The following is a 68511-nucleotide window of genomic DNA, read 5'->3' as shown; positions in this document are numbered from 1 at the left end:
TAAGACGGTCAGACCGGTACGGGAAAAAAAGGGTCGCCGAGTGTCCTAGGTGGACATTCAGTAAAGGGTTTCTTTGCCGAGTGTCTACCCTAGGACACTCGGCAAAGTTTTTTTAAAAAAAATTAAAAAAATATCCAACAGTTTCAAAAAAAATACCAAATTTTCACACGAAACAAGATATGTTCTCTACTGACTATACAAAAAGTTTTGTAGTCAAACCGAACTCGACCGTCACTTCGACTCTAAATTTTATCGAATCCTTCTCAAAGTTACTATTCTTCTTCTGAGATGCTTCGGTTTGTAATCATCGTACATGATGAAATGTGCAAAACCTTCTCAATTTTTTTTCCACAGCCTCCACGTATTATATCATCACATCATTACAAATCTCATAATTTTCAGACTTTGCTTGTTTTTTTACAATTTAAAAATACTACCGCCACACGTTCATGGTCGTGTTTCCTGAACAAGATGTTCGAAATTTCTTTTTTATTTCATGGGTCAGGTCTCAAATTGGGCCAAATAACATGAATATCATTTTTCTACTCATTTTGTTCCATAATTTGAATCACTTGCAGTTCAAATTTGACTTATACCAAAAATTTCCTTGAAATACAATTAATTAAATAAATATAGCAAATAAATCCAAAAATATACCAAATTTTAACATGGAGTACCACATGTTGTATGTGGGAAGTAGAAAAAATTTCAAGGTGAAAAGAGGAAAAAAAATTATTTTTGTGCCGAGTGTCAAAAAAAACACTCGGCAAACCCCCCCTCTTTGCCGAGTGTCTTTTTTGACACTCGGCAAAGCCTCCTCTTTGCCGAGTGTCTTTTTTGACACTCGGCAAAGCCTCCTCTTTGCCGAGTGTTTTTTTGACACTCGGCAAAGATGGGGGTTTCCGAGTGTATTTTTTGTGACACTCGGCAAAGTCCCGATTTGCCGAGTATTTTTCTTTACCGAGTGTTTTTAGCTTGGCACTCGGCATAGAGCCTGTTTACCGAGTGTTCGAAAAAAAACACTCGGCAAAGAAAAAACACTCAGCAATTTTTATCTTTCCCGTAGTGCATGCGAGTCTCCCTCTCGCCCCCTCCCAAACACGCATGAATATTGGGAATTGACCATACAAATTACTTCTTTATAACGAAAAAATTACTCCTTGTTTCCATGACTAATTACTCCTTGATCTACCAAACAATTATTCCTTTGTTTCTACAAAATTACTGCTTGACCCAATGTATAAAAATTCAATCCTTCATCGCCCTATATGGCAGCTCGTGCATGCAGGAGGACGCGAGGACGACGGCTCATGCATGTGGCAGCCCCGCGAAGCCTACCCAGCCTGCTCCTTCACGCAAGAAATCTTATCGTCCTATACAATTCCTTGCTGGTAGATATTGGCGACGCAGAAAAAAAAAACATAAGGACAAACAAGGTGCAGACGAGAAATCCAACTGGGGCGGCGATAGCAGAAAACCACGCGGCCCCGTCTCCGCTGGTGGCTTCATCCTGAATTGATTTTACGGGCAGTGGACAGTTTCATTACAATTACTAAGATTATAAACTAGGTAATTGTGCCGGTTGAATTTTATGGGGATAAAATTCCTCTCATATATATGATGAAACTCCTTTTTCTCTCTTTTCATAAAGACCCTGCCAAGTCAGCAAAATTGCTGATGTGATATGAAATTTAATGCTCATGAAACTTTTAATGAAGCTTCGGCCTTATATCACTTTTTTTACAGTCACAGAGTGCACGCCAGGCTCCGGTGCAGCGCCGCCGAGGGCGCTAAATAATACTCCCTCCGTCCCAAATTATAGGTCGTTTTGACTTTATTAGATTCATAAACTTTGTTATGCATTTAGATATACCCTATGTCTAGATGCATAATAATATCTATGTATCTAGAAAAGCCAAAACGACCTATAATTTGGAAGGGAGGGAGTATTTAGCATGCAGCGTGCCAAAAGACGTGCCATATATATCCACATGACCACATGCAACACGTTGGTAATTTAGAGTTGCACACGTGCAGTGGTTACTAAACAGAAATGGCCGCAGCGCGAGCAACCAAGCAGGACAACGGCGCGGCGCCAGCCTACACCACCAATTGCAACGGCCATGCCACCGCCAACACGTTCTACTCGGGCGCCACCGGCGCGTGTACTCCAGCACGCACCCTCCGATGGCCCTCCCCGCCGACCCCTCACTCTCCCTAGTCCCGCACCTCTTCACCACCGCCGGTCTCCCCGTCCCCGGCAGCACCATTACCACCCGCCACGACCCGCCGTGCCTCGTCGACGCCGCCACCTCCCACGCCGACCTCCGCCGCCTCGTCTCCTCGCTCGCCGCCGCCACCGCCTCCGCAAGGGGGACGTGGTGCTCCTCCTCCTCCCCAACTCCGTCGCCTTCCCGGTGGCCTTCCTCGCCGTCCTCGCCGCCGCCGCCGTCGCCACCACCATGAACCCTTCCAGCGCCGCTGCCGAGATCGCCGAGCCGGTGCGCGACACCCGCCCCGCCCTCGTCCTCGCCGCGCCCGGCGTCGACAGCGCGGGGAAAGCTCCCGCCTTTGCGCGTCCCGGTCGTCCTCGTGCCGGAAATTTTTCCATCTTGGAAACGACGACGCCCCCGAGCTCGCGCCTTTCCACGAGCTGCTTGCCGATTACGGCGGCGGTGGGGCAGGACGACGCGGCCGCCATCCTCTACTCGTCCGGCACGGGCGGGCGGAGCAAGGGCGCCGTGCTCACGCACCGCAACCTCATCGCCACGGCGGAGCTGTTCGTGCGCTTCGAGACCTCCCGGTCCCCGCACGCCGGCGGCGGCGACGTCTACCTGGTGGCGCTGCCTATGTTCCACGTCTACGGCCTCGCGCTCTTCGCCGTGGGGCTTCTGGGCCTGCCGCCCGGCTCCACGGTGGTAATCATGAGGAGGTTCGACGCCGGCGAGGCCGTGAAGGCCATCCGCAGGTACGAGGTCACGCACTTCCCGCTCGTGCCGCCCATCACGGCGGTGCTGGTGGCGGCGGCGGGCAAGGCCGCGGGTTCTCCTGCGGCGGCGTAGTTGGGATTGGAGTCCTTGGTGCAGGTATCGAGCGGCGCCGCCCCGGCCAGCCGCAAGCTGATCAACGAATTCGTGGAGGCTTTTCCCCACGTTGATTTCGTTCAGGTCTGTGTTCGCTGACTCCACCAGCCCTAGCATTGGCAACCCAGTTCACTCGTTAACTCAGTTGAAACAAAACCATTTGCAGCAGCACGCAACGAGGCTCTGCAAACCTTTAACAGGCGGCAACAGCTGCAAACAATAACTGGAATGAACCATAACTCAGATTAAGAGAACAAAAAACATCTGAAACCCATCACATCTTCTAATAGTGACAGATGGTGGAAGACAGAAAAAGTGGTCCTCCAATATAATGGTCCACGTTTTGAAATATATATGATCACATGCTAGCTTTGCGGTAAAAGCATTTCTACAATAATAAGAGCCACGTCATCCAAAGATTTTAGCTAGTATACCTGTATATGTCATCATCAATTGCACTATGTGGAGAGAGAGAGGGAGAGGGAGAGGGAGGGAGGGAGAGAGAGAGAAGAGAGATTATATACAGCTAGCTCTTGTCTAAGAGCTGTTCTATAGTACTCCCTCCGTTCCAAATTGTAAGTTGTTTTGCCTTTTCCATGTGCATAATTTTTGCTATGTACTTAGGCATAATGTAGTCTAGATGCATAATAATATCTATGAACCTAGAAAAGCCAAAACGACCTACAATTTGGAACGGAGGCAGTAATAGAAAATGGAGCAATAATCCCTCGTGCATATGCAAGTATTCATAACAATAAGAGATACCATATAGATAAATTATTGTAGAAGGTAGCTCTAGTATAATATAATCTACATGTGGCATGTATATCCTTATGGTAACTATAACCATTAGAGACGCTCTTATTAGTTCTAGGTAAAGTCCCCCCCCCCCCCCTACCCCACCTATTGAATGGATCGGCCATTCTATTGCATTGGTTCTTATCGCCTGACTTTTTCCACTGCTTATATTTTCTACACATACCACATCTAAACATGCTTCTATTTTGACAATATTTTACTTTACAAATTGATACTTTATATGAACTCTTAAATGCATATACATGGCGCAATACATTAATGCAATTTTGTTCGTTATCCTAAATAATGGCGTGGGTAACAGATAAACAAATATAGGAATATTTCGGGTTAGCTAACTTTTTTACTGTAATAGCAATGGCTGGTAATTTATCAAAATGTGTGCACACATGATTTATTGTGGAGGCTTATTTTGTTGGCCATTTTGAGAATTCATTAATTAAGTTTAGTTCAAATTAGGGAGAAAACTAAAAAAAGATCACCACGTTTAAGTCCATTATTTGGTAAAAAAAATAATATTGCGGACACTGATACCATATTTTAATATTTTGTTTGCAAAACACAGCATGCTTATATGCGCCTACATTTGTACTGTGTTTTGCAATAAAAAGAAATTAAAAATATGGGATCGGTGTCCGCACTACTAGTGTTTCGCTTGGCATGCCTACCATCAGCGTCATGTTGTGCATCTTCGTGTCAAGTGCACACATTTGTCTCTAAAAAGATTTCCATCTAACCACATGTTCTAATAGTGACAGATGGTGGCTGAAGACAGAAAAGTCGTGTTCTCCAATGGTCCACGTTTTGAAATATATGATCACATATAGGCAGCTTTGCAGTACTTGCATATTTGGCCGGCAGACTAAAAGCTTTTCTACAATAATAAGTGCCACATCAACCCAAAGATCTTAGCCAGTATATGTATATGTCATCATTAATTGTACTATGTGTCGAGAGAGAGGGAAGAGAGATTATTATACAGCTAGCTCTTGTCCAAGAGCTGTTCTGTACTTCCTCCGTCCCAAATTGTAAGTCGTTTTAGCTTTTTTTCTAGATTCATAGATATTATTATGCATCTAGACATAGATTATATCTAGGTGCATAATATTTTTTATGCACCTAGAAATGCTAAAATGACTACAATTTGAAACGGAGGGAGTAGAGCAATAATTTGAGAGAACGGAGGTCGCCCAAGTGTGTGGAGCCATGTTTCATTTTTTATCTTTTTGCTTGTTCTCTCGTTTTCCTCTAACTCTTGTTATAAATCCACTATATTTATGATTATGTTGATCCAACATTACAAAAACTAATTCAAAAGTTTATTTAACTAATTCAACGGTATGGGAAAAAGTTCAACATTTACTTTTCCCGTTTTTTCTACTAATTTTGATTAATCATTTCCTAACTTTCCTCATTTGAATAGATTTATTGAATATTTTCTCAAAACTCCTACTGGCTGGGTTTACCTGCTCGCACGAGGACTACAGGCTTGTGGAGACAGGATACAGAGTTTGCACGTAAATTGCTCACACAAAGCGGACCTTTTGTTTAGCTTGAGACTCGATCATCGTGTCTCTTTCAATCGATGAACGGATTTATAGGATCGCAACAAGAAAATTTCTATTAGAAAACCACTATAATTTTTTATTTGATTTTTTTTCTGAAACCTAGTCCAACATTTTTCATATAATATTTTGCGCTAAAAATAGATTTTTGCAACTGTGACATCCGGCCCAAAATTTGGATGGCCCAGTAGTGACCCATGAGCGCAGGTGCACATGTTTAATACCACATTGCTAATTGAGCAAGAGTAGAGCCAACTTATAAGCCTTTATCCACTAGCCATAGCACCTTTGGATTAAACCTTTTACACGAAGTGAGGACGAAAGTGTAAGCAGGATGCCATGTATACGTGTGCCCACCCCTTAAAAGGGCTGGGCGGTGCGGCTTTGGAGGATGGGGTGTGTTGGCGCTAAAGATCAGCCGATTGAATCTCAGCATCGGACACACGACCCGGGAGAGTCTGCTTAACTCCTGTTCGGGTAATCGCCCTGGTGCGGTTCGCGCGGCGTGCCAGCCAATCTGACCAGTTGATTGGCAAGGAAGGAAACGTGTCAAATCCCAGAGGCTGCGATCGGCTGAGGTTCCGATCTCGAGGAAGCTTATCAGCGAATTGGCCGATTTGCTATAACAAGGAAATCGGCCACGGTACAGCCGACAACTAGGTAACATTTGTAAAGAAAACTACCAGAGTAAACTAGACAACACTACAGAAACAACACTTGAAACAGATCTAATCAATAAATAAGCGACAAAGATAAATAAGCCGAGAGCTCTAATTTCAAGCTGGATAACTGGTGATAAAACTAGAACAACAGGTAACAAAACCTAGAATTCTAGTAAATATCGATAACTGGTGAATAAATCTAAACGAAACGACAGCGATGCGCCCGAAGTTAAAGCTTAGATATTACTCGATAAATGGAACTTACAGAATCGGCCGGAGATCGTGTCGATGCAGTCCTGCCAATCCGCACGAACTCGTGAAAGAAGAAAAGTATTGGCGAAGACGCCGACTTGAAAGTAAAGTACGAGGAAATAGTAAGTTGTTGTATTGATTTGATGTTGTTTTTACAGATCTGTAAAGACGGCTATTTATAGCCTGTTACAACCAACCTCTTAACCGACTAGGATTCTATCTCTAATTTTAAGCGAAAACGAATATTTACAAGTACAACTCGTATCGGAGTTGGTCGTTGTGCTCCTGTGGGCTAATCCCCCTTTATTTTCTCTTCGTAATTCACTTTAAGCCCATATTGGCCCAATTGCCCCAACCTCTTAATCGGTCGATTTCTACCAACTCCATCAGCCAAAACATTGCAGCGCCAATCGGCCGATCTTCAAATGTAGCACCAATCGGCCAATTTCCAGTCGTGAACTCTTCAACTCATCGCATCGGCTAATCCTTCCCTTTTTTTACGCCGATTCCATACGTGTCAAAATCTGGCGTCAACAGGGTGTTACAACAACTTGCAATTATGCATTTTGATATTTGCCATCGCTTTTGTAATATTTAGACTCATGACATTACCATGTGGTATTTCAATATTTGTATGTAGAATGCTGAATTAGTTTTTGGATAATTTAAAATGTTATTTCTTAAAAAAAATTGTATTGGATTTAATTTTGTTATGTTCATGCTAGGTTTCATATAACTTTCAATTTGTCCTGCATCTTCATTTGTCACCGTGTGACACCCGCATCTTTTATAAGGTTTCATATAATTTTTAATCAAAATGTTGTTTCCCAGCTTCCACTATTTGGTTTGGTGTTTGTACTATTTGGACCTTGCACCAAATCTTTGTGTTTGGACAGCGGGTTAGAAATTTTGTTCAAGTTCTAAAAAAATTGCTGAAAAATTCTGCCGCTGAAACGCCGGAGTATAGGAAGAATGGAAATGCCGGGTTAGAAACAAGCACTCACGATTTTGGTCAAGGATGTACTATATAGCCGGACTACATTAATCGAACTAATCCCTCCAATTGAGAAACTATTCCACACAGTTTGTGCCACAAACTATAACTTCAATAATTTGATTAATGCAGTCTGGCTATATTAAGAGGTTGTCGGCTTTCATGTTTGTTTTCAACTTTCACCTGTTGTCTTATGAAACTAGCTCATCTTCACAGACAATTGAAACCAAATATTTTTAGCTAAAGAAGCTTTTATTGAATTCCAATGGCATCGAGAGATTTCTTTGAAACCAAATCCATGAAGAAAGAAATAAAAAGTCACTTCTTTGTTTCGACCCTCGTGAGGTCGTTGCTGGAAAAACTTGATGCATGGGCAGCCTTTGTTTTCTTTTTGAACATATAATGGTCGGAGCACTATTCAAAGATTGGAGGTAAGGACACAACTGCTCTGTTTTTGCACCTTCATGCAAAAGCAGAGTCTGGCACTCTCAACTTATGCAAGCATGAGATAAAATGTGGCCCAAAAGCAAGAGATTAAACAAACTATTGCTCTATCGATTTCTCAAGAGATATCCGAAAGCCACTTGTTCATCACCAAAAGGAAAAAAGAAAAGAAAAGAAACAAACTTTACATTTTTCATCATGTATGCATGCATGATTGGTTTCACATGTTAACTTGTGAATCTTGACTAGCTAGACTTTGACACACAGCCCTTCAAGGCTCCGGCCAGCACAACCGACAGAAGAAAGAATCACTTGATTTCACATCTGTGAGCCTCACTCGCTCAGTGCCTAAACACTAAGGTTGAAGCTCCCAGTGCATGAGAACGCATATCAATGTTGTGAAGCCAACCCTTGGACAGTCCGGTGGACTTCGTGGATATAAAACTATCGACATGCATGCTCTCTGCACTTGTCCCCAAGATCATACAGGCTATTCAGGAATAGCACTCTCATACAGATGCATGCGTTAGTGAGACACCGGAGTGAGCCAAACATAGCAATGGAGCTGACACAAGAATCATCGTGTGGTAATGCATCGAAGAATCACAGTCTCGCTATGCCATCTCCTCGTCAATTCCTAACAAGTCTCATTATACCATCTCATCTCATGGTCAATTCCAAACAGCTTCACATGCAAATTAGACACAAATTATTCATAATTTGTTACGGCGTTCAATGGAAACCAGTCGCACGGAGGCGTCAAACTTAGCAGAATTATTGTAGATAAGGGTGGTTTCGTAATTGTTCCTCGCACGGCACCCCATCGCCGTTGTGCAGCCGCCCTCCAAACAAAATTGGGTTGGAAGAATCGATGCTCACGATTTCCATTTTTATTTTTAGCCATTGCCTTCGCCGAGTGCACGCTGAATTTGAGGGTTTTTATGAGCAAATTCAAGTGCTGTCACATGCTGCGGCCGACTGCCGATTAGGGTCGGAATTCGCAAGGTGCAGACTGTTTAAGATGTTGCATTGTACAGTGGTTTCTGGATGGGATGGGGATGAAGAAAGAAATAATCACTTCATCTCACCCACCCTCGTGAGCCTCATTCGTTTGGTGTGCCAAACCCGGACACTCGAGTAAGCTGCCATTGGAAGCCCATGCAGGCATCATGCGTTGTTTTATAGCCCGACCCTCTCTTTAAGGCGCAGCATGAAAATCATTGCTCCAACGAACACCTTGTAGTTGCAAATTAAAGCTTCTCCTGCACCTGCCAATCTATCACTATCGTTGGACGTTTGCCGGCCATGTAAAGTAAGAGATACCGTTGAAGACTACACATGATGTTCGCATCAATAGCTCCATGCTTGGTAATGAGATACTGGAGTGAACGAAACAGATCACGGGAGCTGCGATAAGGAGTAGTGTGGGTCTGCAGATCGAGCTCCACCAGTCAACTTCTTCGATGTATTCTCCCATCCGAATCTGCTGAGATGCTGAGGGCGAGTTTCGTCTAAATGGTCAAATATGTGCAAGTCCATACCCAAGGTGTGTGGCAAACAATCCATTTCTCAGACCTCAAATTAAGCTTTGCAAATGTATGAATCTAAGACGTTTGATACATAGAGGTCAAAAAAAGAGAGGCAGGGTGTCTTGCACCGACTCATCAAGAAAGCGGCACAGCAGGGAGTTTTGGCACCTCCTGCAGATCTGGGAATTCACCATCACTGCTCTTTGTACGCCGATGACGTGGTGGTCTTTGCAACACCACAGGTGCAAGATGTCGTCACAATCAGGGAGGTGCTCCAATTCTTCGGCAATGCCTCAGGCCTACAAACGAATTTTCAAAAGAGCATGATTGCGCCAATTTCCTGCACCGATGCCCAGTTTGACAGGATCAGACATATCCTTCCTGCACATGTTGCCTCTTTTCCGATTCAGTATCTCGGCCTGCCTCCTGTTGGAAGGTTAAGGAAGTCACACTTTCAGCCGCTGATCGACAGGGTTTCCAACAGCATCCCAACATGGAAAGCACAACTCATGAACAAGGCAGGGCGATTGACGGTTGTTAAATCAGTAATGTCTTCGATCTGCACTCACAGTCTGATTTCCCTCAAGATACCAGATTGGGTACTGGAAGAGAGACAAACGAAGAAAAGGATTCCTCTGGGCAGGAAAGCATACAGCCAAAGGGGGGCAATGCATGGTGGCCTGGCCAATTGCTTGCAGGCCATTTGAATTTGGCGGTTTGGGAGTTTCGGACCTACGAATTGCGTGCTCTCCGCCTGAGATGGATGTGGCTTCAGAGGACAGATGCGCAAAGACCTTGGAAACACTTGCAGACTGACTTTCAGCGACACAGTAAACTGCTTAGCATTTTTCAGACACCCATCCAAGTCCACCTGGGAGACGGGCATCTTGCTTTGTTTTGGATCGACAATTGGCTGGGCCAATCCTCACCTGCAATCCTTGCCCCTGACCTGTGCCGCATGATCAAGCCGGGTATCCGAAGGACGAGGACCGTGGCCGACGCCCTGGATGGCAAGCTGTGAATAAAAGACATTGCCGGACCAGCTACAGTCCAAGCACTTGGGCAATATGTCCAACTCTGGCACGCACTAACTGACGTCCAGCTGAATGATGGCCTTGAGGATAGGGTGTCGTGGAGGTGGGGAAGTTCGGGAATCTACTCAGCACGCTCCGCATACAAAGCCTGCTTCTTCGGATCGACAAAGTTCGCGACGTACAGAGCACTATGGCGCGCTTGGGCTCCATTGAAGGTCAAGTTCTTCACCTGGTTATCCCTCAGGGATCGTTTGTGGACCGCTGCACGTCGCAAATGCCATGGGCTGCAAAATGATGACGGCTGCGCTCTATGCAATCAGGAAGCCGAAACTGCGGAGCACCTGCTCGCACATTGCAACTACACCCGACAGGTATGGTACGCTGTGGGGCAAATAGCAGGTTTTCAGAGCATTACGCCGGCCCCGAATGAGTCGCTGGTGGACTTCTGGCTTCGGATGAGGCATGGTCTCAATCCAGTCACGAAGAAGGGGCTCGATTCCATCTTCATGTTGGTCTCTTGGAAGCTATAGAAGGAATGAAATGATCGAGTATTCACCAGGACAACGGAGAAGACGGTTGTGCAGCTAACAACGATGGTAGTTGAAGAAGCAACTCTTTGGTGTGCAGCTGGGGCAAAGTGCCTGGCGGCCTTCGGTTGGCATTCTCCCAGTTCTGCTTGACCTGCATTTTTCCAATATCCCCCCCCCCTGGTACATTATGTAACAAGTTCTCTTCTGCTACAAACCGTGTGCGAGTGCTCGGTCGGCCTGCATTGTAAAAACTACTACTTCTCCTTAATAGAATGATACGCAGCTCTCCTGTGTATTCTAGAAAAAGCAAACACAAAACTGTACCATACGTAGCTGTGGACACAATCAAAACATGCTTGGCATGTTTCCTTGATTCATGTATTTGAATAGGAATACAACAGGGTCTATTTTTGTGCCAAAACAGTAAACAACATACACCAGGGCTGACGCGTGGTTATTAAGCAGCTGATGAAGATGTGGAATTGTAACTTCATACAACTCATTGAGTCATTGGTACAATTGTGTTACAAGTTACATTTAGGAGATCGAATGATGGTTTGAGGTGATTTTAGTTTGTCTGGTTGTACGGGTGGATTATACACGAAGCATTTCCCTTTGCAGAACGGCATAGACATTGGCTGTCAGAATGTGACGGTGTTTTTTTTTTCACTTTTCTATTTTCTAATTTGAAATTTAAACTCAGTTTCACACCCGAAAGTAAAGAACCAAATCTGGACACTCACTGTAGGAAGGACCGTTTGGGCTATGAGTTGGGCCACATTTATGTTGGTAGTGGACTATGACTTTGGGCCCTGACTGATCTCTGATTTTTCATTATGACAGGAACCGTGGGCAGCCACTCTCGTATCTTGTGTTATTGTTATACAAGTTTTCGAAAAAAAATCAATTCAGAAAAGTTTTCAAAAAGATGTTATTTTGAGCAAAAAAGGTAGAAAGACTTCAAAGCTGTTCAGGCACCGTCCTTTACGTTCGTCGATAAAACCCGATCAGACAAACAAGAATTGGAAGGATTACACCTCATTTCGTCTTCGTGTTGATCATCTCATTCGCTCAGTGCCAACTGCCAAGCAAGCCTAATGATGCTGCCATTCATTGGCAACGCATGCGATCATGCATTGTATGTGAAGCCCTTGGAGGATTCACGAATAGTTGGATTATGAAAACTATCATATCATCTTCTGCTGCACTTGCCGCCATCAGTGGCATTTCTGTTATCTGTCTGCAAAGAAACTTCAAACCTGTCCATGATTACACATGTTGACGAGAAAGATCATTCATTCATCTGTCAAGGAAAGAGGAGAAAAAAGATCACTTGTTCAATCAGACACTTGTTTAATTGACGATGTTTTCTTACTTTTAATGCCTTTATAACTTGGTTCAACTTGAAACCTGACTGGCAGTTTCTTGTGAAGAACATGTAGTGACTATAATGATATCTGATGTACTTGCTTGATTGATGATGATCACAACGCGCTTTGCTAGCTAGCCTGTGTGCAAGTAGTAAGCAACTCTATCCCAATGTAACTCACCTGTGGTTCGAGCGTGGAAAAGGGCAAATATTCACCAAATGAACGGTTTATATCGATTTGGTGAATGAATAAATGAAAACCAGAGGTTCCTGTTCAACTGAAGCTGCATCATAATGATTTCATTAGTTTATCTGAATATATTGACAACCAAGCTACTCTCAGTGTAACAGAACCTGACACAAACTTTTGAAGGTCCGTTAAATCCGGAGGACATTATGACCACTCTGAAGTCCAGAGTCTTGTTCATAAAAATGATCAGCACCTGATTGATGAAGTCCATTCCCACACATTAACATTTCTTGATATAAACATATGCAGTAAAGCGTAATGCAACACATAGATGTGTAGCTTCGTTGGTCAGGTGCATGATAAACCCAGAAGCCTAGTTGCAGCTTGAAAAAGCGAAGAACCAGACAAGATCGGCTCAGATGATATGAGGTAAGCATGGACGCGCCCAGGGCCTTGTGCTGTGCATGTGCCTGACAGCTTACCAGCCGCCCTGTTCCATCGAAGTTTGGTTTCCGCATCAATCTTATCAAAATAATCCACGTATGAGACAGGCACTGTTAGGTTAGAATGGATTCATCTGAATTTTTGTCACTCTGAAGCCATGGAACGTCATGTGCGAGTGATTTGAATGTTCAGGTTTGGCTTCTTGGCACTCGTGAGCCTCATCAGACTGTTTCATTAGTGTTCGGTTTTTTCTTGCAAGAGCTTGCAGCATTGTTCAAAATCCTGATCACCTCAGAGTAAGAGGAAACATCAATTTTTTTTTAAGAATTGGAGTGAATAGAACGCACAGTAAACGGCAATTACTTCAGATGACAATGCTACGATCTTTGGTATGTGCCAATCAGGAAAAGCGAAAAAGGAGCCCAAAGGTACAGGATAAGTATCCTAGGAGGATATTACTTTACTCACTTTCAGAAAAGAAATGCTGAGGTCTGAGCTTTCTTTCAATGTCAAGTACTGATATCATTCAGTTTTCTGATTTGCTGTCGTTCGCAACCACTGCCAAAAGCTACCAAGAAGTTAGGCTTTATTCTTTTGAACTGTGGGTTTTTAGGCTTTAGGTATTGAGATGAAAAATTCATCAAGGTCTTTCCCACATGAGAGTGCCACATCGTCACTAACCGATTATATTTGCTCCGGTTCATTGTCCTGACTTCTGAACAACTGAGATAGAGAGGAGCTAGCTTCAATAGTGTGTGGAGAGGATATGCATATCCGCAGGAAAGATTGTTTCTGAAGTGTCAAACTGATTGTTTCTGAAGTGTCTATCCGATCAGCATTATTGCCACTGATGTCTGAAGGAAAATGAAATGGAAGGCATTGCATCAGACTTCAGGAAAGATCATCCATTACTATATATTGGGAAACCCAATTGGTAACCATACAATCCAAAAATGGTAATGATAGACTGCTATACTCATTTCAACCACCCAAGTAGAGTAGCGCAAACGGTACAATAATGTAACACAACATCAGCAGAGATGAAAAGCATTGAACCTGGCCATGGTTGTCAAAAGGTTGCGCAAGTTTGGTTGAAACCTACTCACAGGTTCTACGAGTACACTGAACAAATTAAATTGCAGCACCCATTTTTTTCGTGTACTATACTGCTTGATATGATGGATACCAAAGTTCTTTGGAGGAATTGTGTAAATCTCACGTTATATGCCGCATTCCTGATAAGCTTTTTTTTTAACTCTACAATCATGTATAATTGATAGATGGAGACGTGCCTGTAATACCTGGCAGTATGGGCATTGGATTGGTTAGACAATAGACTAAGGACGATGGCATAACTTTGGAAAGATGCTCCAAGTTTTGCAAGGCAATAATGAATCTTTTTTCCAGCACTCCTAAACTGCAGGATGCCTGCAGCTTGTAGTAAAAAAATATCAAAACTAGATATTTAAAACTTCGTACAATAGGATAACCGTTCGATAAGTAAAAAAATATGCATCTTTGGGACAAGATATTTAAAATTTCGCTCTCCTTCACCGTCCTATGAAAATATCCTTCAAAGTTGACAGTGTTTCTTTATCTAATTTATCCTTGTAAAAACTAGATGATGTGATGGTTATAACTTGTTGGCTAACTGAAGTGGTGATGTATGGCACAGACAGTGCTCAACTCAAGTTTCATTATTGTTTGAACCTCTGTAAATAAAGAATACAGTGAAATGGTACTTAAAGGCCTTTAATATGTTATCTTGTTCATAGGATAGGAGTGGAGGCGCAGGTGATCTCATGGGGTTCTTTTGATTGAGTTGTCATTATATAAACCAACTTTACAGGAATTATCATACACTGATCGCGAGACTGCTACGCTGTCGATTCGATGGACAAGATATCTTGTGCTAGTATGCAGCCGGTAACTGAACTTCTATCGCATTATATAACAAGATATGTTGCAATCAAACTGCCGTAGTTAGGCAATAAGTATTTATGCATGCTTTGCGTCACATCAATGATCAGTCCGCCTTCCATACTTGGTTGTTACTTAATTGCTCTTTTGTTTGCTCGCCTTTTCAGGACACATTGCATGTTCGATATCAAGTTGGATTATCCTCAAAAAAGATATGAAGTTTGGTCATCTTTCCAAAGTGAGATAAGGTACAAACCATAATAAATTTGTTTATTGAGCTTGCATATTATGCGTAGAATGTTCTTTTTTCTCAGTAGAGGATGAGGATGAGGATGAATGAAAGGAACACCAACGGTGGCTGCTGACAAACAGACCACTTGCAAAATTAGATCATCGCAGCACAGACACTTATTATCTAGCATTTTTCTTATTACTAAGACGCTCTTCATGTAAGATGCTGAAAACTATAAAATTTTAAAAATCCCATAAATTTGCAGCACAAAATAAGCACAAACAAGCAAAGCTAATCATTTATGCAACTTCATTTGGTTAATTATGGCATACTTATAAAGTGCCTTGCTTTATTGGTCTGGACTCTGAAAAGATGATCAGAGACACAGGAAACAGATCATTCAAAGTAGCCTCAATCCGGGTGAAAAAAAAATCATCTCCATCTTGTAGAGCTAGCAACCGAGAAAAAAGATATCTTTTGTATCTTTTGGCCGACAAGAACTGCGCTTTGCGGTTCGTCAGCTTATTTGAAGACCCTAGTTTACCATTCGTGCTCAAGATCAGAGATATTTCTGCACGCTGCCAACTTCTTGTTCACTAAAAGCTCATCAGTTACCTCAGCCGTGGTCTCATCTGACCGAAAGGAAGAAAAGAGCGGCCTCAGAATACTAACAATGTTTCGGTTCGTGGAATCATGAGTAGGATCCTAGATGATTTTTTGGCATGTCCTTTTCGTTTTACTAATTAAAAAATTGAAATGATATGTGCCTGATGCTGCGGTGTCATCACCTTAGTTTCTCGGATGAATTTCCAATATGATAATATGACGGAGGACACTTAAGTAATTGCCAAACTATCTGAACTTTACAGCTTAAAAATGATTTGCCTAAGTATCTAATCAACAAAGACAACATCATGTGACACAATTATGTATTGTTTCATTTAAGGCTGTCTAATCCTCAAACCAACAAACACATAATCATGCAGGGTAGCATTTGCTTTTCATTACTATATATTGTCAATAAATCACTTTTTTTTCAGGGAAAATAACGAAGCTCTCTGCCTATGTGAAACTTCTGCACACTGCAAATCTTCATGACTACCGCGACACATGCCCATCTTAATGAGGAAAGCGAAAATGGAAGCATATAATGAATATAGATATGAATCATGAGGTTTCGATCTGTTAGAAGAATTTGGAACCTAGCCCTTCCATTCAGATAAGCATAACACTTACTCCCTCCGTTTCAAATTGTAGGTCATTTTGTCTTTTCTAGATACAATTATGCATCTAAATATACATAACAAAAAATATGCATCTAGAAAAGTCAAAACGATCTACAATTTGGGACGGAGGGAGTACAAGAGAAGCATATATATTGAACATGGAGTGAGTGCCAGCACATAGTGATAACCATTGCCAAATAGACAGACTATGTGACACAAGAATGGAAGCGTTTATCCATCTAGGCTGTGTGGCATTTTTATCAGGCTAGCAACCCATTTGCAGGCAATGATATTTTTTTTCTTTTAGCGTATTAGGCGAAGACATTGATGCCTGAAAACGTGACGATTTTCATTCACGATGGTACACATAATGAGGCAGAAACAATAGGGAATTACGGTGGTGCATTTTTCTTTTATGATAGTAAGGGCAACCGGAGTAGTTTGTCTCTTGGATATTAGGCCTTCACTAAATGTCCACCGCCTTCATTAGACCGGTCTCAGTGCACTACAGTTTCATTATCAAGATTGAGAATTTAGTAACTAATTGAGACTGGCCATAGTTATGTCAATACTAGCTTCTGCAAAGAAAAAAAGTTTATCGCGGTCAATTTAAATATGTTTTTTTAAAAAAATAATTAGTAAATGCTAAATGGGAGCATCAGTTAATTTCTCGTTTTAGTGATGTAGCAACATTTCCCTTACTTTGCACGCAGCCTTTCATAAAGGACCATTAAAGTAATAGCTAAGCTAAAAGCAATGTAAAATAAAATAGAACCCATAAAAAAGGAACCATTGCGCGTGTGCCGGGCACAGCCAACTAAACGATGTTGAAGTGCTCTCTGTTTTATCTTAAGCTTTTGTGCTAACAAACCACTGGAGTCATCAAGCTGGTTGTTATTAACTTTTACGAAAAAGAAAAGGTACTATATACTTCCAGTTTCTGCTATTGCTTAGGTTTGCCCTAGCCCCTAGTGGGCTCAATTTGCTGAGTAAGCTAATCAACCATCCAAGAGGTATTCGACACCTGTAACAAAGAAAATTTAAAGTTTGCATCCTCAGGATCTCTCTCTCTTTGCCGTCATTTAGGTAGATTGTAGTGTAGATACCTAATAATAAAATAGGTAAACTGTATGCAGTTTGGACTTTGGACCTTTTGTACTTCTATTACTTTGAAGATCTGATCGCCTGATTCCTGATTATATTTTAAGTACCAGCCCCAGTTAGCTGTTAGGAAGGCCGACATGGTTAAACATACTTAACCATGACAGTTTTCTTGAGTAGTTAGCTCACACTGAAAATGCAGGTGCAAGAGCCTCACTATAGCACTACCAGTCACCACACTCACATGTCATGCTCAAAAACAATGGTGCATATTAATTATACTGTCAAATAAAAAATTATTGTATCAGTTGAGATGTGTGTGGTGACTTTGTCAATCTCAAAACATGTTGGCCCACTTTCTCGGATGTGCTTAGAGCGTATTTCAAGCTTCCACATTATCATGAGGATAAGTCATCATCAAGACAACACGAAAAACAAAGCTTCATTTACTTTGGGACAACATAAGTAACATGCTTAAACAAACATTCTTCAGATGACACCAGACCAAAGCAACAGTAAGATCCTAGTTAAACACTTCTGTCAAGACAATCATGCAAGCTGGGACAAATGTAAGGTCAACTCCTGTGGCCCACTATGCTCATAAGCAAAGTTCAGTTTTTTGGGGGTTCCTGAAAACCCTGATTTCTTATTGGAAGATTCCACACACACATGGACAGGATGCTTGTCTCAAGGAATAGATCACGTTGTGCACATTATTATACGAGCTGTACATGTACTGGACTATTAGAAAAAAGAATAATGCATGTTCACGCACTGATGGCAACCTGTGACTTGTGACTGATCATGTAGAGCAGATGGTAGGTTTAGAATCTTGCTAGTATACTAGCTCCCACTTTTATTTTGTCGGTGTCTGGATACATGGGCCATGTATGTCTTCGTAGTGTCAGGTAAAAACTTTTTTCTTGGCTGTTGCCTGCATGCACTGCAGTTAAGAACTGCTGCCGGCATGGTGCATGCAAAGAGGTAGAGCAAAAAGTTAGTGCTGTAAATCTGTAATTACAGTTTACATTATCTGCAAGCAGATATGCTAAAAAAATGTTGGTGAGAACATGTGCCACATGGTCAAACCAAGTGATGTCAACTGCCAGATTTGCAACGAATATAAACTCACATCGCATGCAATGCAAAACCAAAAAACAAAGACAAAGAATTACTTCTTTGGCGATACTTGCACACAAGATGGGCAGTTCCTCAAAGGCACCACAAATTTAGGGAAAAGAATGAAAACCACTACACACTTACAATGGTCAATGGTGTTCATGCTTCTCCCATGCAGTCAAGATTATCTATAGTTACATACAGACAATTTTTTTTTATCAAGTTGAAAAACGCACATGAACATTCTCCCAAAAGTTGCTGCCTTTCCACCTTAAAATCTGTACGGAGACTAGTAACACCCCTGAAACACCTCCAATGAACCTAGAAGCAATGCTTTAAAATTCTTCAGAGCAGGACCAAAACACATAGGAGAAAGCACGGGAAGAGACTAGCAAAATGATCAGAGGAAGCTGGTTGGGTCCTTCCTTCCCCCAGACAGCAGACAGCACGGGAAGAGCCCTGTTTGCTTGCTGCGTGCCAGGCAGCTCGCCGTCCAGCAGCAACGCCAGCCGCAGGCCGACGAAATCGGACGCCTGAACTGCTGCCTGAAGCAGGCAGCTTCGCCAGGGTCGGAAGCAAACAAGCCCGGTCCCAAGGCAACACAGCCAACCAAACAATTTTTTTATTTTTCCTATTGTTTTTTTTCAGCGCTGAACAATACACTGGAATGTTTCAAAAAAAAAACAATACACTGGTAAAAATGAAATTAGCTGTGGCACTTGCTACAGCAGTTACAGGAGGCTCGCAGCTGCCTTTGGGTTCTTGGCCACAAGTCAAACCACCCGTCCTGCAGTCCTGGTTGCTGTGTGTCACCCCCACTGAAACCTGCAACTAACCCTCTTGTGCTTTTGATTTCCTTGTGCCCAGGGTCACCAAAGCCTTCTCCTTCCCTAGTCAGTTCTTGAGCAATGCATTTTTTAGATTTTTTTTTGCTTTAAACTTTTTTTTTCTACAAAGAATTCTTTTAGGATTTGACAGTGATGCCCCTCTCCTCTGCCACTGGCTATATATCTGCCCTCTATCCCGCTCCATTGGTCTGAAGCACTTACCTCTCCTACCCTCTGCAACTCTCTCGGACTTGCCGTTTCACTCGGCCCTGCTCCCTATGCTCTCTATGCTCGTCTTCCCTTCATAGCCTCGGCCCTTCGTCTTCCTCCATGGATCCGCGCTAAATGCATTGCGAGTCTGCAATCCTGTAGCATTTCTTCCTGTTCCATCTGCCGCAAGATGTAAGCAGGGTCTCACTTGACACTCCGAGTGGCCATTCAGAATATACCCTCAGATCTTCTTGTCTGAGTAAAAGTGACGCCCTTTTTGGTCCGGGCAATGGAGGAGAGCTTCGTGCCCCTGCGGGGCATCAAGAACGACCTCCAGGGGAGGCTCGCCTGCTACAAGCAGGATTGGACCGGAGGGTTCCGTGCCGGTATCAGGTATGAACTGGAAACTAATCTTATCTTGGTTCGCAATCTTGGCATTGTGTTGTTTAGGATAGGAATTTTGGCATCAGCATGGTGTATAAATCTTGAAACCTTATGTGATGGAGACAGAGATAATCTCTTAGTTGTTTCTGATTTTGTTCTTGGCCCAAAGATCTTGAAAAGGAGTGATTTTTGCTGTGTTTCAGGATCCTGGCGCCGACCACCTACATATTCTTCGCGTCCGCGATACCGGTGATATCGTTCGGTGAGCAATTGGAGAGGAACACTGGTAAATGGGGCGGTCAAACTTTGTACTTTGTGTTAGTTTCAGTACAGTTGGCCAGTGGGTGGGGAGAGAAGCTTATTGGGGTGACTGAATCTGTTGTGTGCAGATGGAGTTCTCACAGCAGTTCAGACGTTGGCATCCACTGCCCTGTGTGGCATAATCCACTCCATTGTGGGAGGGCAACCTCTGCTGATCCTCGGTGTCGCCGAACCGACAGTGCTCATGTACACATTCATGTTCAACTTCGCCAAGGACAGGCCTGACCTCGGCCGAAATCTGTTCCTTGCCTGGACCGGTTGGTAGGTCATCCTTTTTGTGCTGACAGAGAATTTTATCTTTATTGCAGATTGGTACTGCTGGAGCATTGGTTTAGTTGTTTGATGTTATCTGTGTAGGGTCTGCGTATGGACTGCCATTCTGCTGTTCTTGCTGGCGATACTAGGTGCATGCTCGATCATCAACCGGTTCACCCGCATCGCTGGCGAGCTGTTTGGGCTTCTGATTGCTATGCTCTTCATGCAGCAGGCTATCAAGGTTGGTCAAACTGCAGCCTTTTTGGTGCCATTACTGCTTTCCAGGCTTGAAGCTGATACATAACTTTTTTCTAAGACACGCTACTAGTGATGGGGTTTTTCTTTCTTTAATGTGGATGTCCTATGAACTTTGTGGAAGTACCAACTGCACCTTTAAGTCGTACAGTACTGTAGTCAAGTTGAACATGGCAATGACCAAATAGGCAACTAGTGGCAGAAATCTAGAAGGTTGGTCAAAAGCATGTGCAAGAGGTGAAAAGCACATCGAAATGTCTCCAGCTTATGCTGTGCTGATTGGTCATAACTGCAACTGAATAATTATCTGTCCTAAATTTCAATACAAGTGGATAAATCAAGAGTGTTTTTTGGGAAAAACAGTAGTACCAGAAATTCATGAGTACTGAAGTAATTTCCAAGCTGAACTTACAGTGGTCATTTGCAAGCTCAGAAATCTATGTGTTGAATGCAGGGGCTTGTTGATGAGTTCCGCATTCCTGAGAGAGAGAACCGAAAGGCACTTGAGTTTGTTCCATCGTGGTGCTTCGCCAATGGGATGTTTGCAATCGTCTTGTCATTTGGCCTTTTGCTTACCGCTCTGCGGAGCAGGAAGGCGCGATCATGGCGCTATGGAGCAGGTATGCATCAGAGAACTGTTCTTGTCCTGCAGATGCTATGAGAAATGTGTCGTATCTACTTTTTGTGTTGCTCAATCCCATTCCAAATTTCTGATGATTATACTTCTTCTACATAGGTTGGCTGCGTGGCTTCATTGCTGACTACGGTGTTCCATTGATGGTACTAGTATGGACTGGAGTTTCTTACATACCATACGGAAGTGTACCAAAAGGAATTCCACGACGCCTTTTCAGCCCTAACCCATGGTCCCCTGGTGCATATGACAATTGGACTGTTGTCAAGGTACTCTAACATTCACCAAAAGATTCGAAACGTTAAGTTTCTTCATGTGAAACATCGTTGCTTATCAATTATTTTTTCATCAATAAAATGAGCAGGATATGACACATGTTCCGCTTCTATATATCATTGGTGCCTTCATACCAGCAACGATGATTGCTGTTCTCTACTACTTTGATCATAGTGTTGCATCTCAGCTTGCTCAGCAGAAAGAGTTCAATTTGAGGAAGCCTCCATCCTTCCACTATGATCTGCTTCTCTTAGGCTTTCTGGTATGCCCAGATGAGCATAATTTCTGAGAACTAAGTTTCAGTTTTTGCTATACATTCACTTACATCAGTGTTATCTATTGAATTCTAGACCTTACTGTGTGGCCTTATCGGTATCCCTCCATCAAATGGTGTCATTCCACAGTCACCCATGCATACAAAGAGCTTGGCTACTCTCAAGCATCAGGTGAGCTATGAAAGTGTTGAATAGTACCTCAAATACCATCTGCATATCTGATTTCTCACTCGCATGGCAAAACGTTTCTGTGCAGCTGCTTCGTAACCGGCTAGTAGCCACTGCACGGAAGAGCATGAGTCAGAACGCTAGCTTGAGCCAACTGTATGGCAGCATGCAGGATGCTTATCAGCAGATGCAGACACCGCTTGTTTATCAGCAACAGTCTGTCAGAAGAGTACGCGTTCTATTACATGGAATTAGTACATCATTGCACTTTACTTAGACAGTATATGTTTTATATATAACATTTCTCTATACATTTTCCAATAAATATAGGGCTTAAATGAGCTCAAAGACTCGACAGTCCAGCTAGCTTCAAGCATGGGTAACATTGACGCACCAGTTGATGAGACCATTTTTGACATAGAGAAAGAGATTGATGATCTGCTGCCCATGGAGGTCAAGGAGCAGCGCTTGAGCAACTTGCTACAGGCTGCCATGGTGGGGGGTTGTGTCGCTGCTATGCCACTACTCAAGAAGATCCCAACATCTGTCCTCTGGGGCTATTTTGCCTTCATGGCCATTGAGAGCTTGCCTGGTAACCAGTTCTGGGAAAGGATCTTGCTGCTGTTCACTGCTCCCAGCAGAAGATACAAGTAAGTTTTAGTTCATCTCAAAATATCAGTTTGGCACATCTGAATTTTTTCCTGCATATCCGTAAATGCACAAAGTGACACATGATCTGATGGTCTCAAGAAAGCATATATTATGCTAATTGTCTCAACATAGCTCTTTATATGACTGAAGTTCTTACCATATACCATACATTCTTCCAGGGTGCTAGAAGAGTACCACACCACGTTCGTCGAGACTGTGCCATTCAAGACGATAGCCATGTTCACACTGTTCCAGACAGCATACCTGCTGGTCTGCTTTGGAATCACATGGATCCCGATAGCCGGGGTTCTTTTCCCCCTTATGATCATGCTGCTGGTTCCAGTCAGGCAGTACATCCTTCCCAAGCTCTTCAAAGGTGCACATCTAACTGACCTGGATGCAGCAGAGTATGAGGAATCACCAGCAATACCATTCAGCCTTGCTGCGGTAAGTTCAGAAAGATTTAATATATCCTGACAAATACTTTAATCTTGCTCATCAACATGGTATTTTTAGACTAGGACATTTGTTGTCATGTTGCTTTTTCCTTACACTCAAATGCCATGTATTTCAGCAAGATATCGATGTTGCATTGGGACGTGCCCAGAGTGCAGAGATCCTAGACGACATGTTCACAAGAAGCCGGGGCGAGATCAAGCGCCTGAACAGCCCAAAGATCACTAGCTCCGGTGGCACACCTGTGGCAGAACTGAAAAACATCCGCAGCCCGTCCATATCTGAAAAAGCATACAGCCCTCGCCTCACTGAGCTCAGGCATGAGCGCAGCCCTCTGGGAGGGAGAAGCAGCCCTAGGACGCCATCCAAGTTGGGTGAAGGCTCAACACCGAAGTGAATAAAGCAATGATGCATTGCTTATATAAGTTATGCCGCTACTGGAAGTCAGCTATATTAGTGATTTCGGTATTAGTAGCCATTTAAAGAAAGAGTGGTTTCAGTGTTAGTATCCTTATATGAAGATGTCCTCTGATGAAGTATGATATGAATATCTCTAGCCTCTCTTCTCTTTGTCGTGTTCTCCTGATTTACGGAGTACCGTATCTGTAATCCTGAACTAGAGGAATATTAGAGTAACTACTTGGAAAATACTGGGTTTCACTAGCAGATTATCATTCTTTCATTACTTACATTCATTAATATGTATATGGAAATGGTAAAAAATTATGCATTTTTTTCTGCTTCCATTTTCATTGAGCTCAAGCATACCTGTGGAATACTTGAATGTCGAGTACACATAACACTCCTTTACAGAGGATGGTGCTCAAGCATGTGTTGTATACTAGTTGGAACATGGAACTTTTTAGGCCCTACCCCCTTTCTGAATTTGCACATATTCTGTTAGTTACAAGCAGAAATTGTCTTGCTTTTTTTTTCTTCAATTTCTAGCTATTATATGAAACTATGCTACAATAGCTCAATCCTATCTATTATGTAGCAAGTTGGTAGATGCCAACGTAGCTTGAATATGCGATGATGATGCGGTTTCTGAGATTACCTTTGCTTTCAAAATGTACACTGAACGTATGATTCAATTCAGAATACCAAGTTCTCCTGAAGTCCCTGTGCTGATGTGAATGGTGTGAAATTCAGTCAACTGAAAGTTCAAGAAAAGGGAAAACTTAAGAGAACTTTTTGACTTAAGAGAACTACATGGAGAGATGCGCATGCGACAAAACAAGATAAGGTCAGAAATGACTGATTCAGACAGAAAGGTGATTGCATAGGGACATACCAATTGTCTGAGTCTACCATATCATCTGTTGAGCATGCCATGCTGATTCCAGCAGCCATTTGTTAGGCACTATCACAAGCTATAAGACATGGTATGATTGTACAGGAGACTTGCAAATGCCAATGCCCTTAGCGGTATAATGCCAAGTACAGCTTCTGATGAACACACCATCTACAATTGCACTTGCTCATGTTACTATAGAGGGAAAGGTTCTTTATGGTGCAGTTTTTATCTGATGCAAGGAACAATTGGAACAACTGCAGCAAATGACTGCAGTTGGTAGAAAGTGCAGAAGGGTGGTACCACAGCACAGTAGTCACATTCCTCTTTCAACTGCAGCCATGATTTCAGCTTTAGATTACACCACCGAAGCATTGGCCGGCCCTGAAGCATTGACCTACTGAATGAATATGCCATAACCACCATAGAATTCCTCTAGATGCAATGCAGGTTCACAGGCTCACCTCATAGGAGTTGCTACCTTGTCATCTGCTGCTGTGCTAAACGACACGCTCGCAATCATGGCCATTCATCTGCCTTTTCCGCCATGGATGATTTCTTCAGACAGCCCGTGGGTTAGGACTAGTGATAGAGTGGTTGATACAGGCGATGAAACTGTGCTGGAAAGATGAACAAGGAGTAATCTCAGCCACAAGGATTCGCAGAATTATGCAAGGGCTCAAGCGAAAAGCGGTGGATGGAATTCATCGGCATGGCAGAGAAAAGGCGCCGCGGAGAAAAAAGCGCGATGATCCATCATCTTCAGGTCCATTGGTGATGCTTGGATGAGAGGTCAGTGAATTGTGTGCAACTGCAGAGGGGGTTGTTGTTTCCCCATCATTTGACCTGCAGACAGGAAGTAGTGAGGCATGCTCTGACACGCAATGCCTGAAATGGCCCCAGTTCCAAAGGCCACATCTCATTCTCTCCACTCTAGGGTCTCCGAATTCATCATCCTCTCCAGTTCCTTCCATAGATCCCTCTACCATCTCTTTGATGCGATGCCATTTGTTCCGGCCTTGCTATTCAGGATTCTAAAGAGCAAAGTGACAATTTAATAGGGATGTAGATTGCACCAGTTAAAAGTTGAGACATCAGATCCATGCACATTAGGTGTTAAAGGGGCACATACATCATCCAGCATCTGCAGATGTGACCATGAATAATTGGAATGCAATGCGTTGCTACACTGAAGCTTGGACGGGGATTTTCCAGAGGAAAAGAACGGCTGAAACACTTCTGAAATCTGCAGAACTGAACGACAGTTGTGTGCTGTAGTGAAGACAACTGCTCTCTTTAGTCTTAAGCACAATGCAAGCAATCAGAATGTCAAATCATACTTCTGCCAAAGAGACATGCTTCGTAACTGCAAAGATATAGCCACAATAACTGTTCCCGCACTGCAGACCATCAGGTTCCCAGAACCTAAAGCAACTTCAAGTTCCCAGAACCTAAATTACTTTCAGCGACAAGAAAGCCCATAACTTTCTATCATTCTAACAAGAAAGACCATCGCCACAAACGCATGCAGTTTGCACTTTTGCAAATTCGTGGCTGTGATTCAGTCACAGAGATGGGACCAGAAAGCATAATGAAATACCCTACATTTGCAGTTTTATCTGTCATCATATACAAGCTGTCGACACCAATACATCACCAGCAAGATAGGGTATCAGTCACATCTCTGTTTTAGGAAAGATTGGACCATTCTCAATTACCAAAGATTTTCATCTCCTGGACGGTAGATTTATCTGAAACATCCTGAACTCAGTATTTATGGGGTGGAAAATAAATAAAAAAAGGCATAGTCAAACTAATGGCTAATAAAAATTCATTGCTGTAATAACTCATGTGCCCAACAATCAAAGGGAAACATTTGCAGGTCCTTGTACCGGAGAGGTGAAATAATTCAACAGACACGACAACTAGCTTATTATTATTCATAAAGCATGGTGCAAGTCTTGTCTCAACTTTCTTTCTTATCCTGAAAATTTGCGCCCAGTTATCTTTTCGGACTCATACAGAATATGATTGATAAGGCCCCTTGCAGCACTGCAAAGCGTGAAATATTATCAGACGATAACCATAATAAAGTATGAAAGATAACATGGGAAATCCTAAAGGAAAATTTACATAGAGCGGTAACTTACTCGTCCTTCATTTTCTGTATCTTTTCTGGATCAGTTTCATGCATGTTTTTCTTGAACTGTTCCCTTACCATGGTAACTAAAAGCTCTGTGTTGTGTTTCTAGGATGCAAAAGGCATCAATTCAGTATTATAAAGAAATACACTTTTCATAATTTTTAATATGGAGAAAATGGTAAGTTTTCAGCTAAGATATGCCTACCTGATGCCCAATAAACTTCGCCCTCCTTAAACATTCACGATATAACTACAGATAAGAAAAAAAAAGATAATGGTCAACAGGAAAAGAAATGTTTCTTCCGCGTCTGCTATGATTTTGTTTGCTTTATTTATGACAAATTATAATAAATATAATAAAGAGTCAGGCTGCAGGAGGCATGCTAGATGTGTTTTCAGAAAATCTGAAGCTAAAATTTAGGTTAACTGTTCCAAATGAATGAAGTCGCATGACCGACTACTCATTACCACAACAACAGTACAAGTTGGTTTGAGGACTGATTGCTGCCCATAACACCAAGGAGAACATAACAACAGGTGCAAAAGGAGCCTTACCCTGAGCACATTATCAGCAAGTTCAGGAGGCAAAGCTTTCTGAAGTGAAGGCATCTTCTTTTATGCGGAGGTAGTCACTGGAAAAAGAAACGAGATTGCTATTACCACCAAGAAACCATCAAATCTTTAGTGCTTAAAGGTGCCTGTTGCCTACAAAAAGTAGCTGAATTTCTTTTCCTCTGCAAGAATGTTTAAAGCAAACAACTAAACCATACTACTACAGGACTTGTCAATGTGCATGACACCACCTAGTGATCAAGATTATGAGAAAAAAAACAAGGGGTGGATGAAAACTAGTCCAATACGCTACAAAAATTTACATCTATCCAGAGGCACATTGGCTATTTTAATCCATTTGTATCCATAACTAATGCTGTATTGTTCTACTGCAATCATCTGAAGAGAAATCTGCTATGAACAAGAGGAATTCATCCCAGTCCCCAAGCCGAAGTGAGCGCAGTCCTTGAGCCTGTAATCCTGCAGCCAGTTAGGATTTGCTGGCTGCCGCACTTGCACGAACACCTCGTGGGCACGGGCATGGCCCGCGTTCCTCCCATTTCCCCAAGCAAGGAGCGGCGTGAAACAGCGGCTGCAGCACGACCACACTCCTCCTTGGATCACAGCACCCCACCCCGCGAGAAGAAGAAGAACAGAACCGCCCCTGCCGGCCGCCGGCGAATCGTCCATGAACCGCCAGCGAAAGGAAAACCCCGGATCGTTCCCCCACCGAAAAATTGGAGCCGCCAAACCTAAGGAGCAGAGTGGAGCAGTAGCAGGAGTGTTCGGGTTCTACCGATGCGGGGTTTGGCAAGACGGTTTTACCTGGATCTCCGGCGGCGGCGGCGGCGGCGCGTCGTGGCTCCCGAGTCTTCTGTCGAAACTCGGAAGCAGCAGCCGGAGGGGTATGGCGGTATGCAGTGGACAGACGTGGCAAAATACCGTTTCGGCCGTTTGTTGGCGTACTCTGTCACTGCCCGCCTTCATCGGCCGTTGGGTCCGCCTTCCGCCGCCGGGGGCCACGGCCGGGAGCCGCGCTGGCCTCCGTCGCCGATGGTCCCAGGGTCGGGGGCCGCGCCAGCTTCTGCCGCCGGGGGGCACGGCCGGGAGCCGCGCCGGCCTCCGCCGCCGAGGGCGCCATGGCCGGGGGCCGCGGCCGCCGGGGGCCAGCAAGTCAACGGGCCAAATCGAGCCCCACCGCCGGCGAATCGAGCACGGCCGCAGCGAATCGAACTCCACGCCGACGCCATCGCCTTCAACCACCCTCGCCGTCTTCCATGGCGTAGGGCTCGAGCCGGCACGGGCACGCTGGGCACGCCGGGACATCGTGCCGGCACGGCACTATGGAGATGGCCTAGTGCGTACTTGGGCTGCGGGGTCGGCACGGCGTGCTGGCACGACACGGCACGATTAGGCTGCCGTGCCCATTAGTGCTCGCAGGCGCGAGTTCAGAGAGCACGGGACGATGGAGGAGGGCCGCAGGGGGCGACTCCGGGAAGGCGCGCCACGGCGTACCCTACCAGTCTACCTTCATTGCTTCTGGCGTGTTGGGCTAATGTGATCGTAAGCTCGTGGTGTCGCAGTGCGGCGAGCACGCTCGCCATATATTCGACGAAATGCCTCATAGGAAGACAACCAAAGGTCAGGGAGTTCCACAGCCTGCAAGAGCAGCTTGTACGTCCATCTCTGCCCTTCCATTTTTCTTGCTTGTTTAGAGCTCTGCATACATGATATATACATGGTTTCGGTTTCAGCATCTTGATTACGCTTCTGCATATGAGTAGCCTGACACTCCTATGTAGTAATGCAATCTGACTTGTGCACTAGAAACAATGGGAGAGTAACGTTTTGCATTAATGTAATGTAAATTCGTATCATTTGCATAACTCAGTAACATCTCATGATACATATTGTGACAAGGAAAGTAGCACATTTCAAATTTCAACACCACTATATAGTACTCTCCCCAATGTGATTAAATAGAATATGTTTGCAGAATTGCATCAGCGAAACACAAAGCCAACATCGTGTGGATCAATCATTTTAATGGGCATGCGATGAGTTGTGCTTCAGAACGATGAAGAAGAGGAAAGCAAGCACGGCAAATGTGGTGCACATCCCTGCCAAGGTTACCACATCCGTGCAGGTCCTCTCCTGACTCAAAGACCTGATGCTTGCTATCCTGTCCCACACATAGGAGCCGTCAGGGAGCCGTGGGCATGAGCACTGTCTCTGGCACTGGGATGTGTCGCAGTAGAAGCTTATTGTTGTGAGCGTGCTCATCGCGTATTGAAACGGGTTTGTCCAGTACATCCACCTGTAGAACCTGATATCTGAGAAGAGGACCACCACACCAGAGGCAGAGACCCACAGCGAAGTGATTATGGAGACAAGGAACGCGGCGAGGATCGGGCTCGGAGCTATGAACGTGACCATCATGCCAAAGTAGGTCATGCAGAGGGTGAAGAGGAATAGAACTGACCAGTAGGCGAGGAAATCGGTGGCTGTCTCTGTTGCTATCCCTGCCATGCCATTGCCAATGCCAACAAATGCCAATGTTGCTACGAGGAAGTAGGGGATTTCACTGATCACCCATGACACTGGGTAGGATATCGGAAGGTACATCTTGGACCTCATTTCTCGGAAGTAGGCGAGCCTGTCAGTGCCAATTTGAGGAATCACATTATTAGCAGATATGACCCCGATGAGTATAGTTTGCATGTAGGTGTACAGTGATCTAGAAGTCACCCCGTATGTGTCTTCATACTTAATCTTGAAATAGAGTGAGCCCATCAGTAATCCAATCATTGCGCAACCAGTAAACCTGCTGTAAGTGTAGTTCACGTTCCTCCATAAGAACCTCTGTGTCCTCAACAAAACCAACCCTATTTGCCTTATAAACGATGCTGGATAGTTGTAACTAATGGATATCATGTTACTGTCCTTTTCTTTCCCAAACTTCTTGTTCTTCATAGCAGTGTTAACGACCTTCATGGCCACCTCATGCAAATGGCTATTTTGAAACTCTTCCGCAAAATCTATCACTGCAGTTCTTCTTCTTTGAATTCCAAGTCCAGTTACACCCATAACGAAACTGATAGGATTTTGTGTCTGGATGTAAGGAGGCACCCTTGGGATCGCAGTAAAGTATCCGAGTATTTCATGGCAGTTGAGTCCTACTGGACCGAAGTAAGCTTGACGGCCTTCTTGAGTTAGGATGATGGCTTGATGGAAGTATGAAAGTGCACGGGTGTTGGGATGACTAACTGTCGCTATGACTGTTTGACCGGAAACTGGTAACTGTGATAGGATGCTCAAGATTGCTGAGGTTCCAGACGAATCAAGACCTGAAATAGGCTCCTCAAGGAATAGAATACTTGGGTTTGCTGCAAGTTCAACTGCAATTGTAAGCTTCTTTGCTACTTCAAATGTTTTCCCAGTGCCATCTCTCAAGGAACCAACCAAGTGGTTGCCATAGTACTGCAAGCCCAGCTGGTCAAGAACTAATTCAACATGTATATGCCTTCTTGTTTTGCTAATGACATTTGTTAGTCTAAGGCTGGCACTGAATTGAAGTGACTCACGTATGGTGAGGTATGGTTGATGAGCATCAAGCTGCTCAGCATAGCCCACACTTCTTGAGAAATCAGCTGAGGGTTTGGTGCTATTGACTAGGATATCTCCAGTAAAACTGCCACCTGGAGGTTTCCTTCCTGAAAGGCACTTGAGAAGTGTAGCTGCACTTCCATCAGCACCCCCTACAAGAGCTAGCATAGTTCCTGGTTTCGCATATCCACTGATATTCTCAAAATCTATAGCTTCTTCCTTTGTTACTTTTCCACACCTGTCCCAAGAAAGCTGTCATACTTCATGTGATAAGGAATTGAAGTATATTTTTTAAAAAAAAACTTTATTGAACCTATATCTATCTTCATGAAGTTGCATTGATTCAAGTATTGTTTCATAACTTAATGTTTCCGTGCGCGCCGCTTCATAACTATATTCTGAATGATATTTTGCTAACTTTCAAGTGCACAGTTATGAAACAATACGCTAGCATAGAACTATTGAGCAATGAATTGGAATATTACCTAAAAAATGATAGATCCAAGAATGTTAAAGTGATTGGTGTCACTGGTATTGTCAGGTGTTCTGATTCGACTTCAACTCTGAATTCTTCCCTCCAGCTCCCTACACTACCATTCTCACCCTCGGAAATTACTATTGTGGAACTAGATGCTAACTTTGGTGGCTCCTGAGACTTGTATCTGCCTGACTCAGTAGAATCTTCCATATATCCATCAAGTGATCTTGAATAAACTTCCACATCATATAAGTAGTTTTTTGAAAACTTCCTTTCATTAATCTGTGGTACAGATTGACTGATTTGTGAAAAATCTATCTTATTTAGGAACACCAATGCCATTAACAGAGCGAGTAGCGTCCAACCGATAAGAATTATATAAGGGACATATGGTTTTCCTGAAACACTTGTAAACAGTTCAGCATAGATTAAGTAGGCCTCGCCAGAAGTCATCGCTGGATTTCCTTTGCAGAAAGTAAGTTGGTTCAGATATTTGATGCAGGAGTCTTTATAACCATTTGAGAACTGTTGATTGCAGAAGGAGATATTGGCCCAACGAATTGGATTAATCTGCATTAGCCACCTCCAGTATTGAGGGATATTAGATGGGTAAATCACAAACCCACTAAACAGAAGGAAAATGGAGACTATGAGGCCTGCATGTAGGTAGCAGTCCAGTACAGTATGTCAGATTGATTATCTGTGTTAATTTTGATAGAATTTACTGGAATTAAACCAGGCTAAATAAATTTTGTAATACCAGCTTATCGTAGTTAATTAGCGTTACAAAGATAGAAGAACTAGTTACCTGCCGATGCATTTGCTACTTCAGGAATGGATGCCACTGCACTCAGAAAGAAGAAGATCGATGATCCAAAGTATGCCACAAGAAACATCAGAACTAAGTAGTGGAGGAACACTGCTCCATTGTTTTCCATTGTCAGCCCCGCTAGAAAATATACAAAAACTGAATAAAGGAGTGCCTGCATTAATTATGACATCTTTGCATTATACTAGAATGGTTCTTATGTTTAGGACCAAGTACCATATGGAATGTATAGTGCAGATGTTAACAATTGATGACCAAAAAGATCGACGGATGACATTACCTCAATAAAAGCCTGTGGCAGATTTGTGATGGAATGGGCAACAACATATGAGGATGTCCTGAAAAATCTTTGGTCCCTATGTTTATAGAACGTGGGTCTCTGAAGCATGTATAGAGGGAGCTGAGGCATATTTATGAGCAAAATGCTCATGGTGCTTACAAACCCAAGAGCTCTCACAGAGTTCATATGTTGAAGATTATACTGCCCACCAAGCTTGTAGAACAGTGTCCCAGCAAATAAACCAAGAATGCATGCCTGACAAAAAAAAAAAACTTCAGTAATCTGTCTTATCCCTGTCATGGCAAACCAAGTAGCAGTCCTTTTGCATCTGCCATGTTTTTAACAATTGGCAAACCTGAATGACTCTAAGTGTGCTCAACACGTGAAGTTGTTTCAAGATCCTAAGCTGTCTCTGGATCAGGGTTCTTGTTGATTTCCACCATGGTTGCACATATGGCCTCTTAAATTGCTCCCATCGCATTTCATCCTCATCGCTCTACAGTATTTTTATTATCATGTGGAAAATTCGGTATTGAATTGTTTGGATAAATTGTCAAGTTTATGATGGCAAAATTCCAAACGCGTAAAACTTATTATTTACCACGGAAAATTGAGTTCTGGAAAAAAAAAGTTAATAGATTGACCTGCCTTATTGTCAGATCGTTCAAGCTGAAGACGGATATGTCCTCGGGCATGACATAGAGCGGAGAAAATTTGATTTAGGTGTTCCTTGTGGTCAAGTATTGGTCCAGTTGCCAGATACTGCAGTGGCTCTTCATTTATGGAAATTCCCGTCACCACGTCACCAACTTGGATGTTTCCTGAACTTTCAATCCCACTAGTAGATCCAGATTTGTTCAGAAGTTTTGCAACAACTACTTCTGAATGGAAAATGGGGGCAGTAACACTGTGTTAGCCTTAAATGTATGAACAAACAGTTTGGTTCTTCACTTCTAGCAACTTGAACAAAAAAGAAAAACTAACCTGTTTCTTGATGTTTAGTCTTATTTGATTTGAATGTGGTTGACTCCTTCAAGGATAAGCCAATTCCTGGCTCGCTCTCAACCCAATATGTACTGAACTCTTTGCTCTTGCCAATGATTCTTATGACATCCAGGTAATGATCTGATGAGTAGTAGCATTCCACTAACTCCTCCAGGCCTCGTGGATTTGACCTTCGCAATAGGTACTGCAGGCCATTTTCTGCCGCGATGTCTTGGAGAAACTCCCAGGACTCCACATGTGGAGGCTTCATATACCTAACAGCAGTTTTTTATATTTTTTAGCGTCAATAGTTTTACCTGAAGATTTGAAGGAAAAAATATAGTTAGTTACCCTAGTTGAGCAAAGTATGTGACTGCATCCTGTCTTGGGCCTTGGTACAGCACATGCCCTTCTCCAAGTAGGATTATCCTGTCAAAGAGGTCAAATGCTTCTTGAGAGAGGTGATTGAGGGCCATGACTGCAGATGATTGTTGGATTCTACAGACAGTCCTTATAGTGTTCACCAAATCATAGGTCATTGCTGGATCTGAGCCTGTCAATGGCTGGTCATAGACCATGACTGAGTAGGTCCCCACTGCAAGCTCGGCTATCGACAGCTTATCCCTGTCAGTATCTGATATGCCACTAACTAGGCAATTCTCTATTTTCTTCAAGTCAAGGATCTGCATGACATATTCAAGGAAAGGATCCTGTCCTTCCACAAGTGCATAGGCGAAGAACTTTCGCATCTGTGGCGTGAAATTCTCAGGCCGGAGACCTTGCGTGCAGTCTCTTGCAAACTCAAGAGTTTCTCGGACTGAGAGGAAAGGGATGTGCCTAGGGGAGGAATCAGAGTTAGTGATGCCGTTGTTCAAAAAAAAAAGATAGACATAGAGTTAAGGATATTTAAGTTATTACGAAAGCAATAATATGTGGCAGTCGTACAACAACTCTTTAACATTTGTCCCTTTTTGTTCTCTTCGCAAATCTGTGATGTGACAATATACAAAGTTATAGTTACTTTTTACCTTGTAACTAAACCCCTCCCCTCCCCCTAAGTACCATATGGACAGTGGGGTTTTTTTGTGTGCCTTCGTCATTAAATACTCCCTCTGGCCCTCCCTCCATCCAGTGCTGTTATAAGCTTTTGTTTTTCATGCATTCTCCATTTTTCCCCCAAAGGAAGGAACAGTTTGTCACTAGATAGCTTGATTTGAATTAATCATATTATATGCTCTAGCTGTAACCTAAGTTCATATCATTTAGATAAGGCTGGTTTTGCTAGATTTTTATAACCTTGAAGTCTTTATAATCTTAATTGACTTACTTGTTGAGCTGACCACAGACATAGGCAATCAGTCGACTCTTTTGAACTTCGGATACTGTCTTTTCATTGTAGATGACTATGCCAGACAGTCCAGAATCTTGACTTGGATTGGCTCTACCAGCAAGTATCTTCAGCATGGTGCTCCTTCCACTGCCTGCAAACAGAAGAGATGGGTATAGTCAAAAAAAATAGGGGCTATTTTGCTCTTTTACAACGAGAAGGAACTTTTTTGCATTTATCTTCAAATTCCAGTGATCAAACTAATACTTATTTTGAAATTTGAATAGAGGAACATATTGTAAATGGTTGAACTGAACCAGGTTGATTACCAGGTGGACCAAGGACAAGAGTCATAGAACCCGGCATGATGTAGCCATCAATTCCTTTCAAAATTTGAAGCTCAGCTGATCGTTTGCTCTGGGACAGGCTTCTTACTGGTTGCACAAAGCATTCGAGCAGCTTGTTGCCAAAGGTCTCATATCTGAAGGCAGCTGTCTCAATCTTCGCTGAGTATGTTATCCCACAGAATTTGACGACCTGCAGTGCCACAATTTCTGCTAGTAACATTGTATAACGATACTTAGATTATGATAAAGTTCTGTTTTTACAACATTTGATAATGTCGTATTCAGTTACTTTTACCTATTTAAATCCCTTGTCTAATCAGCCATTCAGATGCTCGAGCTAAATTGTATTAATTACCATACAATATATATAGTATGCTGTAGCATTCACCGATATTTAGCATTCTTTCCTTGCTTTGTGATTGTTTAGGAATCGAACTGTAAGTGCTATTATATTTGCTACAGTAATAGAAAGTCAAGAACATAGGAGTTAGTTGGGATGCTGTCAAAGAAAAATAAAGTCTTAATCAGTGTTATCAATGTGACTGATCTCTTTCAGTCTGCAAACCGTTTGTTTGATAAGGTGGTAGTTTTGTGTGCTCATGTTTCTATTTTTCAAAGCATGGAGAGTGTTAATTGAGAAGCCGGCTCAGACGTATAGCGTATATGTTATGCTCAACTTGTGAACCCACTTTCTAGAGTGTATCATCATAGTTAGAAAATTTGAGATGATCATGTGTCATGTGGAGACTTCTCGTTAATTTAACGCGCAAATTAATGTTTCGCTCAACTACGCTTGACATAGTCGTTGAATCCTTTAGTTCCATGTGGTGAGAATTCCTGTGGTCTCAAAGCGAATGACCTAATGGTGCTCAAATAGTAAGATATGGTGAGTCAAAATTAAGGTTTTGTTGCTATAATTGCCTCAGCTTGCAGCCTGATGTTATTTTTTTTCCTATTTTTGGTCTCTGTCATACACTAGAAGCCAAGAAAGAACCTTTTAAACCACTGCATATCTAGTGGTACTAATTTTGTTCTTTGCATAAGCTTGCATGTGGATAGATGGTTACACAGAAATTATATAGTTATGTCGTTTCATATAATATTAAAATAGAAAAGTTTTCTTTCCAGTTAAACTACGTTTCAATATCCAAGCAATTACCAGTTTAGATGATTGATTTCCTCTTAACCATGATGATTGAAAATATGATATCAAGGAATGAAGCTATACAAACATATGGTGTTTAGTTTCAGAACTCGTTTGAGTTTGCAGAGCGACTGCAGCGGTATCAGCTTTATCTCTTCTATTTGAATGTGTGTTAATTTCTTCAAAGCAACACCTGGTTCTATTTGAATGTGTGTAAGAATGTTCACATGCAGAAACCATTCTAGCACGTCGGCGAACAACTTTACGAAAATCTGGTAGAAAAATGGTGAATTTTGATAGGAAATTTCCCACATCCCAAATGTTATCTGAACAAAATGGTTAAAACGAAGAGAAGTTTAATTGAACATGCATGAATCTCGTCTTGCACAATCTTTCATTGGGCTAATGAAATAAATTGACAGTTGCGTTTGCATCCCCAGGTACCCAAGTGTGATGGTAACACTAACACATCTCTGAATGCTTCATGATTTGTTTTGTGCTTGATCGAAAGCTAATAAGCTACAATGAGATTTGGACAGTTCTAAATATGTATTACTTGATTAAACGCGTCGATATCAAAACTGCAGCCATGCATGAAAGGAATGCAGTGATGCACTATGTGAGAAACTGAGTACCTGCTTGGGAACAGGTGGCGTGATCTTGGCGAGCTCCCTGAGGTAGCCGACGAAGCCGTCCTTGAGCAGGCACGCCATCCCCGTGAGCTCCCGCTCGGCGACGACGGCTCCCCCGCCGTCCGCCGTCCCTTCGCCATCGGCGGCGGCGTCCCTGAACGCGCGGTCGGCCTCCCGGTGGAGCCCGTGGCGGCCGAGGCTCTCGTAGAGCCGCACGGCCACGCGCCGCGCGGTCCCCGGCGACGCCGCGCCGATCCTGGCGCGGGCCTCCGGGGACGCGCACTGCGACAGCCCCGGCATACGGGCGCGCGTGGCCGGCGTCTCGGATCCCCTCGCCGGCACCATTACCACCGCGCCGCCGCCGCCGCCGCCGGCGTCGGCGTCATCCGTCATCGAGGATGACCAGCTGGGCGTGGTGTCAGACCGCCCGCGCACCGGCGGCTGCGACCGGGCGTGCGGCGCGGGGACGAAGACGCCGATGGAGGCGGCTGCGTTGCGCCACGTGGCATCGCACGGCGAGCTCGGTGGTCGCTGCGACCGCGACATCCCTTTCTCCTCTGCTCGCTGGCTCGCTCGTGCAGCATGCTTGAGGTTGAGGACCGGGAAGCGCTATTTAAAAATAGGAGGCACCTGGTACGAGCACGTGGGCTATTGGGCTTCTTCTTCTGGCCCAAACGACTCAGCAAGTTCCTCCTCTCGGCCTGGAGGGGCTATCGGGCTTCTTTTGTCAGCCCAGAGGACTCCACCGTAGCCAGACTTGTTTTCCCTTTTGTTCTTTTCATTCTGTTCTTCGTTTTCGTGTTCTAATTTTATTTAAGGAGGGGAACATTCTCGATTTACAGAACTAGAAGCAAAAGGGAACGCTTCAAAAAAAAAATACAAATATATGTTCGTGAGTTGTTTCAACGAATAAAATAAAAACGGCTAGATGCGAGTGTGACGACTCCATCCGTTTGGGGTATGGCTGAGTGCTTGACCCAAGCGTCGTCGCCGTCGTCGAGGCATCGAATCGAGCCTTTGGACTTGATCATGGGCGGTCACGAAAGAACGTGCTAGCCATGAAGCATTTTAGATTGGAACAAAGCAAAAAGTCAGCAGCGGGCCCCGGGAAGCTGATGACGATGGGATGATCCTCGTGAGTGGAGGCGTGACGGGGAAGCGACCCCGCGGAGTGGGGACACACTGGAGTACGGGACGAGGACACGTACCCCCTATGCCTCTTTTACCATTCTGCCCCGCCACCCCGCCTTGAAGTGGTAGCCCGTGGATTGGGGACACCGAATTTTTTTATTTTAGTTCTTTTCGTAAAATTTTTTCATAAATAGGTCCTTGACGAAACTAATTTTAAAAATGGACCTTTAGCTTGGCGCTATAACGTCTTGGCGCCAGCCTTCATGGAGCCAAGGTCCCCACCGTCGTCGTTGACTGGGCATCTGACGTGACGCCAAGGCTTGGCGCCAGGATCTATGGCGCCAAGGCTTGACGCCAAGCCTGACTGGCGCCAAGCCTTGGCGCTACATAAGGGACCGCCCCTCCTTCCTGGCCGAAACTTCCTCCTCATCCTTCTTCTCTCCCTCAGGTTTTTACTCTCCCTACTTCGCCCTATACTACGAATCGACATTTTAGCTTAGGAAACTTTTATTTGATCCGTGGATCTTGAAGAGCAAGGTATCCTCTCTCCCTCGTAGCTTTTTTTCACATCGATTCGCAATATATTAGTTGCATTTTTTTAACTTAGGGTTTCATGGAACTGTAGGATGCCGAGGCGTGGAAAAGCTAGGAAACTAAGGTAACCCCAGCGCACGTAGTTATGTTATGTGCTCATTATTGTGGATCAAATGAAAAACCTTAATTGTAGGTTTATTATTAAGTGCGTTTGGTTCTTACAACGAAATAAACTAAATTGTAGTTATGGCGCCAAGCGGAAATGCCTTCTATCCATTGCCTCTGCCTAGTGGTGTTCCAGTGCCTACGTGCTTTTGCGGCGATCCTTGCAAGGTAGCCAAGTCCGAAGAACATGACACGTATAGGCAGAGGTATTGGATGTGTTCCAACTTTGCGTTTGAACCTACACTTTGTCAGCGCCACATTAACAAGTTGGTAAGAAATTGTTGTTATCTTATAATTATTATCCATATTTTTTTTGTTTTATAACAATTGCATTTGTTGTAGACCCCTCCACCGCTATGTGATTTTGAGTAGTGGATCGACACTGAGATCAATCCGGAAGACAAGGAGTTTTTGGAGTATATGTTGCGCTGGGATACAGAGAGGAAGGAGATGATGGAGAGGAGGCTGCGGAAAAGGAGCACAAGGAAGAGGAGGAAAAGAGGCGTGTTGCTGCGAATAGGGAGGAGAGGGAGAAGAAACTTGAGCGTGCACGCCGAGCGAAAGCAGCGATTGAGGAGGATCCCGATGCCTTAAGAAAGGAAAAGTAGCCTCGTTGCACTCAGTAGTCATAATTAGTTTCTAGTTCTATGGTTTATTTATGAACAATATTTTCTACTGTGAGACTTTTATTATGTTGTCATGTAATGATGCACTTTAAGTATGGACATGCAAGTGGTAGACGGCCTATATTTATTTTGCGATGTAATGCACTTCGAAGTTGTACTGTAGTGAAATTTCCGCAGAAAATAAAAATGGTACTTGTTAGTGAAATTTCGGCCGAATTTCCCCTACTTTTTGATGCAATCCATACAAAATTACGAGATGAATAGTGAACATAAATACAAACATACAAGCATATGACACATTCATAATAAAATCCACAATAGTTCAGAATGAAAATCCATATACACAAATAGTACATATAACACAAAGTCCATATACCACATAGTTCGCAATAAATAATATACCCTCAGTGCCTCCTAGTCTTACCCTTACCCTTGTGACCAAGGGCGTCGGTGCCTGGAGTGTAAGGAGAATGTGGGCGACGTAGTCTAGTACCTACAACCTGTGTAGGCTGAGTCAAGGGAGCCTCGTGGAGCTGAGATGGGCCAAGCTCCTCGGGCCTCTGGTCATCGTCGTCGTCGTTGTCGTCCTCATCCTCGGATGCAATTGCTTTCGACCCTGAGGGGCCTTGCCTAGACGTACCAACGCCTCCTTCGCGTGGGGATGGAACGTGCACGTCTCGGGTTGTGGTAGTCCTGCAACCACAATGAGCAGCCGCACGGCGAAGCCGACTTGACAGTCGCTGTTGTGAAAAAACTAGTTAAACGAAAGAATGTAACGTATTAATAAAGTATTTGAAAGAACAATTTGAGTCTTACGTCTAGAAAACTTCGCGTCTCGGGGTCCGTAACTCTAGGACGGAAATGCTCAATATCTCTAACTGAGCTTTGGAGCGTACGTCCCTCCAACAAATTTTCAGAAGTCAGTAGTCACTAAAGCAATAAATGATTAAGTCATTAACTTACTTACACACTAAGTCACTAAATGACTAAATGATTAAGTCAGTAAGTCACTAAGTCCTTATCTAACTAACTAAATCACTAAGTAACTTAACATAGAACATAGAAAAGTAAAGCAATTGTCTTGCCATCCTATCTAGGATTGGTCCTGTCTCCACCTGCCTTCCAGCACGAGTACTTTGGTCATACACCGTGTCTTCATTGTCAGACGAGTGGATGTCGGCGTAGTCATCTTGCATCCATTGTACCCTCAGCTTGTGACGCGTCGCACCTTGGTACCAAGTCTGGTATTGCCTATACTCACTGTTTGTGTGCGGGTCGTCGTTCTTGTCCACGTTGTCATGGAACTGCTCCCATTCCTCAATGTAAGCCTGGTGGAACGCGTGCCACTTAGAGACCTTCCGTTTCTTCTTACGATCCACGCTGCACGTCACGTTAGATGTTACTACTAGGCAAAATTTAGTTAATGGTAATGGAAATAATTCAAATAGGAAAACACTTACTTGTGTAACTCCACACTAGTCGAGGTCGCAGGTGTTGGCCAAATCTGCCTGATCCCAAACTGACGTGCTACTCGATCAGGCAGGCGGTACTCGACAACATAGAAACATATGAGAGGGTACTTCATCCTGTAAAGATCGTCGTCGACCGCACACATGATGCTAACGGCAAAAGGAAGTTTGTCCTCTCCTTCGTAAGGTTGCCAATTTACCTGCAACATGTCAAAACAAGATGTTAGTTGTTATACTAAAAGAGTACAAAGCATGTGAAAAAAAATTGACTTACACTATGAGCTGTGAGCACGTCTAGCTTGTTGATGTAATCCAGGTACGCGCGCTCTGTTGGTGTTTTAGACCGGCAACCCACCTGGGCGGTACCCTAGGTGGTCTTTTATGCGGTAAGAGCCGTCGAGAATCAAGGAATCAATGGTGACACAAGGAACACGATTTAGACAGGTTCAGGCTGCTAGATCGCGTAATACCCTACATCCTGTGTGTTTGTATTGATCTTAGATGCACTTGGAGTTGTTCTGCTTGAGGGGGGTCCCTGCCCGCCCTTATATGCACGGGAGGGCAGGGTTACAAGTCCGAGTCCTAGTCGAGTACTATTACAAAGTTCTACTCGGTATGGCCCGAGTAGTTTTCCATACTCACACTTGATTAGTCCGAGTGGGATAAACCTATCCCCTTGTCTTGATCCTCTTCGAGTACGTCCCCTAGTGGGCCGTTCAAGATCTACTCGTGGGCCTGGGGTGCATGCCCGACAAGCCCCCGAGTACTTTGTAGTCGTGCGCCACAGTCTCGAGTACTGTGGGCACTATCTGAGTAGTTCATCGTAGAGGTTACGGTGTCCAAAGTGCTCGAGTACTGTCGCGTGGCTGGAAGGTACTCTTCTTGTTCCTTCGAGTTGCTTCTCGTTCCAAGAATTTTTATATGGTAGTGCGATGACAATCGCACTCCATATGGAGTAGCCCCTGAGCCTTAGGTTGAGTCGAAGAGTCAGGCTTAGGATCAATCCTACTTCTTGGCTGTTGTACTCTAGGTAATCTGAAAAAGAAAAATCTGACCATCGGGTACGGTACCCGCAGCCCCCGAGCACTTAGGCGATTTTTGTCGTTGAAGTGGTCAAAAACCCGTTGAAAAGAGTAGCCGTTGGGTGTTTTAAGCCAATTAATCTGCTTAAAATCCGTCCGTTGCGTAACTAACGCTTGGAATCCGGAGGTGGGAGAGATATAACCGGAGGGCCCCCTTTCAGTTAGGTTTACGCCCCACTGTAGCAGATCTGTTTCTCTTCTTCCCCCACCTTTACTTTCCTGTTTTCCTCCGCCGTGATTGTCTAGCGCCGCCGCCGCCGTTGCTGCTCCTCTAAGAGAGATCCAAAGTTGAGTGCATTTTGCTGCGTGTGAAGCCGGCGAATGCGCACCAAGAAGATGGGGAAGAAACCCAAGAAGACTCAAGGCAAGGCTCCAGCGGCAGGCAAGGTGAAGTTCAAGAAGGGGAAGGAACTGGTGTTGCCGGTGCCGAAGGTGGGGCCAACGAATCAGACTGCGCCGCCGCCGCCTGGAGCGACGTGGCAGCATTCCGTAATGAAGGAGGATGCCGTTTCAGGCACTTGTCGATGCCAAGCTGCTACAGCCGAAAGAGGTACTCGAGTGGCGCCCTACTTTTGCGAATGCGTGGCAGTTCGAGGAACATTCCAACGAGACGGTGATGCTTGCACACTTTGTGGAGCGGGGGTTGGCGGTGCCTACCTCCGACTTCTTCAGAGGTATCCTCGAGTACTATAAGCTTCAACTTGTACACGTGAACCCCAATGGTGTACTGCATATGTCCATTTTTATGCACCTCTGCGAGGTTTATTTGGGAGTTCCTCCTAGTCTTGAATTGTTTAGGAAGTTGTTTCACTGTAAAACTCAGCCCAATGCACTTAGGACGGAGGTCTTTGGAGGTGTCGGGTTCCAACTCAAGATTTCGGGCGCGTATATTGAATATAATTTGACTAACTCCCATGGGGAGTGGAAAAAGAGGTGGTTCTATATTGGGAACCATAATCCCCGCTTGCCGGTGGTTACTGGTCACGCGCCGAAGCATGCAGAGAATTGGGTGAGTGAACCTGAAGATACCCTGGAGCTCGACCATTTGCTGCACTAGATTACCGAGTTGAAAGCACTTGGTCTGACTGGGATTAACGTGGTGGCTAGTTTTCTCAAGAGAAGGGTTCAGCCTCTTCAGAAACGTGCTCACTCGGGGGGTGAGTACTCAGGATTTAACGATCCATCGCGTATGTCCGCTGAGAATATATCTGACGATGATGTGGAAGCGCTGCTGGCCAAGTTCTTCAGGAACTATCAAGGAGTACCATTTATTCCTGCAGGTCTTCATCAGTATGATGCTTGGTACGAGCCAGAAGTGGTATGTCCTTTCACTTGTCATGTACTTTTTCAACTTTTTGGGCCATTGTTTTGAGTATTGTCTTGTTTTTGTAGTCTCGAGTCCTTGCTGGCTATCTGGCGCAATCAGAAGAAGAATCTGTTGTTGAGGAGTCAGAGGATGAGCCCTCTCCTCCTGTGAAGAAACACCGAGTAGTCCGCAAGAGGTCTGCTGCTAAGTCTGTTTCGACTTCTCCACCTGAGAAGTCTCAGGGTGCCCAGGTATGTAGTCGTGTACTCGTAGCTGATGGATTGTAAATTGTAATCTTTTTTGATCACTTTGTCTGTCTCGAAAGGCTGATGACGCGGCGCTTGGTGATGATGAGATTACTTCGGATGAAGTAGTCATGACTGCTGAGGATGCTGATGCTGCTTCTGCCGAGAAGGTGCCAGAGGGGGTGCCACTAGCAGATGCTAGAGTAGCCCCCGAGCTGACAGTTCAAACTCCGTCGGCTACCGCGCTGCCAGTCTCTGACCAGGTAGTACTGGGCTTGCATGCTGGAGTAGCAGATGTCGCGAAGGGAGTGTCGCCAGTAGTTGCTACTGGTTCCTTACTATCCAATGTGATTGCTAGTGGTGAGCTTTTTTCCCTGACTATTTTTGTTAGTATGAGTTTGTAGTGTTGACCCTGTCTTTTGCAGGGCTTGGTGAGAAAACAGCACCAGCAGTTGCTCCCACAGCGCCAAGTACTCGGCCACCTGTTGCCGAGAAGAAGCGTGTGTGATTACTGCCACGATCAACTCGGTGAGTTGTTCATCATTGGTGTGTATCTTCGAGTTGTTTTGAAGTCGTGTAATGACTTTGTATTTTGATGTAGGGATGCGGAGGAGACTATCCCTGTGGAGGCAGGAGTAGAGTCGTGTCCCCTGACAACTCTATCTGTTCCCTTGGAGGATTTGACTGTCGAAGAAGTATCCGGAGTTGACACTGGTCGCCTTGGAGCTACTATGTCTATGCTTCAAGAAGTGATCCACTCGGTGGAGGACCCCTCCGCTGCTTCAGGTTCTGGGAATGCTTCTTTGTCGACATCTACTGGCGGAGCTCTTGCTGTAGTGGATGTGGAAAAATCCAAAGAACCAACTGCTCCAGGTATGTAATCGATGTCCTGGTATTGTAGTCGTAGCATTGAGGTGACTGCTGTTAATCTCTTAGGTACTGCCTTGGGTGCGGCTCCTCATCTTGCGAAGAGTACTCAAGGTCCAGTATTTAGCCTTCCATCTGAGTTAGAGTTCCAGAGAGCTGTCGATGTTTTTCGAAACTTCCAGGTGTGTTTTCTTTGCTTGTCTAACAGATTGAGTAATTTAAGGGACTTGACCGATTGCGTTGCTTTGCAGGATCTGTATGACCAGACACAAAGGAACACTCGGGCCCTTAAGGAATAAGTTCTTGTTGTCGACTACGGGTAGTAGCGACAGAGGTGTTCTATATTCCAAGAGTTTGGTACTTGTTCTCCTGAGAGCTCTTCTAGTCTGTAAGATCCGGGTCCCGTATCCTTGGATACGATGTAAGGACCTTCCCATGGTGAATTGAGTTTATGCAACCCTGATGTGTCTTGGATTCTTTTGAGGACCATGTCGCCTAAGTTAAAAGATCGTTCTTTGACGTTGCGATCATGCTAACGCCTTAACCCGTCAAGGTATCTGGCAGATTGTACTAGTGCTGCGCATCTTGCTTATTCTAGACTGTCTAGATCTGCTCGCCTTGTTTCTTCAGCCAGTTCTTCGTCGTATTGCTCGACTAAGGGTGATTGCCACATGACATCTGCAGGTAGTATAGCTTCTGAGCCGTATACTAGAAAATAGGGAGAGAGCCCAGTAGTCTTGCATGGTTGAGTTTGTAGTCCCCACAGAGCATTGGGTAATTCCTTGAGCCATTTGCCGTCTTTGGTGTTGCCGACGTCGTGTAGTCTTTTCTTGAGGGCGTCGAGTATCATGCCATTGGCACGCTCGACTTGTCCGTTGGCTCGTGGGTGAGCGACTGAGACGTAGTGGACGTCGATCCCGCTATTCTTGCAGTACTCCCAAAAGTCATGTTTGTTGAAGTTTGACCCTAGGTCTGTGATGATCCTATTTGGAAAGCCGTAACGGTGTAGCCGTAACAGTGTACGATGTCGTCCAAGAAGTCGAGGACTCGGTCTGCCTTAGGGCAAGTGACTGGTTTGACCTTGATCCACTTGGTGAATTTGTCGATTGCCACGAGTACGCGGTTGAATCCTCCTGGCGTAGTTGGCAATGACCCTATCATGTCGAGCCCCCAGCAGGCGAACGGCCATGTTGGAGGTATTGTGACTAGCTTGTAAGCCGGCACATACTGCTGTTTAGTGAAGAATTGACAACCTTTGCACTTCCGGACTAATTGTTTAGCATCAGCCAGAGCCATTGGCCAATAGAAACCTGCTCTGAAAGCCTTGCCGACTATTGTTCGTGATGAGGCATGGTTGCCACAGATCCCCATATGAATTTCCTCTAGAATTTCTTGTCCATCTTCACGGGTGACACACATCATGAGTACCCCTGACGATACACTTTTTTGTAGACCTTGTCCCCGACTAAGACGTAGTTTTTTCCTCGTCGGGAAATTTGCTCGGCTTGATTTTTGTCGGAAGGTAGCTTGTGATCCTTGATGTAGTCGATGAAGGGTGTCCTCCAGTCGACTTCTATCATCATGATTTCTCAAGTGACATCAGTAGTTTGGACCACCGGTGGTGTCACTTGTTCAGGTATGGATGGCTTGTGAAGTTCGTGGACAAAAATTCCTGCTGGAACTTCTACATGAGTTGAGCCTATTTTGGATAAAACGTCGGCGGCTACGTTGTTGTCACAAACGATGTGATGAAATTCCAAGCCTGAAAACTTGTTTTTCACTTTGCGAACTTCTTTGCAGTAAGCGTCCATGTTGTCCTTGTTTCGGTCCCACTCGTCATTGACCTGGTTTATAACGACTAGTGAGTCGCCATATACCAATAGTCATTTAATGCCGAGGGAGATTGCGAGGCGAAGGCCGTGTAGCAGTGCTTCGTACTCGGCTTTGTTGTTTGAGGCTTCCCAGAAGATTTGCAGTACGTACTTGAGTTGGTCTCCCTTTGGGGAGATGAGAAGTACGCCTGCACCGGCCCCTTAAAGTTTGAGGGACCCGTCGAAGTACATCACCCAGTGCTCTGGCCGCTCGACTGGTGTTGGTACCTGATTCTCGGTCCATTCAGCCACGAAGTCGACCAAGGCTTGGGACTTGATTGCTGTCCTTGGCTTAAAGTCCAAGGTTAGAGCTCCAAGTTCAACTGCCCATTTGGAGATTCTACCAGTGGCGTCTCTGTTGTGAAGAATTTCGCCGAGCGGGAAGTCAGAGATGACTGTGATGTTGTGTTCTTGGAAATAATGGCGTGGTTTTCATGAGGTCAGCAGAATTGCATATAAGAGTTTCTGTATCGGCGAGTACCGAGTTTTAGAGTCCGAGAGTACTTCGCTGATGAAGTACAAAGGTCTTTGGACCTTGTAAGCGTGGCCTGGTTCAGACCGTTCAACTACTATTGCCGTGCTGACGACGTGAGTAGTAACTGCTATGTGTAGGAGCAAGTCCTCATTTGAAGATGGAGCAGTGAGTACGGGAGGTTTTGACAGGAAGTCTTTGAATTGTGTTAATGCCTTGTCTGCCTCTCCTGTCCATTTGAACTTTTCCTGGCGTTTGAGAAGCTTGAAGAAGGGGAGTCCCCGTTCTCCAAGTCTCGAAATGAACCGATTGAGAGCGGCCATGCAGCCTGTGAGTTTCTGCACATCCTTGATGCTAGCTGGTGCTTGCATATTTGTGATGGCAGATATTTTCGGGTTGGCCTCAATGCCGCGATGGCTAATGATGAACCCGAGTAACTTGCCAGAAGGTACTCCAAAGATGCATTTAGTAGGATTGAGTTTCCATCGGAAAGCTCGTAAGCTAGAGAAAGTTTCCTCTAGATCATCGATGAGTTCCTCCTGGTTTCTTGTTTTGACGACTACGTCGTCGACATAAGCTTCGACGTTGCGGTTAAGTTGCTTTTCGAAGCACATCTGTATAGCTCGTTGATAGGTTGCCCCAATGTTTTTTAGTCCGAAGGACATTATCTTGTAGCAGAAAGCTCCGAATGGTGTGATGAAAGCTGTTTTAGCTTGATCTTCTTCTTCGAGGCTTATCTGGTGATAGCCAGAGTAGCAGTCGAGAAAGCATAGTAGAGCGCACCCAGCAGTGGAGTCGACCACTTGATTGATTCTGGGTAATCCAAAAGGGTTTTTTGGATAGTGTTTGTTGAGGTCGGTGTAGTCGACGCACATTCTCCACTCATTATTCTTGTTGCGAACTTCTTTGATGAACCCTGTTGCGAGTAGTTTGGCTAGCTCTTTTTTGATTGCTTCTCGTCTATCGTGAGCGAATCTGCGGAGTCGCTACCGTTTTGGAGTAGCTTTGGGATCAACATTTAAAGAGTGCCCGATCAGCTCCTTGGGCACTTCGGGCATGTCAGCTGGTTTCCAAGCGAAGATATCGTGGTTAGTGTGGCGGATCCACTTCAGATTTGCTTAGTTAACCATGATTAAGCCGCCTGATATGCGACACTCATGCCTTAACCAAGTAAACACGAAGTGCCGTCGGATTTCATCCGATTTAACCACTTGAACAGGACCGAATAGCAAACCCACACGAAGGGGAGCGGTTCCAGAGAATACAGCAAGTCCAATAAGTTAAGCAATTTAACCATCTAGTTTGGTTATAAAACATCATCAGAGTTTACAAGGTTTGAAAGAAAACCACAGAAGATAAAACAACAAGCGGAAGCTACTTCGTCGGGGTCGGACATCCCTGGTGAGGCCAACCGGGACGTCAATGATCCCTTTCCTCACCGTCCGAGGAGGGATCCCACTCGACCGTCCAACCCGGAGGGAGTTGGGGTGGCCAAGTGCCAGCAGAAGGAGGCTCAGAAGCAGCAACTTCACCTGAAAAGAAAGAGCCACAACAAGGCTGAGCTACTAAGCTCAACAAGACTTAACCGACAGGGAGCGCGCTAAACTACCTCTTCTAGACATGCAAGGCTTTTTGGCTGAGGGGTTTGTTTGCCAAAAGCGCTAAATGTATCCCTACTTGCAAGTTTTAGCTCCGGTCTAAGTTTGCAACCTATTCTAAGCAATCATAGAACCAACCAAAAGGTATATACAACATCAGCAAAACCATGTCATCATCAGATTTCTTTTTTACTCAGGGTGACATAGCGATCAAGCAGTCTCAAACTGTGAGAGGCAGACGAATCGATTCGAGTTTCTTAACCATGCATGGCGAACCTAATCTCACGACATCCGCGCACCACAAGGGTCGCTTCCTGTGTCGGCCGTCCCCATCAATTCCCAGGCGCGTGTCAGGTCCAAACTTCCCTTGACATGCAATGCTCCACAGTCCCGGCCTCTGCCGTACTGTGACCGCACTTGCACCCACATGATGCACCATGGGAACCTCGTTCCAGGGACAGCAGGGGTATAAGCCACGCCCTAGTTCAATCAGGTACTAGGCTTCCCCATCCCATACTAGGTATGAGATTAGTACTTTCAAACACTTGATCACAAACACCACCACTGTCGGGCCTTAGCAAGTTTCATAGACAGACGGGGCGATCATCCGACCACCAAAGAGTTACCTCAAACCCTGCCCCGTCCATCGTCCTTATAGTTGTGACAGAAGGGTAAACATCCAACTCCTACAACTCGCGAGTGACAGGAAATCACTCGGCTTTTACCGTTTCCTATTTAAGCAAGCATCTACTCGGTCCAACAGCTAGTGTTCAGATCAGGGGAGCTAAGTTATGCATCTAGGGTTCCAAACAACTCCTATACGTAAATGTACAAGCATGTTAAAGAAGGCATGCGCAAGTCTGGTAAAACATAGGGGGATTCATGCATCCGGGGCTTGCCTTCGAGCAAAGAGGAAGGGAACTGTTCAACTTCTGGGGCAGCTTCGGCTTCTGGGGGCAGGAGCTCGGCTACACCGTCGTCTTCTGGCGCCGGGTGCAGCTCATAGTAGCCGTCGGCGAGACGCAGCTCTACACGAATGCAATGCACTAGTTAGCATAGACGGTTATTTCAACAGCAACACTTGCAAGTCTGAGCCCAGAAACTTGCGACAAGTTACAGGAGGGTGGGAAGGTTCAATGGAGTTGATGGAGATCAAGAGGTAAGGATCGGAGGGAAGGAACTTATGATCTGACCCTTAATCTAGAGGGTTTAATGTACTAGGGGTCCTCAGACTCAACGCTGAAAGGTCCCCAAGTTTTACACATACACCCTCGGTTCAAAGAAAAAGATACGGCCGAGCCCTCGGGCGAGGCGGAGAAGGGTCGGCGGAACAGACAGGGTCGGGCGAGACGGAACCGGGGTCGGGCGAATAAGAGGGGTCGGGCGAAGCGAACAAGGGTCGGCAGCCTACCTTCGACTTACAGAGGAGGCTTGGGCGGATGAACTAAGGGCTTGGGACGGCGGCGAGAATGTCCGGGGGCGGCGGTGCTTCTTGTGGATCACAAGTAAGCTCTTGGGCAGCACTGAAAGCAGTGGCTGGCGGATTGGGAAAGCGGTGGTGCTTGAGCAGAGAGGAGAGTTCCTCAGACTTAGGTGGTGGCGCTGTGAGCTCGAACAGGGAGCAAGAGAGATGGCAGCTAGGGCAAGGGAAACTCCGGCGGGGCTTGCGCATCCCGTTTTATAGCTGCGCGGAAGAGGGAAGGGGAGCGGCACGAAGGCCGGGGAAGAAGCGATGGAGTGCTCTGCCCGGGCGGCGATTGAGCGACGAGGGCGGTGATGTAGGACTTCGGGGATGACGCCGGCGGTCATTGGGCACTGACGTCGGGGCGGTGCAGGCGCGGGTTTGCTGGTAGTTGAGATTTGGCGGAGGCGGGCGTCGTCGTGCGGTGAATCTGATGGAAGTGACCGGGAAAACGGCGCTAGGATCGAGGGCGCACAGGTGAGAAGACAGGCGGCTGCGGGCGCGCGGGTGAGCGCGGAGCAACAGATTGTCGGGGCGGCTTCTGACAGGGCGGGAAAAGGAGCTGTCGCTGCCGCGGTCTGGGTTGGCGGAGGAGGAATCGTCGTGTAGCGAAGACCGGGGCGGCGTGACTGTGGCGAGGTGACGGAAAAGACGGGCGGCATCGGGCTCTGCGGTCGGGATCTAGCGATGTGATGATGGGCGCGGGCGGCGAGGTGCTGCAGAAAGGGTAGCAGGGGAGCTTCCGCCGCGATTGGGGAAGGGGGCGCGAGAATCCATCCAGTCGCGTGCCGAAGACGAGGTGGAGCGGCGGGTGTCGGAGGAGTTGAGCCACGCGGCGGGGAAAAACCGAAGCGGGCATGCAACTCGAGTGCGCCTGTCGCGGGAGATTTGGGGGAAAAGATCCCGTGGGCCCACCGGTCAGTCTCGGTGGTCCACTGCTCGGTCAGTGCGATGCTGCGGGATGGCTTAGGAAGATCCGACGGTGGGTTGGGGATCGCGGGGTCGGAACTGGGAAGACCACGGCGAGGGGTCGGATCGTAGGGGTCGGAAGATCTGGAGGTTGAACACTTAGGCTTGAAAAAACTAAGACAGGTGATCAGGGGCTCGGATTAAGATTGACGCGAAGGATTTTTGTCCTCTGCCGTTACAGCTAGCCCGAAGGAAACTGATGACCGCGGATTCCTATTTAGGATCTAGCCCTGTTCCAATCAGGGCTGTCTTGGAAGGGTCGCCTGTGTGGAGATTGACTGCTTTGAAATCTTTCTCGCTTGCAGGCTTTACTTTCGTGGACCCTGACTTGTTTTCTAGGATCTCGAATTCAGTTGGATGAAATTTCTTCGAAGCTGTGAAAACTTGTTGCATGGGACTAGATGCTTGAGAAGTCTCGGCGATTTCCACGGCTTCGGTGTCGCATTCGTAGGATCGTCGTAGATCTCCTCGTAACGTTAGTTCTCCTTTGGGCCCTGGCATTTTGAGTACCAAGTAAACGTAGTGTGGTATGGCCATGAATTTGGTGAGTGCTGGCCTTCCGAGTATGGCGTGGTAAGATGTCTCGAAGTCGGTAACTTCAAATCTGATGTACTCGGTGCGGTAGTGTTCCTTAGTTCCAAAGGTAACTGGAAGGACGACTTGTCCTAGTGGTATGGCTGCGTTTCCAGGTACGATGCCGTAGAAGCTTGAATCTGTTGGAGTAAGCATTTCTATGACGTCGAGGCACATCTTCCTCAGTGTTTTGGCAAAAATGACGTTGAGTCCACTTCCGCCGTCGATGAGTACTTTTGTTACCTTTGAACCTGCCACCACGGGGTCGAGTACTAGAGGGAACCGGCCTGGTTCTGAGAACTTGGGCCATTGGTCCTTCCTACTGAAGGATATGGGCACTTCTGACCACTTTAGCGGTGTTGGATCTGTTGGTTCGATGGCCATGATCTCCCTTAGTATGAGTTTGTGGCTAGCTTGGATGCGGTACCTGGGATTCCGCCAAAGATGACGTTGACTGTTTTGGAGGCGGTCTGAAAATCGCATTTTTCTTCTTCGTCGTTGTGGACTTTGTTCTTGCCTTTATCCTTTTGCTTGGTGTACTCTTCAGGGGGTGGTGGTGCGGGTAAGTCCTGCATGACTCGGCACATGCTGTAGCAGTCTATTGCCGAGTGTTTGCTAGTCGGGTGCCATGGGCACTTCTTTTTGAGTAGTTCGGTGAAGGTCGGGCCTTCATCGTTTTTGCGGGATCCCTTTTTCCCGGAGTTGGTCATGGTAGCGACAGTGTTGTCGGGCTTCCTTTTGCAGTTGTGATTACTCGAAAAATTGTTTCGAGTGTCATTATGTCGAGTTCTATCCTAGTCATTATTGTTGTTGTCGCGTCAACGGTTGCGGTAGGAGCCGAACCGTTCTCGCTCTTTGTCTACTTCGTCTGCCCACTGTTGTACCATAACTTTGAGGTCTTTGACATTAGTTGGTCGTTGTCGACCGAAGTCTTGGTATGTTCGTCGATCGTAGAGTCCGTTCTGGAAGCACTCGATGATGTCTGTTTCGGAAATGTCAACTATGATTGCCTTCTTTTCGAAGAACCGTCGCAAGTAGTCGCGTAAGGTTTTGCCTTCTTTTTGCTTGATTTGACTCAGATCGATCTTGTTGCCTGGTCTAGCCATGGAGCCGGCGTAGTTGTTGGTGAAAGCTTTTATCAAATCAGCCCACGAGTCGATTGATTTGGGTTTGAGTGACTCAAGCCATGTCAATGGTGCGGGTTTTGGGGCTTTCGATTGATTTGGGCTTTCGATGGCCACGAGTCGATTGATTTGGGCTTTCGATGCAGTGCAGGCTCAAGAACACAACGAAAGACACTGCATCGAAAGCCCTTTCGAGGTTTGTGATGGGGATGTTTGTGGCCATCGTCTGTCGTCGTTCAGCCCGAGTAGCATTGCGCATCCTTCTTTGGTTCCTTTGATCGGAGGTTTCACCTATTGGTGTGTCAACCGTTGACTCGTCTTCTAAGACATTGTCGAGTTGTGCTAATCGCCTGGGGGTTCTGTTCTGGCTAGTATCCGGGTTGTTATTTTGAGTAATAACAAAGACTTCTCTGTGTGGGTAGTAGCTTTCGGAGCTTGATGTTGCAATTTCTGTGGAACTCTCCTCATGATTTGAAGTGAGTAGGACACCCTCTTGGTATGGGAGGTTGTCTATGTGAGCGACAAGGCGTGACTCGTAGTCGCGGGCAAGGAGGGATGGTCTCAAACCTGGCCAATGTACGAATCTGCCTTGTGGTGTTGAAGTTATCACCAGTTCTTGGGCTGGTCCAGAAAATGGTCTCTCTGGGAGATAATCTGAATCGGAATCGTCGTCCTCGTCTTGCCCGCGTTCGAGTTGAATTTGGGTAAGGAAACTTTGGTGTACTTCACCTGCGTTGCAGAGTCCGTGTGGAAACTATTTTGGAGTCGAAGTCAGTTTGGTAAGTGACTGGGACTGACTAGTCTGAACTGAATTCGAGTCCGACGCGTAGCCGAACTCGAGATTGTTGAATTTAAAATCTTAGTTTTTCCTGATCAAACCCTCCGATTTCTTCTCCTGGTCGTTGATGATCTGGCGCCAGAACGATCTAGCGCCGTCGACAATGCAGAGCCAGGATCCAAAAACGAAGGTTGTGCCCGCTTTGATGGTGAAGACGGGCTTGACGACGACCGTTGCCATTGAGTTCGCGCTAAGAAACTCAACGAGCTCCCCTACTTGGCGCGCCAGTTGTCGGTGTTTTAGACCGGCAACCCGCCTGGGGGGTACCCTAGGTGGTCTTTTATGCGGTAAGGGCCGTCGAGAATCAAGGAATTAATGGTGACGCAAGGAACACGATTTAGACAGGTTCGGGCCGCTAGATCGCGTAATACCCTACGTCCTATGTGTTTGTATTGATCTTAGATGCACTTGGAGTTGTTCTACTTGAGGGGGGTCCCTGCCCGCCCTTATATGCACGGGAGGGCACGGTTACAAGTCCGAGTCCTAGTCGAGTACTAGTACAGAGTTCTACTCGGTATGGCCCGAGTAGTTTTCCATACTCACACTTGACTAGTCCGAGTGGGATAAGCCTATCCCCTTGTCCTGATCATCTCCGAGTACGTCCCTTAGTGGGCTGTTCAAGGTCTACTCGTGGGCCTGGGGTGCATGCCCGACACGCTCCAACCTCGTATGGCCAACCTTAACCTGATCCCAAAGATATGCCCATGTCGACTGCCGTCTCGGCGGCTGACCTGGGAACCACGGTCGACGACCCATAATCTCGGGATGACCAACTGGAAGACGGGCCCACATCCATAACTGCAATAGGTACACACACCCACCAACTGACGCGGAGCCCGAAGTCCGACGGCACGCCTCCCACAGCTGCCGGTACAGGAAACACAGCACAGCTAACCCCCAACTGTACTAACCCGCCTGCTGCCAGTCACTGAGGCAGTGGATCCACATACAAAACGCAGTGTCACCTGTAGAGTCTGGGAAAAGAACGCAGGCAACCAGGTGCAGGATCCATGCCCTGCAGTAGTGCCCAACTGTCTCTGCATCCGCGTCCTAGGGGCAATGCCCAACTGTCTCTTCAATGCGGGAAGGTCCTTAAATACCCTTCCCTCCTCAATAACCATACTAGGACTAGCTTTAGGAGCTTCTATGAGCTCATCATCACGTCCTTCTGCAAACGCCTGATCGGAAAGAGTAAGATCACTAAACTCGTGAACTATCGGATCACGACGTCCGAGGAAGATACACCTGAACATCTCAATATCACTCTCTGTCATCTCTCCAACAAGGCGATCATCATCAGAATCAAGATCCACTCCCATCTCGTATGCATCTTCATCATTCATAATTTCAACACTATTGGAGCCACGCAATCCATCTCCACATTGCACTTGCGCAGCAACTAGAGGCACATCCACATTTTCTGGAATATCTCCTGCGACACTAAGTACAAATATGAGTAAAAAACAAATTGATGGAACGAATGGGGTTAGCTCTCAACAATAGAAACTGATAAGACACTTACTCGGATCATTCTGAGTGAAAAAGAACTCATTAGGAGAGTCCGCCACATCATCAACAATCCGACAAACATCTCCAACTACTTCATTGGGGGCAGATTCAGCATCGGGAATCGTAGGTGCAACCTTCACGTCCATAACAGGTTCTAGGACGGGGGGATCGAAGTGTGCTCGTTGACCCATTGGTCAGGAAAACCGATGAGGATTTGGATCAACTCCCACCTGACGAACAACCACTTCAACACTTGGGGAATGACCATTCATAATCGTTCTCACATATTTTTCCCACTAGCCTGCACACCAAATTTGGACCATCTTCCTTTGAATGTTGAGAGGGGAACCTAGGTGAAGTATGCCCTCGACTGTGATTTCATCATCTCCATGACAATGTAGCTCCTCCCGAGCCTTTGCAAGCAACTCACTAAATGAGGGTTTCTCATCAAATATCACAACCTCGCACTGCATGTCAACAAACTTAACACATCCATAGTCATCCTTTTCCACGGTGCTTCCATGATATATGCTCACTACGTTCTCCATCCAGTACATCAATATAATGACGCACAATTCATTTAGTCCATAATAAATGAAGCATTCTAAGTACAAGGTCTCTAGTTAATTGACTACTAACTACTAAATACAACTAACTAACTATGTCATATAACTAACTAACTATGTCACCTAATATGTACCTATGTACTTAACTATACAACTACTTAACTAAATATCGTAATAACTAGTTTACTATGTAACTATACATCTAACTACGTAAACAAAATTGCACACCCACCTAGTTAAATAGTGTCATGAGTATTCTCGATTCCTTTTATCATTGCAATTCATAAAAAACACCTACCAAATTATATTAGTTTTCATATCTAACAATTCTATCTATCTGTCAATTTATCCATCTAACTATTTTATCTAACAATTCTACCTACCTATCTAAATTCTACCTAACTATTCTAATTTATCTATATAACTATTTTATCTAACAATTCTACCTACCTATCTAAATTCTACCTTCTTTTATCTATCTAGTTAACTATAACTCTTCTTAGAGTTTTACCTCATTGGTGCAAACCGGCAACAAGGGGTGGGGGCGGCGCTGGGCGGGGGTCGGGCGACCTCCGACCGTGGAGGGCGCGGGCACCGGGCTGTGGGCCACCGGCGGGGGCGGCCGCGGGCGCCCGGGCTGGGGGCGGGCGGCCTCCGGCCGGACCGGGGGCGGGCACGGGGGCCTGGCCTGGGGGCACCAGCGGGGCGGCTGGCCGCCGGGCGGGGGCGGGCGGCCTCCGGGCGACTTCGGGCGTCGGGCGGTGGTGGGCGGCCTCCGGGCGGCGACGGCGCCGACAGCGGGCTCCGAGGGCAGCGACGCAGGTTTGAAACAAGATTGGAAAAGAAACAGACATGCAAAAGGAAGGGGGGTGATGCTGTGGTAAAAAGCTTAGCGCTAGCCTACCTGGCGCCAAGGCTTGGCGCCACCAATCTTGACGCCAAGACACCACCCACCCGCCCGCTCGCCACGTAATCCATGACACGCCACGTAATGCATACCACGCCACGTGGTCACGCAACGGTGGGGACCTTGGCGCCATGGAGGTTGGCGCCAACGGTGAGGGCCTGGGGAGTATGCCCGACACTTGGCGCCAGCCATCCTGGCGCCAAGCTAAGGGTCCATTTTTGGAATTGGTTCCGCCAGGAGCCTATTTGTGAAAAAATTTCACGAAAAGAGCTAAAATAAAAAAGTGGGTCTGTGACACGATCACACGAGGAGCACATAATAAAGAGAGGTCGCGCGTGCGCAAATGATATACGTTGTTGCTCAGCCGTGTTGAGCTGAGGATTTTGTACGCCGGACGGTGGAATATAAGTGTCACTCTAATGTTGTGCTCAGGCGTGGTATTGTAATGGATTATGGCTCTCATACCTTTTTCACAATCTATCAACTCAGCCTCAAAATCATATACTATTTTGGCTCGGTCTTTAATGCGCCTGATCCTTAAATTTACTATGCTAAATTAGATGACCCTTTACCACCCCTAGCTATACCTGAACATTTTTTGCCCGCCCCCGCAGCCTGAACCTGCTGGGATTTGGTCCGTCCACGCTTGCTATGGGAGGTGTGGTCAGTGAAAATCAAGCTCGAAAAAAAAATTGAGCCGACCCGAACCTATCCAGACAATTTATTTTTCAAAAAAATAGGGATGTCGAGCCCGATCCGAAAAATCGGCCCAACTACGCCCATGGGACGATCGTGGACACTATTTTTCAGGTCGAAATGAATCGAAATTTTTTCAGCCCGGCCTGACCCAAAAATGCTCGGATCTAGTTGCAACAACAGCTAGCGGCCCATGGACGTGATGGATTCCTGATGAGTGATGCGTTTTCACAAACCATTTCCTTCTGCAACACGCGGTGCATGGTCGTCTTCCCCACGCATGATGAATGATCGATGATCCTAACAGTGGTATGGGATATCATATAACGCTGCCATTGTCCTATCCTTCCGTGATTGCCAGTCAGTGTTACCATACAAGTTGAGATCCTGATATTGCCATGCACTAAGCAATCACCCTCACTATTATCACTATTAAGTTACTCTTTCCGTTCTAAATTGTAGGTCGTTTTAATTTTTCTAGGTTTATAGATATTACTATGCATCGTTTTAGCTTTTCTAGATTCATAGATATTACTATGCATCTAGATATAGTCTATGTCCATATATATAATAATATCTGTGAACCTAGAAAAGTCAAAATGATCTACAATTTGAAACGAAGGGAAATAATAATTATCGTAGAGGCTACGCATCTTTGTATTAATAGGAAAATACGCGCGATGTGGAGGCTGCACAACAGGACTGACAAGATGATATCACATGAATGATCGCAGACTGATAGCTTGGAAGCTAAGGAAGAGAGCCTGATAACCTGGTTGCTTTGTAAGTACTTTCTTTCTTCATGAAACACATGCTCAAGGTCAGACACGTTCTCAAAAGACTTGTAATAAGTGCTTTAGTTATCAACTTATCAAATCTTTTACATATCGTTTATATCTTATACTAATGATTACTGTGGATGATTCGTGACATCATTAAATTAACGAAGAAGCTCGGAGTGAAACCGCTCTGCCTCTTGTACAACCTTGGCTCGCACGAAACGTCCACGTCGCGGCCTCCGACGTGGCGAGCCAAATCCAAGCACGCAATTACGCCAAACCACCTCAAGCCCGTCACACCGGATCCTCTGCTCCCCGCGGCCACACCGACGCACGCATCCCCTCCACTCCCCACGCACCCCACGTGGCCTATCCACCCTGACACCTGGGCCCGGAGCGCGCACGGGCTCCCGTCCCCACGTCCAGTCTCGCCCCGCCACGCGTCCCTCCTCTCCGCCCTTTATATCGCTCTCACGAACACACCCCACAACCTTCTCTCTTCCCCCTCCCCTCCCCTCCCCCCCCGTCGCCTCGTCCTCCCGCCTCCGCCTCTGACGAGCGGGCCCCACCTGTCATCCTCCCCTCCCCCGCCGCCGCCGCTCGCCGGACGGCAGGGCGCCGAGGGTCCCCGTTACCTCCCCTCTCGCAACAGCATCGTTTCCCGCCTCCGCGGTCGCGCGCCGCCGATCCGGGCCTGCCGCTACCCGCGCTGATCGCTTCGTCCGCCTCCGCCTCCTAGGGTTTCGGCGGTCCCCATCGCTCCTCGGGGCTCCAGGGAGGCGGCCCCAGGGATCTCGATCTCCACGGCCTCGGGGCCCTCTTCACGGCCCGGCAGTTGGTTCCGCTCGATTCGCCACCGGGAAATTAGAGAGGCGTGTCCCGCCGGAGGAGCTCGCTCGCGCGGAGGAGGGGCCATGGCCTCGACGCTCAGCACGGACCGGAGGTTCGCGATCTCCATCCCCACCTCTCAAGCGCGATGCAATTATGTTTCCCAAATTGCCCCTTAAGCAATTCTAGTATTTTGCGTTGGGACTGTGCATTGTTACTGCGGATTCTCTAGGGGGTAAAAATTAGAAAATCTAGCATCTGTTTGCTGTGGTGTGTGTGTGTAGCATGCATCTGGTTTCAATTGATTACGGGGGTAAAGATGATACCTTTTGGAAGGTCAGGTTTGATATCGAGCCATCATTTTGGGACAATTGGCCCAACGGACTCACAGAGTTGAGAGGGTGTGGTACTCGTGTCATCGTGTGTGACCTAAGTGTTTTATTGGTGAGATTTACATGTAGGTTTTGTCAGTTTTGGATAACGGTCGTGTCCGGTAATCCAGTTTGTGTGGGAAATCACCAGACTGTTAAATGATGCGGTGATTATATCCATTGTCTTGTGAATGAAGAGCTGCGGTCCTGGAAATTCTGGGGTGGTGCTTACAATTTCGTGCAGCTGAGCTGCCTCTCTCAATAGCTGGCATACCTTTTCCCATATTTAAATCACCTCTTTTTTCTGCTTAACTATTCTGTTTAACCTATTTGTGATTAGGGTTGACTTATTGAAGTTTTAAGGTAAGAACAGTGATTAATTATTAGGTCATGGTGCTGAAGTTTCTAGTTAACCCTATCACAAATATAAGTCCATCTAGGTTTGTCCCAAGTCGAGCTTTTTTTTTTAACTTTGATCATATATATCTAAAATATTTTATATAGATTGAATGGATTCATTATGGAAACTACTTTTATACTCCATCCGTCACAAATTATAGGTCATTTTGGCTTTTTAAGGTTCATAGTTTTTACTATGCATATAGATATACGCTATGTCTAGATACATAGCAAAATCTATGAATCTAGAAAAGCCAAAACGACCTATAATTTGAAATGGAGGGAGTAACATATAACTCCTTTTCATTTAACATAATACATTTTAATAGAAGTTGCTAGTCAAAAGGTAAAAAGTTTGACTTAGAACAAACCTAAATGGACTTATATTCGTTGTCAAAGTTAAAAATGTTTGACTTGGAACAAAACTAATTAGATTTTTATTCATTATCAAAGTTGAAAAGGTTTGACTGAGAACAAACATAAATAGACTTATATTTTTTTGAGGTAAAATAGACTTATATTTATGATGAAAGGAAGTATCTATTTATGTTGGGGACCCCTTTAGGTTGAGGATCCCTAATTAATGATTGTGCAATAACAGAAACAAGCTTGTTATGCTATTGCATGTACACTGGGTCACAAATTGAGGTGATATTCATTTTGTCCCATCCAGAGCTAGCCATGTGCGAGTTGTCACATAAATTTTGTTTTCAAATGTTGTCCCACATGTAACAAATCTTCCTTGGCACCTGCAAATTAAATGTTGTATCCACATGAACTGCCTTGTTTTGTGATGTCATTTATTGCGATGTTTCATATTTGTAATTTGTGTGGGTAGATTTTTGTGTTGTACGGGCTGCAAACATTTTCCTCTGTACCTGCATAATCAGTTCTCTGCTAATTTAATTCTTCCTTATGGCTTCCTTCAGATGGGGTGCTGCTCCTGCAAGGAAATCTGGTATGACTGTTCTAGGAAAAGTCCCAAAACCGATTAATTTACCAAGTGTGAGGTAACAGTTTCGCTATTAGCTTCTTGTAGCAAATCCTTAATTCTGTAAAATTTTTTGTATGTGGATTGATTTGGTTATTGCTTATGAAGGTCGGAAAACAATGGTCTTGATCCCAACCTGGAAATTGTTCCAAAGTAAGTAGACATTCTTGTTTGGTTCGTAAGTGTTGATATAACTCGATGTTTTTTTATGTTTAAGATGATCTCAATGTTTTCCCATAATTAGTATGCCACGAAACTTTTGTTTCAATGTTAGGGGCACCCTCACATGGGGCAGCAAAGCACCTTCTGCAACACCAAATGCATGGGGTTCCTCATCAATTATGTCTACCAAGAATGATGGAAGTTCCAGTTCATCCAGCCACTTCAATGGCCGGCCCTCCTCTGGGGGCGGCTCAAGGCCATCAACAGCTGGAAGTGAATCACTTGGTTCACCCAATGCTTGGGGTCCAAATTCTCGCCCATCTTCAGCATCAGGCACATTCCCATCATCTCATGTACCAGTGGCTACAAATCGTCCCCGAAGTGCGGAAACAAGACCAGGAAGTTCACAGCTTTCTCGATTCGCTGATAGTGCTCCAGATAATATGAAAGCATCGATAAGGACTATTGATAGATCGGTAATTCTGCAGACCTACAACTCAATCTAGATTGGGATTCAGTACATCCTTCTTTTCATATTTGTGTTTTTTTTTAACTATGTAGGGATCTTCATCACATGGGCATGGTTTTACTCTAAGTACTGGTGATTTCCCAACCCTTGGCTCTGAAGTTAACAGTCAACGAGGTACTTTGTGCAACATAAGATATGTTCTATAGTTTTTATGTCTGCTCCTGCCAAATTGTTTTTGTAGTTTTTATGTTTAGCATGTCAAATTGTGAGCTGTCTTTAAAACATTTACATAAATACAAGGTAAATGCTAGCATTGGTAAACTATTTTTGGCAAAAATGGTTTATTGACTTTGCCACAATTTGTTTTTGTTCAGACTTCTTTGTCTACGACTGCTAATATTATCTACTTACTTTATGTATAAAGATAAGAAAAATCCTCCTTACACGTCTTTTTATTCTAGGCCATAGTTCGAAAGGGCGCCCAACTTCTAGTTCTGGTAAAGAGGCACCGCAAGTGGAACAAGTGAAGAGCCTAACAGCTGGTATGGTAATTTCATAATTACATCATCGGTCGATAACATTCACTGCTGTTGGATACATATAATTGTCTTATTGTAATCGGAAATATCTTATGTGCTAGGAAACGCTGAAGTGATTTCGTCATCCAATAATCATGCTGTTGATATCATGAAGACAGAGCAGCATGCCCACACTGGAGGTGCTCCTGCCCCTGTCACAAGTCTGCCAACTGAGGGCCTGCAGCCACAACCATATCCACAAAATTTTCATATGCCTCCTCCACAGTTCGATTCATGGCGTGCACCTCATGGTCAACCCCCCGAGGGAATGTGGCATAGAGGAGCAGCACCAGGTGGACCATACAGACCTGTAGGCCCCCCTGGCAGTTTCCCTGTCGAACCATTTGGTTATTATGGTCAGTTCCCACCCAACTCTGAAGCCGCAGCAAGGCAGGGGTCAGGGCATGGTGGATATCACCCTAAAAATGGTGATGTGTATCATCCTATGCCTCCTAATTCCTATATTATGAATCAGCCTGTTATTCCAGTCAGAACAGTTTATCAGGGTCCAGTGCCTTATGATGGATATTATGGCCCTCGAGCAAATTTCAATAATGCCAATGTGAGGGATCCTAATTTTGTTGGAGGTCCTCGTCAACCTGGAGTATTGAATCATTTTCCAAATCAGAATGACAAGTTCCACCCTGGACATTCTCAAAGCAGACCAGACAAACATGAAACGGTTCTGAGGGAGCAGCTGGAACCTGATAAAGTAAATGTGTTTCGTCGAGGACAACCTGGGAGTTTACATGATAACCCTGATCGCCTAGGAGGTTCCCATGAATTTGAAAGGAATGTGAAGCCAGCACCGCCACTTCTTCCGCATCCTGATGGAAACCGGACTGATATGAACATGAGGACAGATACAAGGGACACCTATGGTGAAAGAAATAGGGTACTTACAAAGTCGGTGCCTAACCAGAGAGGTCCCGTTGGTACGGACCATTCATCTGTTTCTCAAAATGCACATTCCCATCCCAGGGAAACTGGTGATGGCACTGTGCGCAAGAAATTCAAGGAGGATAGTTCAGTTACACTTGATCAGCAACCTGTCATTAAGAAGAATACAGCTTTAATAGAGAAAATTGAGAGTTTGAACAACAAAGCCAGAAATGTTGATGCACGTAATGTTCCAGAACCAGCTTCTTCCAAGGAATTCAAGAAACAGCAAAAAAGCACTGATATTTCATCTACTGCTGTCATTACTGGAGCTTGCACTTCTGACCGGGTGACTTCTGTTTCTCATATCTCTCCTGTGGTGCAGAGACTACCAAATGTGCCTAGCGAGGGTGCAGTTGTTGGACCGGCACACTCACAGTTAACTGAATTTAGCAAAGCTGGAAAGCTGGGTGATTCAATTAATGATCGTGCACATAGGAGAGGTGATTCTTTAAGAAACAGTCACCATGGTCCTTCTAAAGACAGACTAGCTAATAAGTTAGCGAGTCATGGAAGGGGAGAAAGTTCCACTGCTGATTCATTACCAGTAGCTGATCTGAGGAATAACATTCAGCATGGCCAACCAGCTGAGAGTGCTTCACAGCTGCAACCTGTGATCTTACCTGATGATATGCCAGCTTCACTTGATTATGAGTCCCAGGTATATTTGCAGATTTGTGATATTCTTACTAGTTGTATGGCCACCATTCTTATCTTCTAGAAGTTTCTTATTGCAATTATCTTTTTTGCCACTATCTCTGAAATTTTTAATCCAATGAAACCTCGCTTATCAAGTGCGTATGAAAAAAAGTCAATTAGAAAAGTATGCTACGTGCTGCAGCATTGCCATTGCTTCAAGTTATAATATATTATCCTACCTTGTCTATTTGTATCTGGGATTCCAGTTGGAATTCATATCACAGGACAGTTGTTGCGCCATAATCAACTAATGACTAGCTTTTGCTAATTAAGACATATTGGTCTGCTTTTATTGCCTGTGGAATTTCTTAAAGTAGTGAGGTTACTTGAATGATGTTGATTGCTGATTAGTGTTGTATTTGTTTTTTTCCTCCCAATTCAGCGTGCAAAAATGAAGGAGTTGGCTGCAGAACGTGCAAAAAAGTTGAAAGCTGAGGAGGAGGAACGGATTAAGAACCAAAAGGCAAAAGCTCTCGCGAAATTGGAAGAACTGAACAGACGATCATCAGTTCTTCAGAAGAAATCAAATGATACAAAAGTAGAAACTGATGATGCGCATGATGATAAGCAAAAGGCTGGACCTGATATGACTGCTAAACTTGCCACTTCAGTTGCTGAACCATGTGATGTTACTGCATCTGACAATCTTATTGTTCTTCCACCTCCTAATGATCCCAAGCATACTGTGGTTCATGTACAGCCCCAGACTACTGCACTATCACATACTTCAGATGGTGGCAAAGACCCTGCTGCTCATTCCACCTCATCCTCAGTCAGGAACACACAGATCAACATGAATCATGTTGGGCAGAAGAGTATCTCACAGTCTCATGACACCAGCGTTCCAAAGCCTAAGCAGGGTTACAGGAAAAGGCATGTTGTTTCAGAGGAGAAAAATTCTAGCGAGAAGCCAATCGTTTCGATAAGCACTGGGAATGCCAAGAAAAATGCTGAGGTTCCTGTGGACACAGCAACAGCTGTTGCACCACATGATGATCCCCCAGCTCAGAACAAGAAGGGTGCCCGGCATTTGAGAAATAAGAAAAAGGTGGATGATGCTCCAGTTACTTCTAAACATCCACCTACAGTGTTTAATGAGCAGAATACAATGAAAGTCCCTAGTGAGCCAAAGACACATACTGGTGGTGTGATCATCAGTAGCTCTATAGTTCCCACTGAAGGTACTATTGTAACTGTGGGAAGTATAACTGTGGGTGGAATATCACTTGCATCTCTAAATCAGAATCGTGTTAAATCACCAGATGGACCACATAATACAGAAAGTAGCCGACCAAGACCTCAGCAAGCAAAAAGATCCGGAAAACATCAGCATGGTGTTCGGGCTGTTGAAAAGCCACTTGGGAATGAAGGTGTCTTGTGGGCACCAATTAAGCCACCAGTGCAGAATGAGCAGTCTGATGGAGCCATGCGGAATGCAGCAGCAGCTGACCCCACTGCTGGGAAGACCTCCAATGATGGGGAGAATGTTACTAGAACAAAGAGGGCTGAAATGGAAAGATATGTTCCTAAGCCTATGTCCAAAGAGCTGCAACAGCAGAATCTGGGTCATGATAAGGAAGCAATCGATAACTCCAGTGCTGCTAAATTAGATGCTGCAGCCGAACCCAAGAAATTGGAGGACAAGAAAACTAGCAAGGGGCATGGGAAGTCTAATCCTTCTTGGCGCAGAAGGAATACTGATGAGTCATCTTTGGTGGTACCAAATTCTATTGAGCAAGCAGACAACTCTCATGAATCAAAGGAAGTTCAGAAGTCCACCAATCAGAATCAGCCAGTTGAACCTGGCAAGCAAGAAGATAAGCAGTTAAAATCCAAGGCAGATGCTGCTGCTGAGAGCAACTCAGCTCGAGCTCAAACAGTTCCCTTATCTGTCAATGCTGTAAAAGAACATAGTGCAGCTAACAGGCAAAGACGACAGCATGTTAAGGCTCAAAGAAACGAAGCAAGTAGCTACTCAAATGAGAGCAAAGATAGAGAGGGCAGGACTGACTTTGTCTATCAATCAACAACCCCAGCCATGGATTCAAACTCATCCGAACACAGGAGCATGCCAAGATCTGATGTGAAAAGCAGCGGGTCAGTTTCACATTCTAGAACGCACTGGAAGCCTAAATCCAACTCCCATCCTCAGAACAGCTCAGATGGCAACAATGCTGTTGAAGGGCAAGTGGGTACCCATGGAGCTAGGGTTGAGGTGAACAGCTTCAAAGGACCTGATAGTTCTACCTGTCAAGACAGCCGCAGTAGTAAACCTACAGAAAGGAATGATGGCATCGATGAGAAGTTCACACACAGTGAACAGGAGAATCTGACACGGGTAGATGGTAACCAGAAAGGTGAGACAGAACAGGAGCCGGTTAATCCTTCACCACGTCGCCAGGGCCAGCATAACACAAGGTACCACAGAGGTGGCGGGGCACATAGGGGAAGGGGTGGTTATGATGCTGGGAGGCCAAGCCATGGCACAAATGCGGAACGGCGGAGGGGTGGCAGTCATCTTGAATACCAGCCAGTCGGATCCCACAGTAAAGCTACAGACTTCCAGCAGAACCCGAGTGTTGAAGAACGAACCGAGGTGCCTCCCGCTTCTGGTCCGGCTTTCAGGGAGCGGGGCCACAACAGGGGGCCACGTCCAGCAGGCCACTTCGTCAGGCGAAACCCAGCTCCTGCGCCAGCTGCTGACTCTTACCAAGATGAATAATCTTCCACCGCTCCCACGACTGCTGAGCTGCAGGAAGTCGCTCTCTTCTGATATCTCAACAATCAGGTAGGTGAATGTGGTATTTTTGTGACCTGTACAGGGATCATGTCCTCCAATCTCCATCCCGCCATGTCTAACATGTTCTGGGGCTGGCAGGTTGGACGTGCTCGGGCTGGCGGCAGATGCTCGTCGTCTACGGTGGTGAGCAGTAGTAGTAGGATCATGTAATGATAATAGTCTTTGTTCCCCAGGGCCGTTGGGCCCTCGCGTGTGGTTGTCAATTGTTCCGTAGGACATCCCCTTTGGTGAGATGCGATGTTGGAATGTGTACTGACGGAGTTGAGTTGTGTTTGAGAACTGGGTTTAAATGTTGTTAGCTCGTGATGCTAATGGGAACAGAAAGTGTTCGTTTTTGCTCAGCTTATGGCCCCCGCGTGTTGGGTGATTTGTTGTGCCCGGGTTGCGGAAGATGAAAGCATGCTCTCTTTTCCTTTTGGTTTGTTTGTTGGTGGTGTCAGTGGTATTCATTCAAGCTAATGGTTCCTTTGGGTCCACGGGATCCTGGTAATCTATCAGATGCAGCGTTCGATTTGAGAAATGGACGCTGATAATCTCATCCGTTTCCATGCTAAACTTGTTCATCATATATGTAGTCGCACGAATGCAGCTAAAAACTTAGTACATCTATACAATTACACGTGAAGGTTGCGAGTAACGCAAATAAAAAGAAGGCGAGAGAGTTTGGTATGGTGGAAGTGTGAACTTTGCTTGTTCTTGCGGGAAGCAGGTGAGGTAGTAACGACGGGGAACCCACCCAACCTCCCATGATTCCATCGACATCACCAACATCGGGTTGCATGGTTTCCAACGCCCATCGATCACCGGCACACCAGGCCATCCGTCCATCCACCCCGCGCACGACCGCTCAACGGGTGAGGCGCCCTGCGTTGAACGCTGGCCCTGCCGTCTCCGAGACGCGGAGACCGGCTGTGCGCGCAGAAGAGATTGGGATGCACGTTATCTGCCCAGTAAAAATACTGAATTGGGAAAGACTAAGATTTAGTTCTCAAATTGGGAGTGGCAAAGTTTGCATTTTGCTATAAATATGCAACTGTAGCATTTTGTTTGTATTTATGAATTATTATCCAAACATTGACTAATTAGGCTCAAAAGATTCGTCTCGCAAAGTACAACAAAACTGTACAATTAGTTTTTGATTTCATCTACATTTAGTACTCCATGCATGTACCGCAAGTTTGATGTGATAAGGAATCTTCTTTTTGCATAGTGCCAAAGTTGGGAAAAAGAGGAACTAAACAAGGCCTAAGACATGGCACGAGTAGAGAGTAGTGCAGCCACATCCGTAGCATGGTACCGTTAAGTTTTAGAGGCGTACGACACCAACCCTCCTACACTAAATCAAATTAGAATGAGTCATTCTGAGTATGAAGAACGACCGTTGAGAAAACACCTTCTTTTTTCTCTGTGTCACGACTTTATCGTTGAATATGCGTTTATAAATTCTATAAATGGGTCTTTTCATGGACCATTTTTCCAGCATTTATCACACTTACCCTCCTACACTAAAATCAATTTTATAATTAGTGATTATGGGTACGAATGACCGTTGAAAAAGCTCTTTTTTCCTCTGTGTCACTACTTTGTCGTTGAATTGTAGATACGAGTTGGCATTATCCTCAAGTCAAAAGTTCATCTTTTGTGAAGTCAAAAGTTATACAGGAAGTCAAGAAAAAAAAAGAGGTGAGAACAAACCAGGACTCATGTGCCACTTTTAGCTTCCAACGACCCAAACCAAGGGATAAGTTGTGCTAGTAGCTAGGTACCGACAAGGAGCTAATATAGCCTACGGTTTTTGCTAGTCTATTTGCTCTATCAATTTATGATTCAACTTTAGCGATGAGATATATATGCTATTAATATTGATTTTCCTCCAAGCCATAACAATAGAAAACAATGACGGATGCAACGTATGAACCTAACCGGGGCTCCCTTTTCTTCCTTTTTCTTTTTCTTCCTTCCCTTCCCTCCTTCCTCAAAAAATCATAGAGGTGCTCAATAGGGGTTCCACTATCTAAGAGGTGGTAGGGGGGCTTGAGCCCTCGCCCCACCGCTAGATCCACCTCTGAATAGAAATGGCAATTGGATAGTCAAAAAATCTTCGAAGAGGACGGATCAACCTCAAGTTAGAGCCTACCTTCGTGAGGTAAGAAAGACACCCTCTCTCTCATATATACTCGCACATGGTGTAACGAGACAGCTCGGTTAACCGATGGATTAGGTGATGCTCCTAATAATCTTTCGTGACTACAGTAAAATTATTTTAAAAGGAAAATATTGCCGCTGCCCTGTTATCTGTGCCACATGTCCTAAGTTCAAATGTTTGTGCTTGCCTGTCAGCCCGTGTGGTACGTTACCACTCACCGCACCAACCCAAACGGTCCCAACGCAACCAGATCCCATCCACCTGCAGCCAAACCAAACCAGCCGGGGCCCACATCCCAGTGACCGAAAGAAACCCGCAGCCGCTTCACCACCGGCGGGCGCCTCTCGTGTCTCGTCTCGGCCGGCCTCGCTATATAAGCCGCCCGTCGCGCCCGCGCCGCGGTGGCAGCGCACGGCGCACACGAGTCCCGACGTCGCCGTTGGCCACCCCGTCCGAACGCTCGCTCACCGCTAGAGCTCTCCACCAACCCACCTGCTCCCCC

At 45.3% G+C, this 68511-nt stretch overlaps 6 protein-coding genes across 8 annotated transcripts in view; 4 read left to right on the top strand and 2 right to left on the bottom strand.

Moving 5' to 3' along the window:
* The first annotated feature begins 2462 nt into the window (after positions 1 to 2462).
* Positions 2463 to 3062, top strand: LOC101755124 (4-coumarate--CoA ligase-like 2). Its single transcript, XM_022825294.1, has one exon. It carries the CDS (start codon positions 2463 to 2465, stop codon positions 3060 to 3062), a length of 600 nt encoding a protein of 199 aa, XP_022681029.1.
* A 16473-nt stretch (positions 3063 to 19535) lies between these two features.
* Positions 19536 to 23955, top strand: LOC101759976 (probable boron transporter 2). The gene is made up of 12 exons (XM_004962685.3): positions 19536 to 19940; positions 20135 to 20217; positions 20321 to 20513; positions 20610 to 20748; positions 21217 to 21382; positions 21499 to 21665; positions 21761 to 21934; positions 22023 to 22118; positions 22204 to 22344; positions 22446 to 22765; positions 22946 to 23213; positions 23341 to 23955. The coding sequence occupies exons 1-12, from the start codon at positions 19837 to 19839 to the stop codon at positions 23617 to 23619; spliced, it is 2130 nt and encodes a 709-aa protein (XP_004962742.1). The 5' UTR covers positions 19536 to 19836; the 3' UTR covers positions 23620 to 23955.
* A 2150-nt stretch (positions 23956 to 26105) lies between these two features.
* LOC101760381 lies at positions 26106 to 28731 on the bottom strand. Its single transcript, XM_004962686.4, has 5 exons — positions 28037 to 28731; positions 27215 to 27291; positions 26865 to 26909; positions 26667 to 26764; positions 26106 to 26568 (listed from the first exon to the last, which is right to left on the bottom strand). Exons 2-5 carry the CDS (start codon positions 27266 to 27268, stop codon positions 26496 to 26498), a joined length of 270 nt encoding a protein of 89 aa, XP_004962743.1. The 5' UTR covers positions 27269 to 27291; positions 28037 to 28731; the 3' UTR covers positions 26106 to 26495.
* Positions 28732 to 29254: 523 nt separating this feature from the next.
* LOC101754715 (ABC transporter G family member 38) lies at positions 29255 to 37384 on the bottom strand. The gene is made up of 8 exons (XM_012844581.1): positions 36842 to 37384; positions 35045 to 35252; positions 34716 to 34869; positions 33740 to 34225; positions 33389 to 33663; positions 33215 to 33285; positions 32568 to 32659; positions 29255 to 31055 (listed from the first exon to the last, which is right to left on the bottom strand). Exons 1-8 carry the CDS (start codon positions 37382 to 37384, stop codon positions 29255 to 29257), a joined length of 3630 nt encoding a protein of 1209 aa, XP_012700035.1.
* Positions 37385 to 58146: 20762 nt separating this feature from the next.
* Positions 58147 to 66278, top strand: LOC101759168 (protein MODIFIER OF SNC1 1). 2 transcript variants are annotated; one of them, XM_022825409.1, is made up of 9 exons: positions 58147 to 58570; positions 60155 to 60235; positions 60325 to 60369; positions 60491 to 60854; positions 60940 to 61021; positions 61309 to 61389; positions 61500 to 63025; positions 63446 to 65851; positions 65942 to 66278. In XM_022825409.1, the coding sequence occupies exons 1-8, from the start codon at positions 58542 to 58544 to the stop codon at positions 65783 to 65785; spliced, it is 4548 nt and encodes a 1515-aa protein (XP_022681144.1). In that variant the 5' UTR covers positions 58147 to 58541; the 3' UTR covers positions 65786 to 65851; positions 65942 to 66278. The 2 variants fall into 2 exon arrangements, with proteins under 2 accessions (XP_022681144.1, XP_012700240.1); XM_012844786.3 differs by having other exon boundaries at positions 61488 to 63025.
* Positions 66279 to 68436: 2158 nt separating this feature from the next.
* LOC101758485 (ATP-citrate synthase alpha chain protein 3) overlaps positions 68437 to 68511 on the top strand; it is a 4452-nt gene continuing 4377 nt past the window's right edge. Inside the window, exon 1 of one of the 2 annotated variants that reach the window (XM_004962683.3) lies at positions 68437 to 68511. This exon is cut by the window's right edge and continues 145 nt beyond it. The gene's annotated coding sequence lies outside the window, so the exon portion shown is untranslated. The other variant, XM_004962682.3, reaches the window with a different exon arrangement.

This window comes from Setaria italica, chromosome III (assembly GCF_000263155.2).
Source record: "Setaria italica strain Yugu1 chromosome III, Setaria_italica_v2.0, whole genome shotgun sequence".
NCBI lineage: Eukaryota > Viridiplantae > Streptophyta > Magnoliopsida > Poales > Poaceae > Setaria > Setaria italica.
The sequence above is the reverse complement of the archived record's forward strand: the minus strand, read 5'-3'. Positions and strand labels throughout refer to the sequence as shown.

Excerpts from the sequence above, each read along its gene's own strand:
- LOC101755124 (XM_022825294.1), top strand. The coding sequence starts at position 2,463 with ATGAACCCTTCCAGCGCCGCTGCCGAGATCGCCGAGCCGGTGCGCGAC.
- LOC101759976 (XM_004962685.3), top strand. The coding sequence starts at position 19,837 with ATGGAGGAGAGCTTCGTGCCCCTGCGGGGCATCAAGAACGACCTCCAG. Across the intron at positions 20,514-20,609 it reads TTCCTTGCCTGGACCGGTTG|GGTCTGCGTATGGACTGCCA; the intron begins GTAGGTCATCCT and ends TTATCTGTGTAG. Across the intron at positions 23,214-23,340 it reads TACCATTCAGCCTTGCTGCG|CAAGATATCGATGTTGCATT; the intron begins GTAAGTTCAGAA and ends CATGTATTTCAG.
- LOC101760381 (XM_004962686.4), bottom strand. The coding sequence starts at position 27,268 with ATGCCTTCACTTCAGAAAGCTTTGCCTCCTGAACTTGCTGATAATGTG. Across the intron at positions 26,910-27,214 it reads TTGCTGATAATGTGCTCAGG|TTATATCGTGAATGTTTAAG; the intron begins GTAAGGCTCCTT and ends TCTTATCTGTAG. Across the intron at positions 26,765-26,864 it reads CGAAGTTTATTGGGCATCAG|AAACACAACACAGAGCTTTT; the intron begins GTAGGCATATCT and ends TTTGCATCCTAG.
- LOC101754715 (XM_012844581.1), bottom strand. The coding sequence starts at position 37,384 with ATGTCGCGGTCGCAGCGACCACCGAGCTCGCCGTGCGATGCCACGTGG. Across the intron at positions 33,664-33,739 it reads ACATACTTTGCTCAACTAGG|GTATATGAAGCCTCCACATG; the intron begins GTAACTAACTAT and ends AACTGCTGTTAG. Across the intron at positions 33,286-33,388 it reads GACTAAACATCAAGAAACAG|AAGTAGTTGTTGCAAAACTT; the intron begins GTTAGTTTTTCT and ends TTTTCCATTCAG.
- LOC101759168 (XM_012844786.3), top strand. The coding sequence starts at position 58,542 with ATGGCCTCGACGCTCAGCACGGACCGGAG. Across the intron at positions 58,571-60,154 it reads ACGCTCAGCACGGACCGGAG|ATGGGGTGCTGCTCCTGCAA; the intron begins GTTCGCGATCTC and ends GGCTTCCTTCAG. Across the intron at positions 61,390-61,487 it reads AGTGAAGAGCCTAACAGCTG|GAAACGCTGAAGTGATTTCG; the intron begins GTATGGTAATTT and ends CTTATGTGCTAG.